Source organism: Lycium barbarum, chromosome 8 (genome assembly GCF_019175385.1).
Source record: "Lycium barbarum isolate Lr01 chromosome 8, ASM1917538v2, whole genome shotgun sequence".
Taxonomy (NCBI): Eukaryota; Viridiplantae; Streptophyta; class Magnoliopsida; order Solanales; family Solanaceae; genus Lycium; species Lycium barbarum.
In genome coordinates, this window is record NC_083344.1 from 4,259,808 (window position 1) to 4,331,896 (window position 72,089).

The following is a 72,089-nucleotide window of genomic DNA, read 5'->3' on the forward strand; positions in this document are numbered from 1 at the left end:
AAAATTTTAACGATAAATGAAGCTATCATTTTAAATGCGCGAAAATAAATGCGATGTGCATGCGGGAGTTGATAAAATGCCGAGAAATGCCAGTTTCAATAATACTAAATAGCCGTAGCGAATGACTAGCGGTAATAGTACTGCTAATAATGATAACAATAATGATAATGGTAATAATGATAATGGCGATAAAAATAATAATAGATATAATAATAATAGTAGATAACAAACATTGATAATTAAAATGATAATAATTAATAATAATAATAAAGATGATAATAATTAATAACAAGATAACAATAATAAATAACAATTATTGATAGTGACAAAACGTTAATAAATTAATAATAATAACAATAATAGTGGTAATAATAAGATAATAATGATAATAATAATAATAATGATGATGATAATAATAAATAAATAACAATTATTGATAAAACAATGACAATAATTAATAATAAAATAACGATGATAATGATGATTAATAATTGATAACAAAATAACGCTGATAATAGTGATTAGTAATTAACAATAATAATAATAATGACAATTAGTAATAATGATAATTTAAGAATAATAATAATAGTTATTAATATTAATAATAATGATAATAATAATAGTTGTAACAGAATAATAAAACGTCGTTATTGATAAGAGGCTAATAACTATAGTAAACATAATATATATTATTATTTATTTATTTATTTATTTATTATTTATTATTTATTATTATTATATTTTTTTTATTTGTTTATTTATTTATTTATTTTATTTATTTTTTAATATTAGAAGCGCAAATATGTATTTCGGAGGAGAGGCGGGACAAAATTGGGTGTCAACAGCAATACTGCTAAATAATAATGATAATGGTAATAATGATAATGTTGATGATAATGGTGATAAAAGATAATAATAGATATAATAATAATGGTAAATAACAAACATTGATAATAAATAATAATAATAATTAATAATAATAATAATAATAATAAAGATGATAGAAATTAATAAAAATAAAAATAATAACGATAAATAAGAATTATTGATAAAATAATAATAATAATTAATAATAAAATAACGATGATAATGATGACACATAATTGATAACAAAAAATAACGCTGATAATAATGATTAGTAATTAATAATAATAATACTAATAATAATAAATAATAATGATAATGGAAAAAAATAATAATAATAATGATAATAATAAACTGCAGAAGAATAAATAAAACGTGGGTGTTAATAAAAGACTAATAATTATAGCAAAAACTTAAAATGCATATTTTTTAATTTCTCGAAATACCAGAAGTATAAATAGGTATTTCGGAGGAGATGCGGGACAAAATTAGGTGTCAACAGCATATAGAAAGTAAGGATTTATAAAGTGTTGTCTTGTAATTAATTTAACGATTCTAAACCCGAAAGTGAAATGACGATGAACATTTAAAATTTGTGATAAATTAATATTTGTAATGTTAAAAATAAAAGTAGTGAATATAAATAGCAGTGAAAATAAATTATCTAGCTCGTTAATAAATTTAGACGTCTGAATGAATAGAATTAAATAAAGGAGGGACAAAATTGGGTGTCAACACACGCTATAACAACATTGAGCCAATCTTCAAATTTTATGTGGAAGACTATTTGCAAAGGAGATGGCGCCACTCTTCAAATTTTACTGGAGCATCATTTCTCGGCATTGTAAAAGGTCACAATATGACCACCTCACAAGCTCGCAAAATGTATGTAAAATTTGATAAAGAACAATACTAATCAATTGTATTTTATTGTGCTAACTGTGGCTAAAAATTTTAATATATATGTGAGTGAGAGAGAGAGAGGGAGAGGGAGGGAGCAAATAGGTTGGGGATTATACAACGAAATATTTTTCAATGCAGTGAAAGGGATCAGGAGAAATGGAATCATTTTTTTGCGCGGATTGCCCTTCTTTTGGGGTGGTCTTTAACTCTTGTCCCTCATATTTGTGGTCTTTAAATTTTGTCCTTCGCTTGGAAAGGTGGGCCAATACTTGAGGTTCTGGGTTCGAATTCCCGCTCAGACATAAAATAAAAAAATAATTTCGCAAGGGAGGGCTGGGGGGCGTGTATGCCGAATCTGGCATACACGCCTTAAGGAAAAACTAAAGTTATGCCGGATCCGGCATGACTAAAAGTCTGCCCCATAAGATAGAACTTTTCCTTAAGGCATAGTTTAGTTATGCCTTATGAGGCAGACTTTTAGTTAAGGCATAATAAAAAGTATGCCCCATAAGGCAGAACTTTTCCTTAAGGCATAGACTTTGCCTTATAAGGCAAACTTTTAGTTATGCCTTAAGCAAAAGTTCCGCCTTATGGGGCATACCTTTAGTTATGTCTTATGGGGCACACTTTTAGTTAAGGCATAACTAAAAGTATGTCCTATAAGGCGGAACTTTTCCTTAAGGCATAACTAAAAGTTTGCCTTGAAAGGTAAAAAAAATTAAATATATGCCTCAAGGCAAAGTCTGCATCCTCTGGCAGACTTTTAGTTAAGCATAACTAAAAGTTTGCCGGAGGGGGCAGAGCGAAATTCAAACTCTGTCTTGTGATTTTTTTTATTTTTTTTTTGACTGAGCGGGAATTCGAACCCGAAATCCATGAGTTTTAGGCGAAGGGAAAAAAAAATTAAAGACCACCAATTTGAGGGGCACAAGTTAAAGACCACCCCAAAAAAAAGGGCAATTCGCAAATGGAATTGGGTTTGGTTTCTATGTTTAAGTTGAAAAATGAAGAGCGTGACTGATTGAGATACTTTTTATCTTTATATCTTCTTCTTGATACAATTAAGACAATGAGCTTCCATATGAACCAAAATAATGAACATCCTCCACATAAATTGAGTGGATCTTTGTGGCAGCAAATAATTTTTTGGCACTAAAATATGGAGTTTCTATGAAGACTATTGTAACATCTAAAAGAAAAAGAGTGATCAACTCGATTCCACCTTCTACAAGTATTCTAACCTATTATATTTTTGTATTGTTTTATCCTATACTATCATAGAAAATCATGTTGATCAATTTCATGAAGTGCACTTTTAGTTATTATGTGATAATTGTCTTTTGAGTTATTAAAAAAAAAATGAAAGTTAAAGTCCATTTTATATTTTCAGTGGCCTAAAACAGTTTCACTCTAAACCTTTTTGAATTTTTATTTGCATGATCTTCTCTTTTTCTTAATTAATATCTTTTAAAATTTTGTTTGTATATGAAAATAAGAGTTTTTGAAGTTTAGATATTACTATTATATATAAGAGAGAACAAAAAGACTTTTGTAGTCCTCACAAAATTTTCCCAAAAAATATTAAACTTTTCAATTAATTACTTTTAGGTCCTAACCTTATTTTTTAAAGTCAAATTTATTTTTTGTTCTTATGGTCTACCTATTGGAGCTCGCCTAATCCAGATTCGTGTAGAATAGGGCCCAATCGAGATAGCGCTCCTTACCAAGAATTTTTTCATACCCAGGCTCGACCCCGAAACCTCTGGTTAAGAGAGGAACAACCCCATCCGCTGCACTTTATTTTCCCTGTTACTTTCTTCTATTGATCTTATCTATTAACCTAAAAAATAGTTATTTCTTCGCTAGATATTTTTGCTTCTTGTTGCTCTTTATTTTCTTCGTTTTCATTTGTTGCTTATTATAGATTTTTACATGTAAGCATTTCTTTGACTTAATATTTATACTTTAATGAGCTCATATGTGTTTACCCAGATTAGTAAAAAAATGATTTTCAGATAGTATTAAAAATTATCAAATGATGCCATATAATGTTAAAATAAAGACAATATTATCAGTTAAGATCGGGTTATCTTTAAAGTCTCTTGTTTGGTTAACTAAAATTAATATTTTAAACACAAAATGAGTTTGAAGTAGGGCGGAATTAGAGTGTCAACTACCAATTTAATCGGATTCGGCATCACTTTGGTCCAAATTTTGTATTTGTCTTAAAAGTTCATTAAGTATGTACAAATTAATAATTTAGAACTAAATAACTTAAAAAATTAGCATTCAAAACTCATATATTTCAAATTATGACTTCGCATTAATTTGAAGTAAATAATTGCATCAAAATGAAAGTTCAGATATTAAAAGAGTGAAATGAAAGTTTTGCTATTATATATTGAAAATATACTTATTTGAAGTTTAATCATTACCAATATAAATTCTATTTCCTTAATTAAAATATTATTTTTTATATCTGAAGTTGGTCCCGGACTTAGCACGGGCCTGGTGAAACTAGTTTTACTATTTTTAATATTTCAATTGTAAGGAAGTTGTACTTTTACAATGAATCTTTAAAAATACAATCTAAGTAAATTTTTCACACCGTGGGATTATACTAGGTATGTTATTGTTGTTGTACAATATAAATAAATTTGTGCATAGCCATTATCAAGTACAGTAGATCACACATGGATTCGAAATATATATATATATATATATATATATATATATATATATATATATATATATATATATATATATATATATATATAGATTAGCAATTTTTTTTGTATGTGCTATTTCGGGATCATGAGTTTATAAATTGTATTTTTCTCAGTTAGACTACTTAATTGATTGTTAATCAATTTATATCGTCAAGAGAATAAGGTAAGTGTTACTCACCAACTTTTTGTAAAAGAAACTCTTATAGAAAGTAAGGCTAAAAAGGGATTACTCCATTAGATAAATTATATAACAATATTTAATTTTTCTTCGCGCGGACATATTTACTAGTGAGAAGATATATATAAGGCAAAAATTTGAGTAAAAGAGGCAAAGGTATAAATTGTCAACATAATTATCCACAATTAATCGTAATGAATATTATAAATATTCTACTACGAGGGTGTTTGGATTGACGTTTTTAAAGTAACTTATATGCTAAAAGTCATAAGTTGGGAATACTTAACTTTTAAATTTGACTTATTTTTATACTTTTCTTGCCTAAAAGTAAGTGCTTTTAAGCACTTTTAATATATGTCAAACGCTACAAAAACTATAAAAGAACTTAAAAGTCAATAAACACTTAAAATAAAGCAATTCAAACACAGTCGCTATGTGGGTATATATGGCTTGTCCAAACGGCTCCTAAATTGACAAGTTTACCTTTTATTTTCTTTTTCTCCTATTTTTTACTCCATTGACAGCCATGTCCTTCGAAAATAGGGATAATTGGGTGACTTGTTTTCCCCCAACAATTTGTGAACATCAAATGAAGATACTATCTGGGAAAAGAAAAACACTGTAAATTTGATGACTTTGATAAATTAACTTCCATTTTTTTTTTTTGGTTGTGAAAACTACTTATTCTAAACTGATAAGCGTACCTTTTATTTTCTTTTTCTCCTACTTTTTACTCCATTGACAGCCCTAAACTTTGAAAAATAGGGATAATTGTGTCACTTGGTTTCCCCTAGTAATTTGTGAATGATTAACTTCAAATTAAGATACAATACTATTTTCTTACACTATCTGTGAATTACTCACTCTGCTCAATATTACTTCTCGCTATATTGGTGGTATTATACTGCTCAACTCAAGTATATATTTTCCCCGCTAAAAGTACTTGGTGCCTTGCTACTATCTTGTTACTTTTATTTGTAGTGGATATTGTTCCTCTGGCTTATTATTTTCCAACAATAATCACCATTTGTGATCTAATTTTACAGAAGATTACCACTTGTATTTGCCACTATACAGAGCTTCACTTAGTGGGAATTGGAAGGAAGCAGAACCGTTCTTTAGAGAGAATAATGGGAATAAAGCAAGCAGAGCTGCGCTCAACTCTGAATTACAGACAGCACTCCATATCGCGGTTGGCGCAAAGAATGATAACGCCAAGCATTTCATCGGGCAGTTGGTGGACTCGATACCCCCCCCCCCCCCCCCCCCCCCGTTGGACATGAAAGACATTTATGGGTTTACTCCTCTTCACTGTGCTGCTATATTTGGCAACTTAGACGCAGCTAAAATCCTTGTTGCCCGAGATAAGGATTCGCATAATATTGTTGACAATTATGGGTGGATTCCTCTCTACCATGCAGCTAGGAATGCCTACAAGTCTCCGGATGTGTATAATTATCTCTTGGGTGTCACCACGGTCCGTGATGCTTTTATTGAAGGCTACATTGGCATCAGTCTATTAATCCTGTCCGATAAGTATGGTAAGTACGAGCATATTATCTCTTACGTATATCTCTAATTATTGCAGTTATCCTTCTACGTTTTACGATAATTTATAGTGGCCACCAGGGAGGCTCAATAATATTTGTGGCATAAAGTCAAGCTTTAATTTAAACTTTACTGTCACTCTACATAACCGTACATGAGATTTTCACCTTATACTGCTTCTCGTTCAATTCTTTCAAATTCATTGGATCCTTTTCTGAGTTCAAGAATCCCCCCTTCTTCCACTACGCCCCGAAGAGTAACTAGGACCAATTTAGTCACGTTTTCATGTTCCAATTAAACACTGTCCATTTTTTATTATTCTCAGAGGATAAGATTATTCTCTTTACCAAACATATGCGAATCCAATCACGATCTTATATTCAACTAATATAACAAAATTCATATATACACTTGGAAGTTATTCTTCTAGCTAGCCTTTCAAATACTAAGTTATTGCTAGTAGTTACTTCCCGGTCAATTTCTTCTCGATCGATGAAATATTCAATCCATTTAATATCTCATTGTTGAAACATTATTGATACTAGGTAAGATTTTATTAGTTGTAATATTAAAAATTGTTTCTACTGAGTAAACAATATCTATTGTGAACATTATTTTGTAAGAAATGTAATTCAGTTTTGAAATTGTGTAGTTCGGTATATGCCAAAATAAAAAAGCATTGAACTCGAGTTGTTGGCTTGATTAGCACTTTGTTATGTTGTGCTGCTGACACATTAGTGACTTTACCATCTAGCCCGCCCTGGTGGCCACTAATCATGTGTAGCTAAGTTGTATACATCATCATTGATTCACGTAAAGATTATTACTCCCTCCGTCTTATAATAAATGTCACTTTAATAAAAAATACGCATATTAAGAAACCAATAATGCAATGTGAAGTTTACCAAATTATTCCTATATAATAAAAATAAATTACTTTTACCTTTTGACATTGAGAATCCAACAATACGAAGTTACTATGTGGCTTTTCCAATCATCATTTAGATTTTACTTTATTGTCTAAGGGTAGAATTGAAACAAAACTAGCCAATGTATGTCTTGATTCCTAAGATGACACTTATTATGGGATAAAAAAAAATTGACTAATGTGACATTTGTTATGAGACGGAGGGAGTACTTATGTAATGTGGCCATATTTTTGGGTTAATTAAAAATGTATGCGTTGGACCTTTGTAATTGGCACATGCCTAATACAAATCTCTTGACAGAGAAATTTCCTTGGAGCCAAAGTTTGGCTCATGTGGAGGAGATTATTTTGGTCATATCTCTTTTCTTTTTTACCTAACTTGGAGGCCAAGTTTTTCCCTTATATAAGGAGGGCACTTCTCCTCATTTGGAACACATCAATTTGAGAAGAACTTAGTTGAGTTTGTGTGTTTTTATAGAGAGTATTTTGTAAGAGAGTTGTGTTGGGAAACACTTGTGTGAACCCTTCTTTGGAGTGATCTTGTTATTCTCTTTTGTTGTTTTGTACTCTCTTTTGTATCGGTTGGTGCTAGTAAATTTGCTTCTCTTTTGGTTGTGGATATAGATCAAGTTGACCGAACCACGTTAACTCTTTGTCTTCTGTTATCTTTGTTATTGTCTTTAATTAGCTACTTTGTCTAATTCCGCACTATCCTGGACTCCGGATCCTAATAACTTACTAATTACTCCATCAATTTTATCTCATTTCAGTTTATTAATATTAGCAAGTTTAATTGGCAGATTTAGCTATAGAGTTGACAGAACGTTATCGTGATACGGCCAAAGCTGACCTAGGGCAAACTGCTTTGATGGTACTTGCTGCGAAGGAATTTGCACTCCTTCGTGGTGATGGTTTAAACAGTTGGCAACGATTACTCTTCCGTTGTGAGTTTAACCTCCTCCTTTTTTGAAAGATTACTAGTGTATCCATTCTATATCCTGTGACGCGAGTTGAATGTCTGAATAGTCACTCAACTTTGTTATCTTTAAAAAATCATTCAACTTTACCTGATTAACTTTCATAATCATTTTAGCCGGAAATACAATTTCTGATACCTATTCAATGACATGACAACTATAAACTTTTAGAAAAAAATATTTTAAAAATTTAAATCAATATTTAGATATATTTAGGATACAATCCATCCTAAACCCGACCCAATTCTTAATCCAACCCCGTTTAAATGGGTGACTCTCTCTCTCTTTCTCTCTCTCTCAATGACATGACAACTATAAACTTTTAGGAAAAAATATTTTAAAAATTTAAATCAATATTTAGATTTATTTAGAATACAATCCACCCTAAACCCGACCGAATTCTTAATCCGACCCCGCTCTCTCTCTCTCTGTGTTTATATATATATATATATATATCATTTTAACTAAAAGAATACGATGGTTCTTCAATTCTAACATTTTAAATATTAGAGATGTCATTAATAACATTTAACCATCGTATTCTTTTAGTTAAATGTTATTAGGGGCATCTCTTATATAGTCAATCCATTTTGGGTGGGGGTGTTATTAAGAATTGGATTGGATTTAAGATGAATTTGGTCCTAAATAAATCTAAATACTGATGATTTTAATTTTTAATTTTTTTTTATAAATTTATAGTTGTCACGTCATTGAATAGGTATCAAAAAATGTATTTCCCGTTAAAATACCATAAAGATAACTAGGTAAAACTGGTTGACCATGAAAAATAACTGAGTAAAGTTGGATGACCACGAAAATTAGTTAGGCAAAATAAACTTTGACAAACAAAACAAAGTTGACTCTAATGGCCGGTTAGTATAAGCTGAGTGATCATTCAAACACTCAACTCTTCGTGTGGCCCTCCTTCTTTTTACATTTATTCCAAAAAAAAAAGTGGTACTGCTACATTGTTCGAACTTTTAACTCTGAACTTCTTATTTTATGTTCAATTGCGTGCTTTTGTAGCCACATAAATGTCACGGTATATTTAAGACTATGCAGTAGGTCTAAACAATAACTAAATACCGTTAATGTATAAAAATGAAATGGATGTAATATAATTGTAAATTGTGTTTAATTAGTCACTTTAATTTCTTTTCTCTTCAGATGTTCCTACTTCCGAGGGTCAAAAAAGAATACCGACTGACATCAAAAACATAAGCAATGAACCACAAATGTTTAATGCAAAAAACTGCTGGCTTTCACCAATTTGGGAACGGATTTACTTCGGTGCTTGTGAGTTGTCTTATCATCTTTCCTTTTTCCTTCAATTTTCAAGGGAGACAATTTTCCTTCTCAAGAGGTTTGGGCACAAGAAGTTTTGAAGTTTTACATTCTCATCAAAACGAGAAAAATGATATAGCATGCATTTCCATACACACAATGTCTAACTAATAACTTAATTGGTTTATTCGCATCACAGTGATCACGAAGTTGGGTGGCCTTCTATTTGATGTTCTTGAAAGATTAGGTTAGTTCTCTCCTACTATCTTGGTTTCACTATTCAGCTTTTAAATTCACTGTTCCCCTATTTCATACTACCTCCATATGCGGTAACTTCTGAATTTCGAGAGTCAAACAAAATTTTCTTTAGTCGCATTTTTTTGATATGTTTTATAAATATTTTGAATTCTCAATTATTGTGACTTATAGTAATTTTTACAGAGTTTCCAAATATGTAAGTTTCATTTAAAAAAATTTAAAGATTCCATATCCGAATTGATGATCAAAATTGAAAAATTTAACTCTAAAAAATCCGAACTGTGACACATAAATTGAAACAGACGGAGTAACATGATGAAACGCTAGATAAGGATGAAACCCACTAGAATAGACTAGGCAGAAATTGGATGAAATCCTAGTTAAGATTTGTTATTTCAACCCCTAGATTAATTTCCTTCCACATTGGGTCCTTCAAAGCTGTTTTGCTCATCATCGTCTGGCCCCATATTTGCATGCAGTGCCTCCTTTGAAACTCATCCGAGACAAAAAGTCAAAATATTACAATGCACTTAAGCTTGTCGAATGCTTGTGCAAGAAAATTGAAAGTTTGAGTTTCGTTGAAGTTCGTAGAATTGTTGGTGCTCCTCTCCTTGCAGCTGCAAAAAATGACAACTATGAGCTTGTTGAAGCTGTCGTGAGAAAATTTCCTTCACTGATTTACGTAAGTGATGTCGAAACTGGAAAGAGGATATTTGACTTTGCGGTAGAGCATCGTTGTGAAAATGTGTTTAACTTGGTCCATCGGATGAGTCAGCATAGAGCCTTGTTTATGGATTCATTAGACTTGTCTGGCAATACTGTGCTGCATTTGGCTGCAAAACTGGCGCCAAAAAATAAATTAAACCTTGTTCCTGGCGCGGCTCTTCAAATGCAACGAGAATTACAGTGGTTTAAGGTAATTATTTACTCATTTCGTCTCAAATTCTTTGTTGTGTTTTCTTTTACACACCTCTTAGGAAAATATTAATTAGGAGGAATTTTTGATTATTTTAATTTTATTTATGTCTTAAGATATAATTTTTTTTATTTTTTTTAATTTAAAGTCACCTTCAGGGTGGGGGTTAGGCCAGACCCCTACCTTGTACATTAACAACCAAAAGGAGAATACAAGCGCTCGAGGTATGAAGTGCCTAACCTCATATACAGTTTGTAAAGTAAAGAAGATGCCCTTTGCTTCAATCCTTGCTAACCAAGGCCTAGACTTAAAAGGTTCACAAAATTAGGACCAAAGGTCACTATACAGAGGATGAGAATATGACTCTCTTGATCGTAGTTAAGCTTCCAAAAGTATAAGATTAGACTATACATGAACCACATCAGAGTATTTGATGTTCTTGATCTTTTTGCTCCTAATCCTAAAATTAGGAAGTCTCTATTTAATCATATTGACAAGCCCTTTCACTTGTCTTGGAAGTTCTTCAAAGTTGGCTTAGACTCTGTTACCTTTCATCGAGCACTCGTCAACGGTAACACACTCAAGTCGTATAGCACCTTAATCTACAACGAACGATAGTAGGACTATCGTTAACTAAAGGGAAAACTAGAATACGGTACATCGAACGACAAGCTCATCTTATAACAATAGCCAACACTTCTCTAAACTTTCGTTTCTTTATAATACATATATCACAACAACAACAACGTATCCAAGATTCTTTCATGATTTTCCAGCCAAATAGTCACATACAATGATCTCACAACAGTCCGACATACAACAACACTTCAACTATGATTTCCAATCTTTATCTCACCAATTCTTAATCAAACAAGTTGGCTAGGACTTATACAAGCTTAAATATATGTAGAAGGGACATAATCTTACTTCAACGTAGAACAGCCTCAAAACTGAGCTTACTTCACTTTGAAGAATTTCCCAATTCAAACACAACAAGAAGAAGAACAATCTAACAAGCACCACAAGATTCCCGATGTTTGATTCACGTTGTTTCTCTTTGATTCTACTCTAGGATGATATGAGAACCTTTTGAGAGTATACTCTAGGATGATATGAGAACCTTTGGAGAGTATTTTAGGATGTATATAATATGTAGATGATGAAAAATGAGGTCTCAAATGGTTGTATATAATCTGTAGATGATGAAAAATGAGGTCTCAAATGGTTGTCAACGAATGAAATGAAACTTCCACCGCCACTGATATATGGTGGAATATACGGACAGTAAAAATGATGTAACGATCTGTAAAATCCATCCTATTTCTACCAAATTCTGAGCCAACTCTCTGAATCTATTTACGGTCTCTCAGACAAATCATACGGTCCGTAAAACATAAATACAGACCGTACTTCCCCCCGTAAAATGAGTAACTTGCCAAATTCTGATGAAACGTATTCTCTTCGATTCGTTAACCTCTAAACCTTCTATACTTACTAAACATGATAATAAACCCTTGTAACCTTAAGGGTTAACATGGATGACCACTTATAACCTCAAAGATAATCTCACTCCCCGAGCTTACGTTGATTGATTTACAAAGAAACTTATCGTACGAGAATACGGGATGTAACAATGACTTGGTGAGCGAAACTACAAATGTGTTCCCATTTTTCTCCACATAGTACGTCAGAAATGACTCATGAACTTTACATCTAGGTCAGAAGTGATAGATTTAGGAATTCCATGAAGGCGCATGCTCTCTTTGAAATACAAATAAGAAATACGTGAAGCATCATTAGACTTGTGACATGGCACAAAAGAGCAATTTCGGAGAATTTATCACATTCCTTCGTAGAGTCTTTGACAATCCTAAGACAAAACCCATGCTCACATCTTCTCAAGGAATAGGTAATGGATTCTACATACCCGTATTTTGATTGTTGGTGTTTACTAAGTGATAAATATGACACATTTGAATATATCGAATGACATCACGTTCCATGTTCAGCTAATAATTTTTTTTACAAGAGCTAAAGTCTTAGCTCCTCCAAAGTGTCCGGCAAATTCTCTATTATGAGCTTCCCAGATAATAGAGCCTCCCAGGCCCGTCTTGTATTTCATCAATCAAATGTCAATAATATCATGAAAGTATGAATGAATATGCGTTCACCATGTAAATGCATAATATCAAGTCAATATCAAGGATACATGTCCTTTTCATAGTTTAGACGAGATGTGGAGTGATGATTCAATCAATTGTGGGCATCAAATCCCAAATAAACAGGAATCATACCACCTAGTGGGTTTATCTACCATCTTCATGGCCCGAATCTCTATCACTTTACATATTTATTTCATGTTTTAGTTACCCATACAAATACACTGGTACCCGCACAAGTGCTCGCCACCTCGTGAGTACGCGACCCCCATTTCCCCATTACGCCCCTTATTTAGATAAATCAACACATAACACTACATAAAGGGTCTAGTACCTCTCAATGTGCTTGAATTCGAAGCCGAAGAGTCACTCCGCGGCTTTCCCGTTCCTCTGAGCTTCCAAACAAGCTTAATCTGTTCAAGTACGGTATTTACATAAGATCATGAATCTATCGATACCCACATTTCCATATAAAGAATTCGGGTCCAAAAAGTTAACCTACAACCCCGTCCTAAACTCCAAAGGTCAAAACGGTAATTTATTGTGAAATCAAGTTCAACACAGTCAAAATAGTACTCTACAAGATCACACGAATCCAAAAATACCCATATTGGTATGCTTTAGTTCGGAACCCAAAAATGAACCTGAAAAGGTAATCCCGAGCCCCTAAGAATCCTAATCAAGCCTTTAATTTCATAAATCTCATAAAAAACCCATTCCTATGGGAACCCTCATTTTACTACTTATTACTCATGAATAGAATCATTAATTAATGAAAGGAATCATCAATAATCACTTAGATTAAGGTTAGGAACTAACCCCAATGAAGAAACTTGCAAATAGCACTAGAAATCACCTTAATCCAAGCTCTATAACATCTAAAATAGGTTTAGGAAAGTGAAATACGAAATGGGAGTTATATTCTGTCCAGGCCTAATTTGCTCTTAGCAAACGCGGCCCAGCCACACGAATGCGACCCCGACCCAGCCCAACTCATCACGATCGCAACAGGGCCATCGCAAACTCGATGGGTCAGCCTAATCCAGCCCAAACCCCCCTTCCTTCTTTGCAAACGAGAGCCCAATCTTGCGATCGCGACCCTCTCGGTCCACCAAGCCTCGCTAACGCGAGCTTTCTACGCGAACGCATAGAAGGAAACCAGTAAAAGCTGAAACCAGAAAAATCTGGTTTTACCAAATTTCAATCTGATACCTGAAACTCATTCAAAACCCCTCGAATACAACCAAATATGCATTTTAATCATAAAGCACACTACGAACTCGCTTGCGCACTTGGAATTCTCCAAAGAGGTTACCTTGATTCGGTGTTGACCAAGGTCAACTCTAAAACATCAAAAACTCAACTTTCCAACCAATGACCCAAATCACACCCAAATGCCTCGGGACCCGAACCGAAGGCTCAACTTAGTCAAAAATCACATTTTGGACCTAATGTTGACTTTGGTCAAACATCTCCATTTCTTTCACTTAGAAAACTCAAATTTCACTATAACCAAACAAAAACCCACATGATTTCCTCGGGAACAGTGTCACTCATCCTCACTAGTCATAAATGCTTATATGAAGCTACAGAAAGGGTATGTGGAAAAAAATAAGACAAAATTCTCAAAATGACTAAGCGAGTCATTGCACCAAACCGATTGGTAACCTCTTCTTATTCTTCTTGTTTTTTGCGATGATCTTATAATTTAATGGTGTTAAGACAATCTTTACTCCACCTTTGTTGAAAGAATAAGTATTATTGTATCCATCAGAGAGAGCTCGACGATCAAATTGCCAAGGGCGGCCAATTAATACATGACAAGCATCCATTGGAACAACATCGCACCAAACTTTATCTCTATATTGTTTCCAATAGAGAATTGAACACAACAACATTTAGACACCTTAACTTTATTGCCTTTCTGAACCATTGAACTTGTATGGATGAGGATGTACCTTAGTTGAAATTTTTACTTTTCTACCATGTAATTTGCTACTACATTCTCACAACTTTCATCGTCTATAATGAAATTGCAAACTTTCCCTTTGGAGTTGCATCTTGTGTGAAAAATTATGACGATGCCAACTTTCATCTTCTGTCATTATAGCAGTGTTAAGGACTTGACACCACCATAATCAGTGACAACTTCTTCTATCTCATCTTCATTCAAGATTTCTAACTCTTCTCCATTCTCATTAATACCATCAATAACTTCTTCTTCTACCACAAGTGAGATAATTCATTGATTTGGACAATCAGAAGCAACATGTCCAAAACCTTGACACTTGAAGCATTTTGTCTTGGAAGCACGACCAGCACTAGGCTCCTTATTGGAAGACGTTTAAGGGGTTACCTTAGATGGTACTTGTGACGTTGAAATATGTTTTTCGCGTCCAGTAGTGACTTCCTTTTGCTTATAAGAACTTGATAAATTTCTCTGTGAATGTTGTTTCTCAACTTTAATAGCCAATTGAGTAATATCATTCAAGATCCAATACGGTTGTAATTGGACAACATCAGCAATATCAAGAATGATACCACCGAGAAAACAAACTATAGTTCCTTAGGCTCATGAAAATCACATTTCATTAGTAATAGTCCGAACTCCATGGTATATTCTTCAACCGACATGGTTCTTTGTCTCAAATTATGAAACATAATGAAAATATCTTTTTTATAATGATCAGGAAGAAACTTACGCTTGAGTTCCTGACGCATCTTATCCCATGTTTTCATCTTACTACGACCTTCTCTGTCTTCTTCGTTTTAGATTCTCCCACCAAATAGAAGTACTTTTTTCAGCTTTACTGTAACAAGCTTGACACACTTCTCATCAGGAATATCGTTAAGTTCAAAAACTCTTTCTACCATGTGCAACCAATCAACAAAATCATCAGGGTGGAGTTTTCCTTCAAAGTCAGGAATATCAATTTTGATTCCCATAACTCCCATATCTTGAGCTGGACCTCGTGAGCGATATCAAAGCAACCCTTCTTGAGATGAAGATTCATCTTCAGCGAAGGAATTGACATTATCTTCCTCACTTACAGAACTAGCATTATTGGCTTCTTCATTTGAAACCTGATTTTGAACAGTTTCTTGCCTTCCAAGCTATGCCTCTAATTTCTTATCTTGGATTCGTAATTCATCTAATTAAATATCACGAACATTTCTTTGATGATGAATTTGACGTCTTTGAGGCATGCTTGGGTCATACAAAGACAAAAAGTATGAATAATGCTCCAGGAAAATTTCCACAAAAGACTGGAGGGGTCACAAATGGTCCCAATTAAAATCCAGACTCCTTAAGCAATTATAGCCCTTTTGATGAAACTTTCCTTGACATACACTTAGTTCACACAACTATGTGACTCAATAGTGTGACACAGAAAGGACAAGGAGTAGTGTTTCAACTAAGAGGCACTTAAACGGTGAAAAAAATAATATGAAAAGTTAAAGCACCATGATGAAAATATGGAAAGATAAAAGGACACAAATGTAATTATGAAAAGAAAGAGAAAAAAAGTAATTATGACAACGAAACGGACAAAGATAGGAATACTACAAAACTAATGACTGATATGAAAATAAAAGGCAAAGCATAGAAGAATACTTGAGCAAGAGCTCTGATACCAAGTTGATGCCAGAACGTTGGGGGTGTGCCAATGTTGGCGAGGTTAAGAACCCCACTATGACACGATAGACGATAAAGAGGCCACCTTGGTTGGCTAATTCCAAAGATAACTCAATTACATCGTAAAAGGAAACACACTCTTGTTACGATCCGCTTTTACGCTCGCGCAAAAAAGGTTCTCATAATTTTAGCTCTTTATCGTGAACAAACAGAGTCGCCACTTAATTCATTGAATGAAAATTAAGAAACCTATATAAAGGTAATTTTTTGAAAGAAAAAAAAAACAAAACCTTTAAATAAAAATTCAGAGAAATAGGTAAGGGTTCTGGTGATCCCCGGGAGAGATGTTAGGCACCCCGGTATTAAGGATCCGCCCAATGCGGTTTACCTACGGATCTAATATTTTATGGCTAAAAATTGTATGACTTGTTTGTAAAAATGTGTTTAATAGTCATATGTATAAAGTAGGAAAAATATGCATATTAATGGCTAGTTAATTAAAAATGGAAGTGTATTTTAATTTTTAGGAAAATGAGCTTTAGTGGGGCGTTGTACTTTTAAAAATCATTTTAGTATTGAATTATGTCCTTAATCCAATTAATGAATTAATTCTATAATTGGGCTGATTATGAGGGAATTAATACCTTCAAATGTACACGGTTTTTTAAGACTTTGAATTATAAGTATAATCCAACTTCTTCATTCGTTAGAGAATTCACTTATTTATAACTCAAAAGATACGAGAGATCTTTAAGCTATTTCAACAAGTGTTTCAACTTTGAAAATCATTTTTAGCATTTCAACTATATCTTCAATTCAATTAATGAGTAAAGAGGAAAGAACTAGCAAATGAGGAAACATTGTAGAGCTTAGCACAGATCTGTTTGGTTTCGAAACCAATTTTAGGAAAAAGAAGCAGTTTAATATGGGAGCAAGTACATTTCATTTGCTATATGGTGTCAAAGAAAACACTACAGGACCATTTTGAAACCTTTTGAGAATCTGCCAACTTAAAATTCACCATCACAACATAAAGATGAGCCAAGCTGAACTAGTACTGAGTCGGATACTCAAGAAACAGGTAAGTAAAGACATGGGCTTGGTTATTTCTGAATTGGTGAATAGTTCAGGATAGGTACCAGATCAATTAGAAGTATGTCAAGCCAATTAATGGTTTGGAACTTAAATAGAAATACCCTCTTCCTCTGCTTCTAAACTATCCAAATAAGACCATCACTAAGCAAGTCAAGGAAGCATATTTGAACAAGATCTGAATAAACTTCAGAACATTACCTCGACTATTTAGTTTAAGACAAATGACTTTTCTTTTAAAGTTTTGAACAAGCTAAAACTTCAACCAATCATGTAAAATGCTAGTTCAACAGCCATATCAGAATGGGACAGAACTTTAAGATATCAAATATCAAAGATTTAGTTTTAAAGAAGAAATTAAGGCACTTCTGCTATGAACTAGGAAAGGAAAAACTTAACGTTACATGTCCAGTCCTCAAACAGAGATTCTAAACGAAAGCAAATGTTTAAAGGCTTATATTTTGAAGTCCTTAAATTATTCTTGAAAGATATTTAGCCAAACATGTATTTAAAAGTATGAAAAGATCATTTAAACTCAACATGCTCTCATTTAAGCTAAAGAACATGAGGACCAGTAACAATCCTCATTAAATTCCAAATAGAATGGGAAAAAACTTAATGTAGAGGACAATGCTCGGGTTAGTACTTATTTAGAGTTCACGAAAATTTATTGATTCATTCATGTTGAAGATGAGAAGGGCCATTTTTTAGCAGGAAATCAGTCCAAAAACCCCTTGGAAGAATACAGTAAAAGGGAAAGAACGATACAGAAATTAAGGTTGAGACTTCATTATGTAAAAAGGCAAGGCCGGCTTGGAAGTCTCACATGCTTCACACAACTTAGATTGGAAAAATAACATAAGCAAAGAATCACAAATATCGACAGATGCTTAACCCTCTTCATCCCGAACCGAAAACAACATTCATCTCTTCATTTAAACGAACAGACTAACATAACGGATATGTAATCGATAAAGCATAAACTGGATTGAAATCCTCTTACGCTTAAACAGCAACTAAGATATATTTAAATCATGCTTCCCTAAAATTAGTGCATCCTAACTAGTGAAATACATGACTGAACGATCATGAATAGATTAAACACACACGAAAAATGAGTGCAGAAATTAAATACCATAATTACATGCCAAAACTTAACAATACAAAAAATAAATAAAGGGGAAAGAATATTACCTGTTGGGAGCAGCGACTGAGGCTACGAGAGCGAAAATGCTTCCTTTCCCCAAAGATTTGAACCTCGAAAGAAGACGAGAGAAAATTTTAAGTGAAAATGAACTTAGGTTTCAGAACTTTAAATTCAGAAAGTTCTTTGTAAGAACACTTGTCTAGCCCTTCCAACCGTGGTCTGAGATGAAGGATATGGGGTTCTATTTATAGAACCCCAAAAGGCTACGGTTTGAATAAAATAACGGAATAGGGCCAAATATACCCCTGTTCTCTTATTTATGCCTTAGCTGCTCATTCTTCTATCTATCTAGCCTATTCCTGTCTTGAAATATCCGCAATATGTGGTAAGTTTTGTTGTCCTTTGTCAAATGTGATGCATACCTGAACAAACGAGTGAATTGGATGTCATACTCATTCACCGACATCTCTGCGGTTTGCCTGAATCCCTTAAATTGCATCGCAAAGCATCTGTTACACTCATGGAAATAATTGATCAATAAATTCATCACAAAACTCCTTCCACGTTAAGGGGCGTGAGCCAATTGGTCGTCTTGCTTTAAAAGATTTAAACCATTCTGTAGCTATATCTTGCAACCCATAGGCAATCAACTTAACCGATCTCATGCTGGAACATTCAAGTCCGTCCAATGCTCTCTGAATTCCATTCAAGAATATCTGGGGGGTTTCAATCTTATTAGCCGCTATAAACACAACAGGTTTCAACTCCAGAAACCCTCGAATCATTTATCGAGTGGCTCATCAGGTTGGTTACATCTGCTATTTCCTCTAGGCATCGTACCAACCCGATGTTGTGTTTGGATATTCTTTACGAAACTGTCCATCACCTGATGGAGCATCACAACTATCATGTCAGCAGTAGTACCACTCTGATTCAGTGATCGGGTTGATGGCCTACCTAGCCGGTACACCTCGACCTCTCCTTCAACCCAACATAAGTTTGGTCGAAGCATAACTCTACCTGTTATAGCAATTGGTGCCTCACGCCCATCAGTGGGTCCAATCCGTAGTTTACCGAGTGATTCCTTGCCATCTATAACCATATCAACGATGTTAGATTCTTACTTGGCTCTTGACCACTTATAACATTTTAATATTTAACAAAGAATGATAAAGGCAAGCCCTATCCAATTTCTGCAAAGTCTCGATCGTCCATATGGTGCACAACATATACACAATTAAGCCTCGGCTAAAGTGGGTGCTCCCAAATCATACCTTAAACCTGAGGCTCTCATACCAATTTTGCCACGACCACCTAGGCCATGACCGGCGCTTAGTAAGATTAAAAATTAGATAGAGTTTCCTCTGTACGAGGAGCAATTCATAAATCCAAACCTGTCAGCACTAAGTAAACAAGAACCCAACATACTACAATACAAAAATATTAAGTCTAAGAGAATATCAAATTCGAATGTCAGTGGCTTTCACAAAAACATTAGAAGTTCCATGTCATGTCTTCACTAACACAAGCCAAAACCAAATTTACAAGACGACTCAAGGAGCAAAATTCTAGCATTTAAACAAAATAATATGCTACAATAGTCTAAACAAAATGATGGCCATACGAAGCAAATGCAAGGCTTACTGGATCAGTTGTCAATTCAGTCTATCACCATCTAAGTCAAAGTGCATCCTCTACTAAATTATTTGTCAGGGGAAAAAGAAAGAAGGAGTGAGGTCAGTTGCATCGACGGAGTGAGTAATAACATCGACCACAACATTTCTTTGGAACAAGCATACATACAAAGTCATACAGTTTATGAAACCATCAACAATATCTTATTTTGAATCAATATAACAATTCATTTAAGAAAAATAGTGGTCAAGTAGGAAAAATAAAATATCTTAAATCCGTTTGTTATTTTTTAACTCATATCATTATATAGTGGGTGGTACCTAAGCCAGAGTTGATAACCTTCTGACAACATGGTTTTACCATAGCCGTCTGACTATTCTGTCAGTTAGGTTCCCTTCTAGAGGGTACTAGCGTGATAATCACAGAGAGCTAGTTCTTTTCTACTAGTGGAGGATGAAATCATACAAGGTGCACCATTTCAAAGATTCCGATGTTAAATAACGATGATCTGGCAAAGTGGATTCCTAAACATTTTTCTTTATAACTCATTATTTCTTATACTTCCTGAGAAGAATCAAATTCCAAAATACATGTAAGCTTGTAGATAGACCCAACTTCAGAACATATCGTTTTAAGCAACACCCACATATTGAATTACACCACTAATTCTATTGCTTGTCCACATGCCAATAATTAAACTTTTGTCAAACCTTTGTAATGCACAAAAATGAATTTTCACACATGCTACAGATGAAAACCAATTAGGGAAGAGGCATCAGTCAAGTATCTAAAGAAAATATAATACAATATGCACCTTTGGGTGTGGCTGAGTTGATTTGAGGGGAGGCTTCCTTAAGGGAGGTTGCGGGTTCGAACCCCTCCTAATGCCTTCTCAGTCGAGCCTGTCGCACAGGGCTTGCCTAGTGCGGTTTACATCTCCTGTGGGGTTTGCAGGCTATTCCACAGTGGGGGGTTTACCCAGTGCTCACCCAACGGGTAGCGGCTGCGGGTTTTCCTGAAGTTTCCAAAAAAAAAAATATTTGAGTATATCTTTTTCCTAAAACACATGAAATTAAATATACAACTTATATGTCTTGAACCCCTCGACTATTAATCATGTTGCCCGTCCTTTCCAGAGATTGGGTTCGTTTGAGACAATGGTGAGCTCATCATAAGCAATTTCCCCAATTAGCTCAGGTTCATCAAAATACTAACTCTTTTCTCTAGCTATTGCCATCCCTTGTTTTGACTAAGTACACCAAATATAAAAATTGTTCTCCTCTTTTTTTTTTCTTCCCATTGATGCTGAAATATTAGAAAACTTGTACTTCTAACCCACTGGGCCATCTGGCAGTTATACACATTACCAAAGAGTATATTCTGGACAGTAACTACTACTACTTCCTAAAGTCAAAACTGATTAATAAATAGATGAGTTATTTAACTCAGTTGAGAGCTTTTGCCGCTGGACAACTTTATGCTAACACCAGTACAACTGTTTTGTGCTATTCTTCACTGCCTCACATCTTTAATTTAAGACCACAAAATTTAAAAATCTCTCTTTATTTCTTACACTCTGTGCCCAATCAGACTAAGACACTTAAATTGAGACGGAGGGACTAGCGTAAAAGGATCAAGGACCATTTATTAGGTTATCAAATCTATCTGTTAGATTTCACGGGAGTTGTGGAAAAAATATTAGCGGGAACTCACATTTAGAAATATAATTTTTGTAGTTTTTGCCATTTTTAGAGTCGGGTTCAACTTCTTGAGGTGTATTTTCTGCTTTTTTAGTATCTTTTTGGTGTTTTAGTACAATTTTTGTGCTGTGTCTTTTAAGAAAGAATCTGATGGGCGCATTTTTAGTGTTTAAGGTTAAAGAACAATCATAATTTTCGTCATATCTAACGAACATAAATTGTTATTTTTTTACGAAACTTAAAAGATTGAAACTGCTCATGAGTTCATGCGTAAGGGATTACTTTTAACCTACCCCCAAACGTACGGGATTATTTTTGTCATTTTCTCACAGTAAGTATGATTCCTTTTGTCTTCGATCACTGACATTGAGTAACGATGTTGTACAGGAAGTAAACAAATTTGTACCACTTTTTGATCGGGAACACCGTAACGCAGAGAACAAAACGCCGAGTGTAGTATTTACTGAGGAACATGCCGAGTTGAAGATAAAAGGAGAGGAATGGATGAAAGGTACAGCAAATTCATGCACAATTGCGGCAGCACTCATTACTACCATTGCATTTGCAGCAGCAATTACAGTTCCAGGTGGCGACCATGGCGAAACTGGACTCCCCATTTTCGCCAAAAATGGTGCTTTCATCGTTTTTGCCATCTCGAATGCAGCGTCACTATTCACTTCTACCACCTCTCTGTTGGTGTTTTTGTCCATTTTGACTTCTCGTTATGCAGAAGAAGATTTCTTATATGCTTTGCCTAGAAGCCTGATCCTGGGTCTGCTCACTCTATTTCTCTCCATAACACTCATGACAGTTAGCTTCAGTGCCGCAGTGTATATTGTGCTCGGGCAGAAGAAAGCATATGTGCTTATACCTGTAGCTGTAATGGCTTGTTTACCTATCATGTCCTTCGTGCTTTTGCAGTCTCCACTCATTGTTGCTTTGATTTCTTCAACTTGGCGTGGCATCTTTGGTAAGAAGAGTAACCGCCCATTTTATTGACGAAATTATTTAAAATTGTTGCGAAGTATTGTACTTTTATCTCAGTTGGAAGACTAAACTGCAAAAGTCCATGTTTGAGATTCTTAAGAATTAAATTCATATATCAAACATTTTATTTTATTGAATAGTGTTTTAAATAGCATTTTATGTGTGCACTGTGCGAGGAATAACAAAAGTGATGCACCAAGGTGTACTAGCATATGCAAGTATTGTGAGTTGTAAGTTCCATCGTTCTCTCACGTGTAAGACCCAACATTCTAGGAGTTCATTTGAGACGTAAGTCCCGAAAACTTTTTAAATTTAAGCCAAAATTGCGTAACAAATTCTTTTTAAAGAAGAAATTTATGACGAATTTGCGGCGAACATTTTTTGCTGCTAAAAAGTGTTGAAATAATTTACTATCAAGGAAATAATTTCTTTTGGTCTCTGGTTCATCTCTTCAATACTTCTTTATATGTGAATCTTCTTTCTCTAATCATAAAAACGAGAATTTACTGTATGGCATTTTCACAAACTTGACTACTTTCTTCTTCTCTTGATTTGCCTTTTTGAGAAGAAGTAGCTTTTGAAGTTTAGAATAGAAGAGACGGAGTAGATAGGGACTGCTATTTTTTCTTCTTCTAAAATTTATATAAGAAATAAATAAGTACAAGTGCTAAAGTCAAAAGTAAGTATGGCTATTAATAGTACTGCAATCTCTATATGACTTAAAGTTGTGGCTTTTATTTTATTCTAGCCATGTGTCAGATGGCAGATGGCTTACTTTGTAAAGGATATATATATATATTTACACTATATAGAAGCACGAGTGGGATATTTTTCTTCGTCCGTTTTCGTAATACAAAATTGAGGGCCCCAAAAAAAATTGTGGGCCCCATATATATTATTATTTTAAACAATAACTAATAATTAATAATTAAAAAAAAATTCCCATATATATTAAACAATAACTAATATTAAAAAAATAAAATTTGGGCCCATATTAAACACCAACCAGTAATTAAAAAAAAAAAGTGGATCCCATATTAACAAAAACAAGCAATATTAAAAAAAAAAGTGAATCCCATATTAAAAAAACAAACAATGTTAAAAAATTAAGTGCTTAGAAAATCAAACAATTAAATCAATAATGATGGATTTATTGCCACATGCGTATCAACCTATTAGTGGAATTATTATACAGCAACATACTTAAAATACTTATATAATTAAAATACGATAGAATTTAATTACTTTTTTATTTTTTCCTTACTCTAATAAATGTGAAAATAGATTAAAGTCATAAAAGAAAAAAAAATATTAAATGGAGATCAAATAATTAATAAGGTAAATTAGTGAAATTATAGTTCTAATTGACGTTTCCTTAAAATATTGTGTATCGTCCGTTTCAAAAATAAAAAATTGTGGGCCCCAAAAAAATTGTGGGCCCCATATATATTAAACAACAACTAATATTAAAAAAAATAAAATTGGGCCCCATATTAAACACCAACCAGTAATTAAAAAAAAAGTGGAATCCACCACATCCAAACTCACGAGAAAAAAAAAAGTGGATCTCATATTAACAAAATCAAGCAATATTAAAAAAAAAAAAATGAATCCCATATTAAAAAAACAAACAATGTTAAAAAGAAAAAAGTGCTTAGAAATCAAACAATTAAATGAATAATGATTGATTCATTGCTACATGCATATTAACCCATTAGAGGGAGCAAATGAAATTATTATACAGCAACATACTTAAAATACAAAAGTGCTTAGAAAATCAAACAATTAAATCAATAATGATGGTTTATTGCCACATGCGTATCAACCCATTAGTGGGAGCAAATGAAATTATTTTACAACAACATACTTAAAATACTTATATATTAAAATAAGATAGAATTTAATTACTTTTTTATTTTTTCCTTACTCTAATAAATATGAAAAGAGATTAATGTCATAAAAGAAAAAATAATATTAAATGGAGATCAAATAATTAATAAGGTAAATTAATAAAATTATAATTCTAATTGACGTTTCCTTAAAAAATCGCGTAAAAAATAACATGACAAGTAAAATGAGTTAAACAAAAAAGGCCACAAAAAAAAAAAGTGGACCCCATATTAACAAAATCAAGCAATATTAAAAAAAAAGTGAATCCCATATTAAAAAAAATAATGTTAAAAAAAAAGTGCTTAGAAAATCAAACAATTAAATCAATAATGATGGATTCATTGCCACATGCGTATCAACCCATTAGTGGGAGCAAATGAAATTATTGTACAGCAACATACTTAAAATACTTATATATTAAAATAATATAGATTTTAATTACTTTTTCATTTTTTCCTTACTCTAATAAATGTGAAAAGAGATTAATGTCATAAAAGAAAAAATAATACTAAATGGAGATCAAATAATTAATAAGGTAAATTAGTGAAATTCTAATTCTAATTGACGTTTCCTTAAAAAATCGTGTAAAAAACAACGTGACAAGTAAAATGAGTTAAACAAAAAATATTTAATAAAAATTAAAAAATAGAAGTTCTTCATGGCCCCATATTAAACACCAACCAGTATTTAAGAAAAAAAAACAAAGAGAAAAAAAAAATAGAACCCACCACATTCAAACTCACAGGAAAAGAAAAGTGGATCCCATACTAAAAAAATCAAGCAATATTAAAAAAAAAAGTGAAATCCATATTAAAAAAAACAAATAATGTTAAAAAAAAGTGCTTAGAAAATCAAACAATTAAATCAATAATGATGGATTTATTGACACATGCGTATCAACCCATTAGTGGGAGCAAATGAAATTATTGTACAACAACATATTTAAAATACTTATATATTAAAATATGATAGAATTTAATTATTTTTTCATTTTTTCCTTACTCTAATAAATGTGAAAAGAGATTAATGTCATAAAAGAAAAAATAATATTAAATGAAGATCAAATAATTAATAAGATAAATTAGTGAAATTATAATTCGAATTGACGTTTTCTTAAAAAACCGTGTGAAAAATAACATGACAAGTAAAATGAGTTAAACAAAAAATATTTACAATTTCTATTTTGTTTCATTTTAAACATGTAAAATTAATATAATAATTTGAATTAGAATTATCCAAATCAAAATTTGATAAAAAAAATTATATGTATTACTTTACTATTACTACTATATAGAAGAGTCGGTTTATAGAGGCAAGATCGTCGTCCGTATTCGGTCCTACTTTATTATTTAACGGCAAAAAAATCCTTTGTGGTCCCACCCACTTTTTTATTTAAGGACAAAAAAATAACTTTTTATACTTTATATTACCAACTCTTCTAAAAAGTAGATAGAAATATTTTATTATATTTCTATTTTTCTACTATATAGAAGCATCGATTTACCCATGCTTCGTCGTCAGTCACTCTTAAAAAAAAAGGGGAGGGTGGACCCCACCCTCTCCGAACTCATGAAAAAAAGTGGACCCCACCCTCTCCGAACTCATAAAAAAAAAGTGGACCCCATATTTTAAAAAAAAAGCCAACGTCAAAAAAAAAAAAAAAAAAAAAAGGAACGTGCACCCATATATTAAAAAATCAAATAATATTCATGTAATTCCCAAAGTATATATATTTAAAAAATAAAATATAATTTAATTACTTTTTAATTTTTATTCTTACTCTAATAAATAAATGTGAAAAGAGATTAATATCAAATGAATAATTCTAATTCACATTTCCTTAAAAAACCATGCAAAAGACAACATGACAAGTAAAATAAGCTAAACCGAGAATATTTACCAAAAATTAAAAAATTGCATTTCTTCGTTTAAATAGAAAATTAATTTCTACTTTGTTTCGTTTTAAACATGTAAATTAATTTAATAATTTGAATTAAAATTATCCAAATCAAAAGTTAATAAAAAACAATAAGTATTTTACATCTTTAAATTAATCGAATTAAAATTGAAAGTATCAACTGACGCTTAAATATTGCTATTATTTTATCTCAAAGAGAGGAAAATAGTTTTCTTTTAAACAAATCTTCTCTTTTAAAAAGTATTAATAAATTTTCGTAGCAAATACGAATATAATAAATTTCTAGATACGGAGCACAAACTACAGTGTTATACTAATCGTATTTGGAACATAGTGTGTGTGTATATATATATATATATATATATATATATATATATATATATATATATTATCACTATCTAAACACAACTACATATACATAGATACACTATAATCCGAAGTGTTGGGCCTGTGCGCAATTGATTCCTTTTCGTCGTCCGTTGTGGCATTTACGTAAATAAGTTCAAAAGTATGGGTAAGGTACTATTCCTTTTAAAAGTATGATCGCACTTGATTTTTCACTTCACACGCTTTGGTACTATTTCTTTTAAAAGTGTAGGTCCACTTGATTTCTTTACTACCATTTGACAAATGCTTTTTGGTCATGTGGGCTCCACTCTACTTTCAATTACAATTGATAATTTTAGCTATTTTCTAAAGCTGAGAACTCAAATATACGAATTAATTACAGTTCAAATAAATTACTATTTTATTTTGTTTTATATCATTGTAGTGCTTCCTCTTTTAACTGTTAATTTACTTTATGCAAGGTCTACACAATCTTCCTTTTTCATTTGACAAAATTTAGTGAGGTTCATATTAAATACCAATCAGTAATAAAAAAAAGAAAAAAAAAAGTGGAACTCACCACATTCAAACTCACGAAAAAAAAAAGTGAATCCCATATTAACAAAAATAAGAAATATTTAAAAAAAAATCGTAAATCCCATATTAAAAAAACAAACAATGTTAAAAAAAAAGTGCTTAGAAAATCAAACAATTAAATCAATAATGATGGATTCATTGCCACGTGCGTATCAACCCATTAGACGGAGCAAATGAAGTTATTGTACAACAACATACTTAAAATACAAAAGTGCTTAGAAAATCAAACAATTAAATCAATAATGATGGATTTATTGCCACATGCGTATCAACCCATTAGTGGAAGCAAATACAATTATTGTACAACAATATACTTAAAATACTTATATATTAAAATAAGATAAAATTTAATTACTTTTTCATTTTTCCCTTACTTTAATAAATGTGAAAAGAGATTAATGTCATAAAAGGAAAAATAATATTAAATGGAGATCAAATAATTAATAAGGTAAATTAGTGAAATTATAATTCTAATTGACAATTTTTTAAAAAATCGTGTAAAAAATAACATAACAAGTAAAATGTTTCCATGCTTCGTCGTCCGTTAAGCATTTAAAAAAATAAGTATGGTCCCCATATTAAATACCAACTAATATTATGGTCCCCATATTAAACACCAACTAATATTAAAAAATTCAAAAAAATACCAACCAATTAAGCATTTAAAAAAAAAAGTATGGTCCCCATATTAAACACCAACCAATATTAAAAAAAAAACACCAATCAATATTTAAAAAAAAAAAGAAATAAATAAAGTCGAACCCACCATCTCCAAACTCACTGGGAAAAAAAAAGGTGAATTTCGTATTAACAAAATCAAGCAATATAAAAATAAAAATAAAAAGATGAATCCCATATTAAAAAACAAATAATGTCAAAAAAAAAAGAGTGCAGACTTTCTATTCGTAGCAAACACTAATATGATAAAGTTTTAGATACGGAGCACAAACTACAATGTTATATGAAAAGTGTTTTGAACATAGTATCCCATATTGACAAAATCAAGCAATATAAAAAATAAAAAATAAAGTGAATCCCATAATAAAAAAACAAACAATGTCAAAAAAAAGTGCAAACTTTGTATTCATAGCAAACACTAATATAATAAAGTTTTAGATACGGAGCACAAATTATAATGTTATATTAATCGTGTTTTGAACATAGTATATATATATATATATATATATATGCATAAAAATAGTGCAAACTAATAATGTCCAAAAGGGTGGGCCCCATACTAAATAACACCAAGCAATATAAAAAAAAAACTATATAAAGCATGGGTTTAGACCCATGCTTCGTCGTCCGTTGTCACTTAAAAAAAACGAGGGTGGCCCCATACTAAATAACACCGAGCAATAAAAAAAAGGAAGAAAAAAATGAAACTCACCATCTCCAAACTTATGGGAAAAAAAAAGTGGACCCCATATAACAAAATCAAGCAATATAAAAAAAAAAGTGAACCCCATATTAAAAAAAATATAATGTTAAAAAACAAGTGCAAACTTTCTATTCGTAGCAAACACTAATATAATAAAGTTTAGATATGGAGTACAAACTACAATGTTATATTAATCGTGTTTTGAACATAGTATATGTATATATATATATGCATAAAAATAGTGCAAATTAATAATGTCAAAAAAAAGTGCACCCCATATTAAAAATATTAATATATACTTTATATATATTATCACTATTTAAAAATAACTACATACACATAAATGAATTATAATCTGAAATGTTTGGCCCGTGCGCATAAGCCGTTTAGTACAAATAAAACCAGCAGTACTTACAAACTTACGAATAGCTATGAAAGAGCTGGAGAGAGAAAATTACTCGAGGTAGAAGGCGATGCAATGAAATGCAAAAGATGTTAAGAGCGAGATAAAAACAACGCTGAAAAGTTCTCACTATTTAGAAGAGTGAGTTCAACTCACTTTTAGTCGTCCGTTTTCCATTTAATAATAATAACAAATTATGGACCCCACCCATATATATTAAAAACAACAATTAATATATAAAAAAAAAAAGTGGGCCCCATAATTCTATGGCATATATATATCCGTTCCAATTTATTTTTTAAAAGTTGTGGGCCCCATATATATTAAACAACAACTAATATTAAAAAATAGTGTAAATTAATAATGTAAAAAAAAAAAAGTACATTCCGTATTAAAAAATCAAACAATATTCATGTAATTTCCAAAGTATCTCATTAAGTCAATAATGATGGATTCATTGTCACGTGCGTATTCGTAGCAAACATTAATATAATAAAGTTTTAAATACGGAGCACAAACTACAATATTATATTAATCGTGTTTTGAACATAGTATCTCATATTGACAAAATCAAACAATATATATAAAAAAAAAGTGAATCCCATATTAAAAAAAAAAACAATGTCAAAAAATAAAAAGTGCACACTTTGTATTCGTAGCAAACACTAATATAATAAAGTTTTAGATACGGAGCATAAATTACAATGGTATATCAATTGTGTTTTGAACATAATATATATATATATATATATATATATATATATATATATATATATATATATTATATGCATAAAAATAGTGTAAACTAATAATGTCCAAAAGGGTGAGCCCCATACTAAACAACACCAAGCAATATAAAAAGTAAAAAAAAAAACTATATAAAGGATGGGTTTAGAGACCCATGCTTCGTCGTCAGTTGTCCCTTTAAAAAAAAAGGATGGGCCCATACTAAATAACACCGAGCAATAAAAAAAAGGAAGAAAAAAAGGTGGAACTCGCCATCTCCAAACTGATGGGAAAAAAAGTGGACCCTATATTATCAAAATTAAGTAATGTCAAAAAAAAAAAAGTGAACCCCATATTAAAAAAAATATAATGTTAAAAACAAAAAGTGCTGGCTTTGTATTCGTAGCGAACACTAATATAATAAAGTTTTAGATACAGAACACAAACTACAATGTTATATTAATCGTGTTTTGAACATAGTATATGTATATATATTATATGCATAAAAATAGTATAAACTAATAATGTCAAAAACAAAAGTGCACCCCATAAAGGGTGGACCTCATACTAAACAACATCAAGCAATATAAAAAAAAAAAAAAAAAAAAAAAATGGAACCCACCATCTCTAAACTCATTGTAAAAAAAAGTGAACCCCATACTAACAAAATCAAGCAATATCAAAAAAAAAAATTAAAAAAAAATGCAGACTTTGTATTCGTAGTAAACATTAATATACTAAAGTTTTAGATACGGAGTACAAACTATAATGTTATATTAATCGTGTTTTGAACATAGTGTGTGTGTGTGTGTATATATATATATATATATATATATATACTGCAAATTAATAATGTCCAAAAAAAAAGTGCACTCCATATCAAAAAATCAAACAATATTCATGTAATTTCCAAAGTATCTCATTAAGTCAATGATGATGGATTCATTGCCACGTGCGTATCAATCCATTAGTGGGAGCAAATCAAATTGCTTTTCTTCAAAAAGTTAAGTAGTCAAACCATACTGTTTTTTTTTATTTTTTATATTAGCCTGAGATCTAATCTAAATATTAAACTGTTGTATTTACTATTCCGCCATGTCATTTATTTGTTATGTTCACTAAAATAAATATACTTAAAATATTTATATTTTAAAATAAGATAGAATTTAATTACTTTTTTATTTTTATTCTTACTCTAATAAATGTGAAAAGAGATTAATGTTGTAAAAAAAAATATCAAATGGAGATCAAATAATGAATAAGGTGAATAAGTCAAATTATAATTCTAATCGACGTTTCCTTAAAAAGCCATGCAAATGACAACATGACAAGTAAAATGAGCCAAACCGAGAATATTTACCAAAATTAAAAAATAATATTTCTTCATTTAAATAGAAAATCAATTTCTACTTTGTTTCATTTTAAACATGTAAAATTAATTTAATCATTTGAATTATAATTATCCAAATCAAAATTTGATAAAAAAAAATAATAAGTATTTTACACCTTTAAATTAATCGAATTAAAATTGAAAGTATCAACTGATGCTTAAATATTGCTATTATTTTATCTCAAAGAGAGGAAAATAGTTTCCTTTTAAACAAATCTTCTCTTTTAAAAAATATTAATAAATTTGCCGATTTTGTATTCGTAGCAAACATTAATATAAATAAAATTTTAGATACGGAGCACAACTATAATATTATATTAATTGTGTTTTGAACATAATATATATATATATATATATATATATATATATATATATATATATATATAATATCACTATTAAAAAACAATTACATACACATAGATGCACTATAATCTAAAGTATTGGGCCCGTGCGCAGCACGGGCATAGGCCGTCTAGTATATATAAAAGAATTACTGATCCGGCTACTCTTCATTTTTTTAAAGTTCTACCCTAGATGTATGACACATGTCCCATTTTAATATCCATGGTGATGATTTAATTAGCTAAATCAAAGTACTTAACTACGGTTAGGAAAATATATCTTTACATATTTAAATCTAGAAAATCTTGCCTTCCTATAAATTAGCAGTAAATTGCCCATTAATGTTAATTATTTTTTCAGTCCAACCTCCAATACTTAGCCATGTTATTTAACTTTTTACTCTTTAATTATACGTATATGCATTTCACTGTCGCCAATTTTATATAAAGAAGATGTGATTATCTTAGTTTTCTAAATTGATAAGCAGGAATCTGTTCAATGACCGAAAAAATGGTAAAGCAAACTCTTCAAATTTGGAGGCTTAATTGTTGACGTATTGTAAATAATAAAAAAGTAGTTATTAATAATGTGAATTCGGCTTCCATAAAGGATTTCATGGGAGCAAATATATGGAAATATCATTATAATAACTATGGTTAAGATCCAATTTCAACTAATTAAATCTACACCATGAATATTAAAATGAGACATGTGTCATCCATCTAGGATAAAACTTGGAAAAAACAGAAAGAAGGGAAATGGAAAGAAGTCATATCCAAGAATTACATGTGTTGTATTCACTAGTCAAAAATACAATTGTGATTTGTGTTAGATGAATCATGTGAAGCCTGTAGATTGATATTATTTTTTAAATATTTTCTTTATACATGAGTCAAAAAGCAAGTATTATTTGCTACGACAAATTCTCAGAGAATACATTGAGAATATAAATAATTGCTTAATTTACTACTCTACCTTTAAGAGTTATGCCATGTTAAGCTTGTGTACAAATTTGTGACTTCAATTATTTGAGAAGTGAACAAATATTTCTCTTAAATTGATTTTGTGTATTGTTCCCTACGTGAATAGCCATGGTGCTGCATCATTAAGTAATTTTTTGTTTTTTGTTTAAATCCAAAACAAAATATGATGCAGTTACTTAAACAAATTAGAAAATGATCCTTAAACATAATTTGTCTTCTACGATTGATTTTGGCATATGTTGTCACATTAAATTATAACAACCATTTTGATTCCTTTTGTCACATTAATTGCAACAACCATTTTGATTCCTTATTCTCATTTCAGACATGGCTAGACAAGGACAAACTCGAATTACTCCAAACGGGAGTAGTGGTAAAGGTCGAGCAAAAAGACAACATAGAAGAATGCACCGTCAAAGGACTAAATTCAGTAATGATTCAGACTCTGAACCTAAAGTCATCAAGAATGTCTCAAGGACAATACAAAATATCTTTAGGGAGGATAGAGTTTTGCGTAAGGAAGGAGAAAAAAATATGAAGAGTTTCGAAAATTCAAAATAGACTCATTTGCGTCTATACCAAATCATCTTCGTCTTTTTGGGAAGAAACTGGCAAAATTAATGCTTGAACATTTTAAATCTGTTTTAAACTGGGATGACAACCAAATTGTATTTTAGAGCACCATAATTACTGGATTTTCAAAAGTATAAAGATGAGAAAAAGATATCTTTTAAAGCAAATTTTGTACTTAATGACTAAAAATGTGAAATGCTATACTATCTATATATTTATCATAAAAATGGGAGAATCAAAAGTAATAAAGTTGATAGATCAAAATGCTTGTACATATAAACTTGAACGACCCTACTTTTCAATCAAACACGCCTTCTATATACATTTATGTACAAAAATACCAATACATATTCTAATAAATGTACAACTAGGTATAAATTATCTCATTGCCACTATCATTAATCTCTTTAACTAAACATCATATCATTGAAATACCAACAGAAGGAGACTTAATAATTGTACATTAAGTTCAAACATCGTAATTTAGAGAAGATGAATAGATTAATCCCACGTGAAAGAAGACAACCGAATAACTTTAGTAATTGAAGCCACAGCCTGAAGTCACAATAAGGAACTTGAAGTATGTGAGGAAGGATTTATTCTTTTACTAAGCTCATTAAATCGAATCAACGTTCGGCATTTCAAGAGGAGAGATATTATCATCTTTCGTATTTATTCATGACTCAAATATATTATTTAACTAGTGAATTTGCCCGCGCCTCGCGCGATCGTTAAAGAAAATTATTATAACCAAATAATTATTGTTTAATATTTTTTATTTAATTAGTTTATCTTATTTTTTTAATATTTCTAAACAGTAACACTAACAATTCTTCCTTGAGATAATTGAATTCTCAAGATTAAACTTCACTTTTTTTATATTTTTAAAATATGGTGCCATATGATCAGGCCAATTTTTTCAAAATATATAACTACATGAAAATATAAAAACTAATAGCAACCTTATATAGAAAAGAATAATAAGAAAACAAGAAGTTGCGAAGCACAACAAAAATTTAATAAATTGTACATATACTCTCAGTTAGAATGCATCAAGATTTTAAAAAAATATATAATTATATTAAGATTAACAAAAATAGCACCAAGAGTAACTCAATGACATATACATCCTTCACTCAATTGTAAATCGGAAATTTAACTATGACTAGCATCTATATATCCAAATCGGAATTGTAATAAAAGGTAACGAGCGATGTAACAATACTTGAAAAAATCACTTGTGGAACATGACTATATCTTCAAAAATAAAATAATTGAAATTCAACAAATTCACGCACCGATCAACCTATAAAAAACAACAAATCTAAAGTCAAGAAATATGGAAAATTATAAACCAAAAAGGGAAGAAAGAGATACCAAAAATTAACACTCAAGCACTTTACTATTTCAGTTTTCAGTAATTCAATTAGGAAAACCCTCAAAGAAGGATCAACAACATAACATAGCCAACTAAAATTAATGAAATAGGGGGGAAAAACATAAAAGAATATTAACAATTGATATCGTACTTTTAAGCATTTCTAGTTGGAGAAGGTCTAAGATGCATATCTAAAACACAAAATTTACCTAAAATCAAGAAAGAAAGAGCAGACTAAGAAAGCTGGAATTTAGAAAAGAACGGAAGAAATAGAAGGAAAGATGGGGTTATTCATTAAAAAAATTAGATATTTGTGTTTACTCCAAGATGTGACTCTTCATTATCCTTTATTACAATTCTTTATTGCCCTCATAAACTTTTCAATTCATACTAATGCTGCTCATGAAATGACTCTTCATTATTTTATTTTAATTTAATTACTTCAATTATTTACTCCCTCCACATAAGCTTTTAAATATAATTAATAAAAAGAATGATGGAAAAAATTCCAAAAAAAAAGGAGAAAAAAGATAAATAGGAATGGAGGCCATAGAGAGATGTCACAACACTTTGTCTATGCCTAGCTTTATATTACATATAGATATAGATAATATTTTTGTAGCTTTCTGTTGACCGATAATTTGGATTCAACCATAGAAATTCCTTCGGGAATATTTTTGCGCCTCCTAGCAAAGAGAACTTCATATCTAAAGCTTAACTTCATGATTTGTGATTAAGGAAGATGAATCTTTGCCATCCTACCATATAAAAGTGACATTTTGTTGCATTATTATTGATGAAATTGAACTGTGGCGTGCACATGATCTTTTATAAGATAAATGAATAAATCACTGTAACGACATTATATTTAAGACGTATTAATAAATTTTTCTCAATGCTAGGGAACATGTCGGTGTGATTCAAGACTTACGTTTCTTTCATTGTGGTGGTGGTGCGAGGGAGGATATGTGAAAATGGATTTTTCAGACGTGGTGTATATATATGTGTGTGTATTACATGTATATCTATCGGATATTTATTTATAGCATTCCATGTATATTCATGTAACTCATGTCTCGGTGTATATCCATGAAAATACGTATGTGATATAGACGACATGCACACGTGATATACATTATCCTAGTGGCATTTTTCAGGTTGATTTCAACTCTGAATTTTGATACCAAAACAGTCAAATTCACCTTAAATCTTCCCTCAAATCTTGCATATAGCTTCGACCGTATGTTTGCAATGAATTGGAACCACACCCATGAGATTTTATGTGTAATATACAATAATATACACAACATACAGCACGTGCTATAAATTGTTGTAGTTACATTTTTAAACTATAGGGGAGAGTTTTATGGATTATGAGGGATTGTTGGAGAAGTCACCCGCAGTGGGTTGAGACTTGAGAGTAATATAAAGAAAAAGAGAGGACAGTACAGTTGGATCAACAAAAGAAGAAAATGAACCCTCGAAAGCACGGTCAAGAGCATAAATCATGGTGCGGTATCTTGAAGGCACCACTTCCACAAATATGAGACATTGATTTTTCTTTTTATATTGTAAACTAGCGAACCTGCAGCCGCAACTCCTTGAGTGCGCTCTGGGTAAACTCTGATCCTAGTGTAATAGCCCCCAAACCACACAGGAGATGTTTCGCAATTCCTTGAGTGCACTCTGGATAAACTCTGATCCTAGTGCAATAGCTCCCAAACCACACAGGAGATGTTTCGCAACTCCTTGAGTGCACTCTGGATAAACTCTGATCCTAGTGCAATAGCTCCCAAACCACACAGGAGATGTTTCGCAACTCCTTGAGTGCACTCTGGATAAACTCTGATCCTAGTGCAATAGCCCCCAAACCACACAGGAGATGTTTCTTACCACTATTGCACCAGCTAATCATATGTGTATATATAAAAGCAGGACATAGAACCGCTGACTTAGCACTCTTTTAGGCCACGATTCCTATTTATTTAATTTCCTAAATTTTTTCCATTAATTCTCTTAATTTTCACCTAATAAGTCTATTAGTATTGTTCTATTACCTCATTAATAGGTCCCATTTATAATTGAAATGCCTCCCTTCATCTCTGAAATGCTCCGGCCGTTTCCTTACCTTTTAAATTTCATTCCATTGCTCTTCTTCTCAGTTTTGTTTCATTCCAGACATATGCATTATCTAGAAACTGAAGCAGGCTTTCTTTCTTTCTTTCTTTCTTTTTAAAAGGTTGTTGGTTTGTTAAAAATGGAGAATAAGCAAAGCAAAGAGAGGACCGAGCACCCTTGAAAGAAAAATTCCATAATCTATCTACTGCCGTATTCTCGCCATTTCTGGGCTAACTAACAAAAGTGAAGATGCAAGACTTCAAGGGTCTTTTCGCAGAATTATTCCCTTGAGGCTCAGATCTTTGATACAATAAGGCAAAGGAGACGAGCAGCCGCCATGGCTATGGACACAGATTGGTCTTTTACGAGTCTCAAGATGAGTGATGTAATTAATATATAATCTGCTCTATTTGAACTTCACCCCATATTTTATCTTAAAATACCAACATGGGTTAGTTTGACACTATATGACGTTCGCGAGTCTCAAGTTGACAGACTGTATGCTTTCTTCTCATCGAATTATTGGGAATTTTCAAATTCTACTATACCTGCATATGCAGCATATCCGAAGCCAAAGTTGTGTACTAGAGATTGGCTTTGGAAACAAGAAAGTAAATCATTCTATGCATATTTGTAATGGGGTTCCAATAAAAAAATTACTACTCCCTCCATTTTATAATAAGTGACTTTTTAGGCTCATGCACACCCCTTAAGAAAGTGCTCACTCTTAGAAAATTTGTAGTATTTTTACTAACTTACCCCTAATTAAATGCCTAAAAAAGAAAAGCTTAACGATTCTTGATTATGTAAACAAGGGTCATTTTGGAAGAAGAAAATCAATTTCTTCTTAAAATCCTAAAGCACCACTTATTTTGAAACAAAATGAAAAGCCTAAAAAGTCACTTATTATGGAATGGAGGGAGTACATTTTTTGTTTGTTTTCGTAAGATTGCAGTGAATTAGAGTCCGATGACAATGAAATTGTGGTACATCTTCAGCCGTATCATCATAAACTTGGTTCATCTTGATCGCATTGATAGGTAAAGTTGTGAAGAAACAATTGTGACAAGCTTATCTAATGCGTTGGTGCACTCTGTCTATTTAAAATTGCAAGGGTATTTAGTAACTGAATTAGTTCTTGATTTTTTATTTACAGTGGTGAAAAAGATGTGTGGATATGGACATGTGTTGTTTTGGCTATAAGAATCGCTAAACATTTCAATGCATAAACAGAAGAGAGCCAAAAGTTGAAGTGTTTCAAGGTGCTGGAAATCAAGTTCCATGGCATAACCATTTTAGAGATATATATTTGCCAAATACAATATTTGGATTTGACAAAAGACTAATGATAATTGTGTTTCTGTTACACACCTAAGTGTGTACATTGTCTGTGAGTAGGCAATATTACAAGGTCTTGAAATACTTTGGGTATAAGAATTGTTATTTGTGGATTTACAAGCTTCTTTAACAACTAAAAAGAGGAAAGTGATATCTTTAGATGATGTTATACAATTATTTATGACTCCCATCTGCAATATTATTGGATAGTATGTTATCGAATCTCATTTTGCTTCAGTGATTATATGTACTCAGTGGATACATAATGCAAGTTGAAGTGTTAGTTTTTTGTTTTGCAACTAGGTTCCATTGTATGTTGCTATTGAAACTTTTGAAAAAAACTCCAAACAAAAGCCATAAGAGCTTTTTACCTTTAGCCGCTACAGTTAATACTTCATGTAACACATCGCGATTAATAGAGCTCCCACTCTTTTGGTCATATAAAATTGATAAAATGGGTCAAACACGTATTTTACCCAAACAAATCGTCCATTTATCACAGCTACTCACATGTAAAGGTTGATTAAAGTGAGTAAAATTTTCTTTTTGCTTTAGTAATGGAGAAGAAAAATGATAATTTGGTTGAACAAATTATTGATGATGCTACAATGAAGAAGTACAATAACACATGGTGGATATAGAAATTTATATGGTGATTTAGAGATTAATTAATTCACAGAAGGAAAAAAACTTCATATTTTTATGACTATAATCAACCAAAAAATTCTATCATATTACATATATGTTACTGTATGTCTTTATTAGTTTAATTAATATTTTCACTAAAAAAGTTGTGTAAACAAATGGTTGTTCACATAAAGTTTTATTTACATATTGTTATAGTCTTAATATCATTTTTTCCTTTCAAAATACTTTTGTGAAATTGGTTATAAGAAAAGTGTTGGAGCTAATCGAAAAAAAATATTAAAACGTATCATAATTTATTCAATTTATAGAGTTAAAATAAAGACCTTTTTAAAACTTTATTTATTTATTTTAGGTAAACTTACATAAATAACTACCTTATTATCCCTTCTTATCATTCGTAGCTACCTTTTCGAAATTACCATTTGTAGCTACCTATTGTGTATTCGCGTGTATTTAACAGTGTTTTCGTTGTATTTGACTGTACTTTTTTGTTGTATTTGACCGTATTTGAGATAGAAGAAGCTAGGAAAAATATGTAAGAAAAGTAATGTAGTTGACTGGGTTAGAACCTGGGCAGGCAGGGGCAGAGCCACACCCAATAACCACTCCAATAACGAAAAGTTGATGTATTTTGGTATAACTACGAATGATAATTTATAAAATCACTAGCTACTGAATATAAATAAACTAAAAAATAATTATTATCAATAATTACCTCTTAAAAATAAATATGTCAAGTAATTATTCCCTTATTTTATGACCGCGCGAAGCGCGGCAATTCCACTAGTCATGAATAAAGCCACGACAATGTGGATAGCTGCTTACAATTGTTGGCCAGATAACTGTCAATTGCTTTTTAGTACATTAGGGTCATTTTGAGTGAACTCCAATTGATGTTGGGCTTTTTCTCCGGCCCAACCCATTATAATGGTATTTTCTGATGTCCTATCATATTTATGATTGTCAGTCCAATTAATGGTGACTAGTTAGAAATAATCCTAGTAGTTATTACTCACGCCACAAATTTTACACCACTAACTAGAAAGATCAATACTAGGTATTCATTTGTAATCGTATCATAATCTCAAAGTTGGATAATCTAAAGTTCAATACTTTTAGCAAAAGGTCTCATAGGTTGTCCCTAACAAATTATTCCAGAATTTTTTTATCCATTATCTCTTTTGGAATAATTGTTTAGTAAATGATACAATGACTCTTTTTTTTTTTTTTTTTTGCAATTTATGGACCTTTTAGACTACTGTTTAAATATTTATTTTGAGCAAACTGAAAATCATATAAGAAACATTAGACCACAGTCCAAAATTTTGTAAGTTATTACAAACTTTAGACGACAGTTTAATGTTTTGTCTGTGAGGTTGATAATATATGAGCAAACATTAGACTTGAATCTAATTATATATGTAAGGATAATTTCTAAAAAATTATATTTGCACAACTTTTAAAATAGGAACAAAATCTAAATGGTAAAAAATGGGGACAACCTAATTATTCTCCATGTAAAAGCCAATATGGTGAGTGAGAAAAAAGAATAATAATAATAATAATAATATGATGTTACAATCAACTAAATTACATTGATTTTTAAAAAAAATATATATATATATTATCAATTCTTATAACTTGAACTCTTTTCTATAATATAAATATGCAAGCATTGCAAGGAATGGCATTTGCCAGTGCCTTTTGATATAATCAACTTCATTACTATAAGAAAATATATAAAGTACCCCTAAACTAGTACCTAAATTTAAAAAAGGCACTTAAACTATCTAGGGTTCTATCACCCTCTTGAACGATTCCGAACTTAAACTATCTAGGGTTCTATCACTCTCCTGAACAACTCTGAACTTAAACTCTTACCTCCCTTCTCAATCAATCCCAGTTTGAAAGAAAAAAAATAGATTTCACGCAGCAATTACTGAATGTCACTTGTCAAAGTGCCAAAAATTATAAAAGAAAAGAAGAAAATGACTATTTTTTATAAATTAAAAAGAAAAGATCCCCACCCCTTCTCCTCTTTTCCCCTAACTTTCTTCACCGAATAAGAAATTGTGGAACATAGAGTTAGAAATGGAAATTAATGACCATTTCCCTCTCCATCAGAAAAAAAAGTGGCTGACAGTTTGCTCCTCTTTCCCCATTTACTTTCTAAACAACCCAGAAATCAGAAAAAATAGATTTCTAACTCCAGTAAAGTTCACCCTTCATCAATACCCAGCAAAAACCTACAAATACAGAGTTTAAATCCATTTTCAAAATTAGCGGTCACCACTTTACCTAAAAGCTTCACAATCAAAATCATTGCTTTCTCCCATTTTAAACCGGTAAGAACTCCATCAGAGACCATCATATCCCTGCCGCTAATCCTCTTAGTTTTGAAAAGAAAAAAAAACAACATATACATATAGCATAAACTTATTGAAAATAAGAACAATTTGCAAAATCTAGTGAGAATAAAGAGGAGATTTCAGATATAGTGTCGATTCCATGTCCACACAAGAATTGTGAAATTGATCTCATAGTAGATTTATAGTGATTTTCAAATTGGCATTTTTTGTTTTCTTGTGATTAACTACTTTTTTTTTTTAAATCTTTTACACCAGAAAATCAAACATTGGTAGCCGTAAACTCACCACCAGCCAGTGATGAAGATGAAGGAGAAATAAAAGAGAAAAAGTAAACCAAAAGGAGAAAAAAATAGAATAATTCATTTAACTAACTTTCATCTTTTTTGTTCCTCACTCTCTTTAGGAGAATATATACACTCACCGTGACAGGTGGTTAAAAAGAGCATTTTAATATAAGTTCAGAGTTGTTCAGGGGGTAATATAACAAATTTTAAGTGTTTTTTTGAAATTTAGGTACTAGTTCGGGGGGTGGGTGGACTTTATGTATTTTATCATTACTATATTTAACATATAGTTCATAATTTGTTAGGCTACCTCCAAATGCTAGATTTTTTATCAGAATTATTTTTAGTTTGTGATCGGTTGATTTAGTTCTTAACGAAATTATCTTGTTATATAATCTTTTTTTTTTTTGATAACTAACCAATTGTATTAATCACCAAGTAAATGTTACAAAATTATAGCCCAGTTATTATCTCAGCCGGCTATTTTCTATGAAACTAACTCCTGCAATTACTGATCGGGATTTCTCAAAACAACAACTGGTTTAAAAAATGTCTAATTCTTACTGGTGCTCTAACATTACACATATAAGCCATCTCTTTTGCTATACTGCTTCATTATCGGTACGTCTTTTAATAGACCTGCTGATTTCTTTCAATCCACAATGTATAAAATAGTCTCAGCATAGACTAGTTTAAGAAGTTGTGCAGCTTGAAACTTCCCTTTATAACTTGCTATCGACCATTTCAGATGTTATTCCCAATCAATGTTCACAAACTTATTAATCTGCAGCCACTAGGTGATCTTGTGCCAGACTAACAGTGTGTAGTCACAATGTAAAAATAGATGATCTCAGACCTTATTGTGAGTATTGCAAAGGGCACACATTGGTTTCACTTGCATTCCCCACTTAGCTAATCTATCCATGGTCAGTACCCTGTTTTGAAGCTGCAACTGTCTTGCTGCATTTTGAAACACTACACCTTTCCATGAGACTCTGGGACTATTGCCAATCAATTGAAGGTAAATTTTCTTGATAATGCTCTGAGTTACTGCTCCATTGATATGGACTTGAGTTAAATTTACTCCGGCTTCTAATAACTGCCTGATAATCCATGAAGCTTGTTGAGGGAGGGATGCAATAAATAAATCATGCTGCTTGATGTAGAATGCATGAATCCATCGAATCCAGAGTTTATCTTGCTTATTTGCTATATCCCAGCAGGTCTTCACAGTTGCAACTTTGTTCCATAGCTGCATATTGATCAAATTTAGTCCACCTGCTCATACTGGTAAGCACAGTCTTCCCCATGTTACTAATTCCTTATTAATTATAGTATTTGGGCTAGACCAGATGTATGACCTACAGTTGCCTTCAATTGTCTTCAATACATTTACTGGAATGACAAATAACTAGGGCCAGTAGGCTTGCACACCAAAAATGACTGATTAGACTAGCTGTGCTTTTCCTGCATATGATAGTGTTTTTGTTGTCAATGAAGCAATTTTGGCTACAATCTTCTCAATCAGAGGGTTCCATTGGACAAAGGTAAGTTTCTTGGTTAATATGGGTATGCTTAAATATATGAAAGGGAGTTCCCCTATATTAAATGTTGTTTAATTCTATCCTGATCAACTAGCACAAACCCCAAAGTACATATTGTCATATTAGCTTGCAACCCAGACGCTGCAGACAAAGTCTGAAAATAGTGAAACAAAGCTTTTACATATGGGAGATCTCCTCTAGCAAAGAGGAAAAGATCATCTGCAAAGTACACTTGAGTGATTCCCAACTTTTTACATTTGGGGTGATGCTTATACTCCCTATTTCTTTTCAAATCATTAAGAAGCCTACATAAGAACTCTATTGCTATTGCAAACGGTTAAGGAGATATGGGGTATCTTTGCCTAAGGCTATTTCTTTGCATCAAAAGGAGTAGTAGGTTTTCCATTCACTAAGATAGAGTAATTAGTCTTAACACAACCCATCACCCAATGTGTAAACTAACTTGAAAAGCCCAAACACTCCATAACCTGTTCCAAAAATGGCCACTCCACTGAATCATAGGCCTTCTGCAGGTCAATATTAAGCATGCACCTTGGTGAAACCTGCTTTCTGGTATACCCTTTCACCAGTTCTTGAGCTAAGAAAATATTGTCACCTATCTTCTTACCTAGTATAAAACTAGCTTGGTCTTGACTAATGATATGAGTCATAACATTTTGCATCCCAGCAGTTATCACCTTATCTATCAGTTTATAAATCACAGTACAACAAGCAATTGGTCGATATTCTTTTACTGTTATTGGGCTCACTGTCTTATATAATCCTTTCAATAAAAGAAATGGTATGCGATCATTTTTTTCCTGCTTAATTCTTATTAAACACACAACTCTACTGTATTTAAGAGCTTTAAAAATTCTTTGAAGATCTTCAGAAAAGGGTAACTCTTTTTTCTTTACAGTAATAATTCAAATAAATGGTGTTTGAAAAAAAATCAAAAATTGAGTTTTTAGTTTCATTACGAATCAAAATGATAAAAGGATGAATGTGATTTTCCACATGCTGTGTCATTCGGGCCCGATTAATTCGAATTCACGCAGCGTGGCCGTTAAAGGAGGAGAGCTCCCTAACAAACTTTTTCCATATCCAGGGCTCTGTAACAGCCCAGCCCGCTAGTGCTATTGTCTGCTTTGGGCCTAGGCCCGTACGGCTTTAAAATGTGTCACTAGGTTGTAAGGCTAGCTTACTTATATACCCAATATCTCTCTTGTGTGTTGTCGATGTTGGACTTTCCTCCTAAGCTGGGGTGTCCATACACCCTCTCTTACGAACTCAGCGTTCTCGCTGAGGTTTGCCCCACCGTATGGGATTTGCGTAGACTCAGCATTGAGGTTTACCCCGCCTACCCGGGATTTGCCTAAACTCAGTTAAACTCTGACCCACCATCGACAAGGTTGACACAAGAGTGGCTCTGATACCATATGTAAAAGCTCAGTCCGCTAGTGATATCGTTCGCTTTGGGCCTAGACTCCCGCGGCTATAAAACTCATCACTAGGATGTAAGGCCGTCTTACTTATATAATCAACATCTCTTTTGTGTTTTGTCGATGTAGGATTTTCCACCTAAGTTGGGTATCACAGGCTCTAACTCGAAATCTCACATTAAGAGTGGAGAAATTATATTCATCCCACCACGAACACTTGTCGGTTAGGTCCGTTAGGATGAACGTCAAAACTCGTGACAACAAAAAAAAGTGAGAATAGACAATAGATTTTAAGGTTGGTCATTTGATAACTTTTAAAGCCATCTTACTGGCTGATATTTTGTATTTATGGGAATATTCCAATTTGGAACCCTAAATCAAGGCTACCTTTTGCCTTTTTGGGTGTGTTGAGGGTAAGGTTGGACCCGATTGCCTTGACCACCTTTATGTATAGGCCCCATTGTTGATTCAGAAAATCAAAGACTAAAAATATTAAAATAATTTTGCATATTGAAATCTTAAAACTATGTTTCCTACGGTGTCCATGGAAATAATGACTCGTAGTAGAAGGTCCATCCTTCTACTTATCCAACATCATTAATTTTGTTATAAACTGCTTGTACATATTGTCCGCTTTGGCGTACCTCACGGCTTTAAAACGCGTATACAAGTAAAGGCTTCAGGCCCAGCTTATAAGCACGCACACAATCCCGTGTGCGAGCGATGTGGGAACTTCAAGTTCACAACACACCCCCTCATCGCGAGCATCGTGCTGATAACGTGTTATAAACTGCTTGTACATATTGTCCGCTTTGGCGCACCTCACGGCTTTAAAACGCGTATACAAGTAAAGGCTTCAGGCCCAGCTTATAAGCACGCACACAATCCCGTGTGCGAGCGATGTGGGAACTTCAAGTTCACAACACACCCCCTCATCGCGAGCATCGTGCTGATAACGTGTTATAAACAGCTTGTACATATTGTCCGCTTTGGAGCCCCTCACAGATTTAAAACGCGTATACAAGTAAAGGCTTTAGGCCCAGCTTATAAGCGCACCTCACGGCTTTAAAACGCGTATACGAAGGAGGAGGGCCACCAGGCACCATAGCTCACTTGTATAAACTGTCCGCTTTGGGAACTTCTGGCCCCGCACGGTTTTCAAACGCGTATACAAGTAAAGGCTTCAGGCCCAGCTTATAAGCACGCACACAATCCAGTGTGCGAGTGATGTGGGAACTTCAAGTTCACAACACACCCCCTCATCGCGAGCATCGTGCTGATAACGTGTTATAAACAGCTTGTAGCTATTGTCCGCTTTGGAGCCCCTCAAGGATTTAAAACGCGTCTAGCAGGTAGGGACCAGCATGGGCCACCCATGGGAAGCCAACCTGTAGAGACTGTCCGCTTTGGAGACTTCAGGCTCCTCACGGTTTTATGCGCGTCTAGCAGGGAGGGGGACCTTTTGGGCCCTACTTGTAGACATTGTCCGCTTTGGAGCTTCAGGCTCCTCACGGTTTTAATCGCGTCTACAAGTAAAGGCTTCAGGCCCGTGAACTTGAAGTTCCCACATCGCTCGCACACGAGATTGTGTGCGTGCTTATAAGCTGGGCCTGAAGCCTTTACTTGTATACGCGTTTTAAAGTCGTGAGGTGCGCCAAAGCGGACAATATGTACAAGCAGTTTATAACACGTTATCAGCACGATGCTCGCGACGGGGTGTGTGTGTTGTGAACTTGAAGTTCCCACATCGCTCGCACACGAGATTGTGTGCGTGCTTATAAGCTGGGCCTGGAGCCTTTGCTTGTATACGCGTTTTAAAGTCGTGAGGTGCGCCAAAGCGGACAATATGTACAAGCAGTTTATAACAAATTTTCGTTAATTGAAGACTTGAAGTAGAATATTGCGCCTAATTCTACTCCATTATTATCAGTCCAACATTATTAAACCTTTTTAATTTAAATACTCGTACTTGAAAGTGACGACACCTTATACTCCTATATTAATTCTACATTATTACATTAATTTAATCGAAGCTTAATAAAAGCTTAGTGCAGATATGATAATTGTTATCCCCAAGAAATATCCCAGATAAGAATTTCATTTTCTTGGTTTTTTGTTTTCTTATGGAAGGACGAAATATCTTACGAATAAAATAACAAAGATAAGTGCAGGATTATTTAGAAGGCGCACAAAAAAGTTGGAACAAAATGTCACACTCATACTGGGGACAGCCCACCGTTTTTGTTGCTAAAAGTTTATCTGTACTTGATATTCACATTTATTTAATAAAATAATTATACGATACATATCTTCATTATCGTTGAATCATAATTAACAAATATACATTCTCGCCACAATTTATAACTTAATAGTAGTAAATTAGTTTAGGTTGATGTAAACATAGAATACAGCAAGTTTTTATCATTTTCTTGTTGGCAACAACTTATCCACATTCAAAATGTACACCTATACTAGTGTCATTTGGCCCGTGCTAAGCCTGAGCCCAAACCGACGTTAAAAATTCAATCTAAAGATAGTTTTTAAATTTTTCTGCTGTTGATTCTTTATTCTTGTAATATTTGACATTTTCAAAAGACTTTTAAAATATTAAAGCAAAAACCTATGTTAAAGGAAAACGCCTTAGTTTATATATTAGATATTTTTTTAAAAAAATTGCAAGCTCTTCTAATTTAATGAAATTTTTTGAGATTAAAGTCCCCGATAATCCAAATTGAGCTTTTCATATGTTAAATTATTTTCATTGGAATTCTTTGAATTGAACTCATATTGGCTAACTTATTTTTACCAAAATATATTTTGCAAAATACTAGATAATTAATATCTTATATAATTTAGGACAAAATAATAAAGCTCAACATGGAAAAAATTATTACTCCTAAATTATATAAAATATATCCGATTTTTTTACAAAATATTTTAATAGTAAAAAAATATATATACTTCTTACAATTGTCCGGTATCATTACTGTATCGAGATCAAATTGTAGTTGTTTAAATAGAATGGCTTTCAAACATTTATAGAATATATATATATATATATATATATATATAGCTCCTCTTTTGATATAGTAATTTATTAGATAATTATAGGTTAAAAGTGTGCGCACGTAAAATTTGATTAATTAACTAAAGTACTACGAAAATTCGTTTTTCGACTGAAACGGAAGGGCTATAATTTACATTTTTGATAAAATTTAAAAGTATTTAACAATGATATATTGAAACAAGTTTAATAATATTTCCACATAAAAGACTCAAATATGTATGAGTATGCTTTGTGGGGGCCACTATAACATTTTTCATGACATCATCATTTTTAGTGGCATAAAAAAAGCCCTAGAGTTTCTTAAAATTTACCAAAATGTGCGACAATTTATAAAGTCATAAAATTTTTAAATAGGGATAAAATAATTAATTAAAAAAATTATGTGAAGACTAAAAAAAATGGGATTCTCCCTTATATATATATATATATATATATATATATATATATATATATATATATATATATATATATATATATATATGTATGTATGTATGTATTATCACCTTTAATTATATTTTAATTATAGTAAACTAAAATAATTTTTAAATTTCACATTATTATATAAATTTAATTGAAGCTTTATAAAACTGTCAAGATATTTTTGAAGGTGCACCAGATGTCACTAGGGGACAAGTCCACCGTTTCCACTGATCTGCTTTTGCTATTTGCCTTTTCCCTGTTGCTATTAATTCTCTATATCTATTGGATAAATTGAAGGCCGTGCTCGCACGGGCCCAATACGACTGGTTAGAAATTTTATAGCAATTACATATAGAGCAAATTTAAAAATTTCTATTGGTATTTTTCCTATGTAATAAAAAGAGAAAATATAGATATAAATTTACAAATTTGTTAGATATTTTAACCAACACTTTGTTGGCCCTAGAAAAAACTTTAGGATAATTAAAGCAATAAAGTAACTTAATCCTACAATTTTGTTAAGAATTGTTAATATTACGGCTTAGTACATTGACATTTTTTCAAACTTGCCAAAAAAATTCATTTAGATACTCAAACCACTATATGTGCCAATTGAGCACCTGAATAAGTGATAAATTGTTCCAATTAGACAGTTCAAACTTAAATTTTGATAAACTTTCTGCACATATTCTTAAATGTTCATTAAATAAATAAATTAACCACTTAAAATATGTCACCTCATTTAAAATACATTACCCTCATCAACCTCAATTTGAACATGCTTGATGTATTAAGCCTACTATTAATTATAGTAACATTTTTTTTTTTTAATTATAAAGCACTATGAATCTAACATTCAAATTTCTTTTTATCACTGTATAACATAACAATATAAATTCATGAGGATGAGCCATTATTCATTATTGTCCTAAAGGTCATTCTTTCTAATTTCTTGCTCATAAGTTGAATTTATAATTTCATGAGGATGGGTTATTATACATTGTTATCTTGAATAGCTTGCTTTCCAACCTTTTGCTTAGTAGTTGAATTTATAATAAGGACCGTAACTCATTATTGAACAAAACTAAGTGTGTAATTTATCTTAACTGACAGTAGAAAAGAGTATCATTTATGTCACTATAATGTAAAATATTACATGAAATTTCAAATCATAAGCGTAATTTTAGATATCCTATCTAGATTTAATTTTAAGTTCTTTTACTAAAGTTTTCTTTGTTTACGAATTATAGTTATATATAGAATTAAATAAGACAAATAATTTCTTGGTCCAAATAGTAAAAGGAATATTATTTTGTTTGGCTATGAACATAAAGCATGTGAAAACACAAACTTGTCAATATAATACTACATGGAATTCATTAATATTTTAAAAGAAACAATTTGCATAAAAAGAGATTCGTTTTGAGACAAAACAATATTAGTATTAATAATTATGAACTTGTTTGAAAAATAATGCAAGCATATATAATAACATATTAAGTTTGATTTGATTAATTTTAAAATGTAAAAAGATTATATTGTTGGTGTTATAAATTGGACCCAAAACACACTTATTAGTTTTATCAAATTTTAATTTGGTAAGTTTGAAAAATAAATCAAACTTTTATTAGTTCATAATATATGAATTATTTAAATTTATAACTAATCCTTCCATTTCAATTCAAGCATCTAGTCTTTCTATTTAGTATGTTGATTGTTTTTATATATGATATCTTCTCAATTCAAATTCTACATTGCATGTTTAATACTATAAGGTTCAAAGAGTGTTTAGGTACATTACATAATTTTTAATTTAAAATCACAAGATTTTAAAAACTTTCTTCTTTTCTTATACTCCACACCTAATTAAATTAGAAAATTTAAATTGAAATGGAGAATACTAAATTTTATATTTTAGTAAGTACCATATTTGTTTACTTTAATTGAAAGTAGCAAAATTGAACAATTAATTAGATTGATGTTTCGTTAATTTTAGAAAGAAAGAAAGAAAAATTAAATGGTCATGGTTCTTGGATTCTATTAAATAGGGCCTATATTTAGCCCCCGTTTGCCCATAAGAATTATTCACTTTATTCCGGAAATTTTTTTCACTTTTTTCTGGAATCAGCGTTTGGCCATGAAAATTCCGAATACAACTTGAAGTTGTACTCCGGAATACCAAAAACTCAAAAAACTTGTTCTTCAAAAAAATTTCACTTTTTTACAACTACATTTGATCAAAAACTACAATTTTAAAAACTATGACCAAACACAATTCCAACTCTAAAATTCAAAAAAAAAAGTGATTTTTTTTTTGTATTTATGGACAAACGGGGCCTTAGAGCCCACATTTTCAGAAATACACAAACTGCATTGGCTCCAACGTGATGATACCCACTTGGAAATATGTAAATTTAATAGCCTGCACCTTGATGGAACACGTGGACTGAATAAAATTATTGAATTGCCCTTGGTCGTCTTCACTTCACATTTCAATAGAATAGAAAAATATCTATCTCTACATCATATCTTATATCTATCTCCCTCCAAACATTTGTCCAACAAAAACCTCAAATTCCTCCTAATAACAATAAGTTATACTCAATCCATTTCTATGTGAATCTATTTCCTTATTAGATCGTGCCAAAAAGAATGACTCATTTCTATAGTTAAAAACAATTTATATTTATGCAATGATTTTAGCCACACAAAATATATGTCGCTCATTAAACACTATAAGTGTCACGATCCAATTTAGCTAAGTCACACGGCACCTACCCTTCTCACCTCGGTAGACGAACCCTTATCCCAAAAATTGCCAAGTCATCAATTAACTATTAAACAAGCGGAAGAGATAAGAATCACGTAAGTCTGACGATAATCATATAGAAATGTGCAGAAATAAATAAATACATCCGATCCACCCAGAGTCTGATCTAACCATACAAGAGCCTCTAACTAGATACTGCAAGTCTGAAAGTAACAGCATACATCAAGTCTGAATGTGTCTCAGAAACATGAAATAAGACATCGATAAGGAAGAATCTCCAAGGCGGCGGACGTCCTCGTGCTCACCCTGTAAGACTCTCAGCAGGAATTCTCGCACCGCAATCAGCCACGAAAATTAGAGGTCGATCCAATCTAGAACTCTGCACTCATAAAAGAATGCAGCAAGTGCAGGTCAGTACAAACAACAAGTACTGGTAGGTATCATAGGCCGACCAAGACTAATTGACATGTATAAAGACAATAAGGTAAGAGCAAACAAGCAAAACATAGAGTACAAGTCATACTCCCAAGAAATTGACTCACATAATCAAGCCTTGATGTAAGAACTAGCCCCAAGTGAAACAAATATCCAAGTATACCGAAAACCAAGTCTTATCAAGTCAAATTAGCATGTAGCCCATATCAATACAGTCTAAAAATATGACCAACACAGTATCCAAATCATAAGCAACCACGAAGGATAATCAAGCAATGCAATATGAGATATGAATGTAATGCAATGCAATGCAATGCCTGTACTCTTGTACTCCGACAGCGGAATACCTCCATGCCTCAGCAGCACAACCCATGGGGGGCCTGCAAAGTCCAAGCACCGTCACTCTACACACAGCTCAGAGGACTCAATTATCAACCAGTGTCGCAATATCGATGTCCCATATCAGCCCCTCCGCACACAGCTCAGAGGTGACTTACCATGTTCCATATTCCTCAATGTCCCCTCTCATTTCCTTCCGTACCAGTCACACAGTATAATAAGATGATACGAAATGAATATGGAACGATGCAAGTACAAACAATGAAGAATATCAAACTCAAGTTGCGCCACACACAGCGCACCAATATCATCAACAAGTAATCCACAAAGTAGTCAGTGGGAAAATACGTCCCTGGTTTGTAACAACATGTTTTGATTAAGATCTGCCCTTGAGCTGAAGCATTCAACAGGGCCCTTGATTCATGGTTAAGACCTTCTACGAAATAGTTGCCAATGATCTCCTTTGGCTGCATGTGATGGGGGAAATCTCGCAGATAGCCCTTATACCTTTCCCAAGCGTGTGGTAGAGATTCAGAATCTCTCTGAGTGAAGTTAACAATTCTTTCTCACAGCTCCTTTGTTTTCTTAGGTGAGAAGAACCTGTCGATAAACTTATTTGATAATATCTCCCAAGAAGTGATAGAACCTGCAGGTAGATTCGTCAACCATTCTCTCGCTTCGCCAATCAGTGAGAACGAAAATAAGGACAGCTTCACGTAATCATCGGGAACATCTCTATATTGGAAATTCTCGCTCAACTCCACGAACTGCATTAAGTGCTTATGCGGGTCTTCACTAGACTTACCCATATACTGGCACGTATGTTGCACCAGCCGCACTGTTCCTTCTTTTAGCTCGAAATTTCCAGTAATGTCAGGCCTAACAATAGCCTTAGCAATAGTTGCCAGACTAGGCCTAGCATAACTGGATAAAAGAATCTGTTGTTCTCGTGCCCTCGCAGCTACTCTTTCACCCTGTTCATCACCGTTTCTGGCTCTATCCCTTTCTGCCTGTTCAAGAGCAAGTCTTGCTGCTTCGTTAGCCATTTTTCTCTGTCGGTGAAAAGTTCTTTCGATTTCGTGATCAAGATCAACTAACGGTTTTCCTGAACTTATAGTGCTTGGCATAAACCAGAGAAGCCTGAAGTGATACAAGTAGAACAACGAAAAAGTAAAGACTTGAATTAAAAAAAAACTCAAATTAGAAAAACCGTAAATTTTTCTAAGTCCCCGGCAGCGGCGCCAAAAACTTGTTGCTCCCAAACGCACACGCAAGTATACCTGGTCGTACAAGTAATATAGACTGTTAAGTCCAGATATCGATCCCACAGAGACTTAGATTCTACTGTTAAGCTAATTCAAATTCGAATGAAACTATTCAAGAAAGTGAAAATCAATATGTTTGTTGTACTAAACTAAAACTGAAAAGTAAACAATTTGTGATGGGTATTTTTGTGACTGGGACTATCTTGACAAAGACTGTAAGAATTATCAGATGAGAGAAAGATCTAGGGTCATGGCTTTCGACAATCCAGTTGATCTTCGGACAATTTCACCTATTTTATTTCCTGGGTTACTAGTTGACGGGTTAATTATACTTTATGATATTCTCTCGAACTACTCACAAGCCTGTAGATGTTACTATAACGCCTATATCTCTATGGTTATCAGAGGTAACAAGAACGCATTTATTTCTCCGTATTCAACTAAGTAGGGCTAAAGGGTATATCTCTATCCTCAGTAGCGAAACGATTAAATCAAACAAACTCTATTTATTCTTATTACGTACGTGAATTCCCTTTCTCAAGTCCAATTCACGCACCACAGATAGTGTCTAACTATTGGCCAGATAATCAAACAATTAAGATCAAGAATAAATAAGCAACCCAAAATATGGAAAATCAATAGATAATAATTGTCATCAAACCAACTTTCAAGTCTTTTGCCACAACCCTAGAATTAAGGAGTTTAGCTACTCATGATTCGATCATAGACAAAAGAACCCATGAATAATCTAGGGTTGAAAAAGATGAAAAATAAAATAAACCTAGAGAGAGAAAAAAGAACTGTGGCTTACAAGTCTTTGAATAATCCCAGCACACCATTCTCAACTAATAAAACGTCTATATATAGGCTAGGGTAAAAACAAAAAATAAGTAAACCAAATCCTAGTCGAACCGGGACAGCTTGCGCAGAACCCCGCTTTCCTTCCGCATCGCGGAAGGATCGCGCAAAGTACTAAGGCCTCTCCCTTTCCTTCCGCATTGCGGAAGGATCGCCTGATGGTATTGCCTGGCTGGCCTTGTCTGCTTTCTTCACGCGATGCGGAAGAAAAGCGGACCCTTCAGTCGAATTATTTTTCTTTTAGTTCGTCCTTTGTGGTCTCGTCACCTCGTCTACTCGTCATATGCTCCAAAATCAATCACTTTAAGCATAATTTTCCATCGTTTGTCATCATCGTACCTATACACATGAAATATAGCGACATAAGTTCAAATACGACGATTGCAATCATGAATTAAGCGATAAAAATCATAAGAGTAGGATGTAAAATGACACAAAACATGATATTTGTGCCAAATATCATAGTCATAATGAATTTCCAATTTTCATAACAATAAGAGCCAACTATCTCACGATGGCCATACCAATAACGAGGCATACACTAAGTACCAATATCAATATCAAGTAATTTCATAATTCGATTTACTCTCAAATCACAAACAATCCACTATTTTATACACAACGTGCCAAACAGGGTCCTATAGAGTCTATAGGCCACTAGCCCGATCAAACAAGTCACAAGCAATACAAAACCCTAAGGCAACATCCTACCCAACTTCATACCCGAAGGTTTACATGAAATCTTCGACAATATCATCTAATATACGCTTCTCTAGTCAAAGTCTTACCACAGGGGTAAACCGTAGCCTACCTAGCAGGCCGAGCAGCAATCTCAAGTCAAACTTGCGCCCTTCCTTTACGTTGAGCCTCAAGATAATCAAAGTCTACCATATTTGAATGCGGAATTAGAAACAAGAAGACGACATTTAATAAACTTAACTCTTATTAAATCCCCCAAATTCCAACCCATAAACTAGGGTTCATAAACTATTAAAGTAACAATAATAACCTAATGCTCTCACTACGGAATTAGTGTTCTAGATGTTCAATTCCCATAAATAATCAACTAATTTAGCTAACAATTAATCAAAATTCGGATAATATAGAAAACCCCCAAATTTAGGTATAAACCCTAGCCTTTAATTCACAAATTAAGCCTTAGAAATGGAAGATGCAAGTTACTATAGTCATTACCCATCAATTCCATGCTAACCCATGCTAAATTTATTAACAAAACAAGGTTTTATACTCACAAGTTCATTAGAGGAAGATAACCCAAAACTCACTTAGTTCTCATAACTTTAGGAAGATTCTAGCATGGATTAATGACAACTAGGTGATATAATGAATCAAGATTAGGTAGAGAAGATGGATGAGTTTACCTCTAAGAGTTTGCCCGAAGAAACCTCTAGAAAAGCTCATAAGATGATCCACTTTCAGAATAATAAATGAATGAAAAGACTTGGGGTTTTATATAATTAAATACCACAATCACTGCCCGTTGGCTGCTTTGGCAGCCACCCAACCGCTTTTGCGGTCCCCCGACTGCTTTAGAGGCTACCCGGCCGCTTTGGCGGCCATCAGACACCAGAATTTTTCTGGTGTCTTGCAAACTTGGAATCGACACTCGGAACCATCACGGAATCTCCCAGACACAAACCAAATATGTAGATATACATAAAAACGCACTAGAAATGCAGTCTTGGCCTTGGAATTCTCATCGGAAGTCTTGTTGACCAAGTCAACCCCCGATACCTCAAAACTAACTTTCCAACCCAAGTCCCAAAATGCACCTGAGTGCATTGGGAACCGAACCGAATATACACACAAGTTCTAAACGACTATCCGGCCCTCTCTAGAAATTGTCGGATATCGAAAAAAGGCCCGTTTATCCAAAAATCAACTATAAGTCAAACAGTTTTCACTTAAAAGCGAAATTTTCCAAAAGTCACATCAAAACTCACTTCAATGCCTAAGGAACCATGCCACCTGTCCCTGCGTCTCAAAATGGTACTAGTAAGGCTTGGGATGGGTTAATGGGGCAAAATGGTCAACACGTAATAACGACTAAATGGGTCGTTATAACAAGTTTAAAAGTCTTGTATTATTTGTTAAACTCCATGCCCAGTCAAATAGGTTCACATAAATTGAAACTGAAGGAGTGTATATTAATAGTATATTGTTTCATTTTATGTTAGTAAAATGTTATAACAGATCATTAATTTATCCATACTTGGTGTTGGATTTTTGGTACGAAAGGGAATTGGACTATGACCTTTGAGTTCAGTTGTGAATGAGAAAAGAAGGAATATTGTTTCACATTGGGGAAAAAAAGAAAAAAAATTGGGAATGTTGTTAGATAAAACACTTCTCGACAGGTCTAAAGCAAGACGTCTGACACATAAATATTGTGTAAACTAAAAATATGAATAAATTTGATTTTAATATCATAATAAAAGAATAAACGTAACCTTAGACCTAACTTATAGATATTAATAGTATAAAGATTTTGTACAATATCAATGTAGTCTTATTAAGCGATTGTAACAACTTACTATTAGGGTAGAATCGGTGTATCTCAAAGTTAAATCCCCTGTATAATGACATTTCTTTCCAAATAAATTGGCATATTCTTGAGAATAAAATCTCAATAATTCTCTCTCTATGTCTTCTTTTTCCCCCATGTATTACTCCCTCCGTCTCAGATTAGTTACATGCTTTTCACGAGTTAATTTGTCTAATTTTCGAATATAAATTAGATTAGATCAACTCAATATTTTATAATTAAAATTTAGCTATTCAAAAGTTGTATGAAAAGTAATATGAGGTGCAATTTTTTCCATACTAATTTAATGAAAAACTACATTTTAAAATGTTGGTCAAAATTCATATAATTTGACTCTCGAAAAATGAAACATGACAACTAATTTGGTACGAAAAGAGCATATTATTACTTACTAATATAGAAGCCACTAACTTGAGCAGCTTAAGGTCAACATGCCTGCTTAAGCTGCTTAAGTTACTGTTTTTTTTTTTTTTGGTCAAAACAGAAAATTTTCATTCAACCAAAATGCTTCAATCAGTACATGCTAGCTCAGTTGGACTATAGAGCTAGCTCTCAAGTAAATTAAAAACCTATCAGAGTATAGCACTAGGGAACCAGAAGAGTATACACATGCTTGCAGTGACTGGAGTCCAAACACTTCCTAGGAAAGGTATTAGCTTCCCGTCACTTCCTTTAGCAGCATTTCCTCTGGTTCCTAACATGGAAAACTATTGAGCCCCCCTCGGATGCTAGTCCATTTGCCGTCTTTTTGCCCCACAATATGCAGTTGCAAGACAATTTCCCTTACTATCTTCTGTGGTCTTCTTGTCAGCTGGTTAACCTCCTATTATTCCTCTCGATCCAGACATTATAAACAATAGCAGCGAATAGAAAACCCAACACGAAAGTTTTAACCTTTTTCTGTCTGATCATAGAAGATAGCCACCTTACTTCTTCAGTCCAGCTGCCAATATTTCTAGTATAACCCATCCATATCAAGAGTGTTCTCCATATGACTTTAGAATATGGGCAATTAAAGAAGAGATGTGATTGAGTTTCCTCCAGGCTAGATGAGCACATTACACAATCTGTTGAGACCTGGATACCCCATTTCGTCAATCTGTCCACCGTAGAGAGCTTGTTATGCAATGCCAGCCATAGGATGAATTGATGTCGCGGTATCAGCCCCTTTATCAGAATGAGCTTTCTCCAAGTCACCTTTGGGTATTGAGGCAAGAAGTGACCGTGCGTCTTTTTAATACTATACTTGCCATTTGTGACGAACTGGTTCATAGCTCCCCTCTAGTTCAGATTTGTGTCCCACCATTTCCTAGCATCAAAAACCCTTTTCACTACCAAACTTGCCTGCTTTGGGGAAGGCATTTGAGATAAATCTTTGCCTTTTATATAGAAAGCGTGCCCCCATTTCACCTATAGTTGTTGTTTTTCTTTTGCCACTGCCCAAAGTAGTTTACAAATGACAGCTCTATTCCATAAGGGGAAGTCGATAATGTTTAAGCCACCTGCTGATCTCGGATGACACATTGTGTCCCACGCTACAAGGGATTTCTTAGAGTACTCATTGGATCCTATCCATAAGAAATTCCGGCAAACACTGGTGATCAAGGAGAGTATCTTCTTTGGGAGTAAGAGTACATGGGCCCAGTATGTTTGCATTTCAAACAAAACACTTTTAATAAGCTGTAACCTGCCTCCATAAGATAGGAATTTGGATGTCCAGCATTTAACTCTACCAATGATTTTATCCACCAATGGTAGGCACTGGCTGATGTTGAGTTTCCTGGAGGATAGGGGCACACCCAGATATTTAAATGGTAGTTCCCCTAATTGGAATTGCATAGCTGTCAAAAGTTCAATTCTCAATTCATTAGACACCCCAACAACATATAGAGAGCTTTTATCAACATTTGCTTTGAGCCCCAAAATATCTGTGAAATGATTGAAGGCTGTCATCAGAAGCTGCAGAGAGGTGCTATCCGCTTTGCAACACGTAAATAAATCATCTACAAAGTAGATGTGTAATAACTTCAACTTAGCACACCTAGGGTGATATTTGAACTAGGCATCCTTATCTAGTTGCTTCAAAGACCTATTGAGGTATTCCATAGCTAAGACAAATAAGTAAGAAGACATGGGATTTCCTTGCCTTAAAGCCCCTCTTAGCTTGGAAACTAGGTGTCAAACCTCCATTAAGCAATAAAGAATATCTCACAGTAGTGACATAGGTCATGATCATTTGCACCAGTTTAGGAGGTAATCCAAATTCTAGCAGAATCATTTGTAGAAAACTCCACTCAACTGAATCGTAAGCTTTTCTGATGTCCACTTTTATAGTGTATCTAGGGGTTACATTCTTCTGAGAATAGCTTCTGAAGAGTTCATGACCAATAACAACATTGTCAAGAATATTCCTTCCTTCAATAAATGCAGACTGAGAGTGGCCCACTAGCATATCCACAACTGTTTTAAGCCTATTTGTTAGGACCTTTGCAATAGGTTTATATAGAGTTGTGCAACAGGCAATTAGCCGGAAGTCTTTTACATAGGTTGGATTTGGCACTTCTGGAACCAATGTAACAGTTGTGTGGTTGATCATTTTCAGTAGCTTACCAGTCTCAAAGAACTGAGTTGTAGCTGTGATAACATCTTCCCCAATTAGTGTCCAAAACTCTTTATAGAACTCAACAGGGTATCCATCAATGCCCAGGGCTTTATCATTTGGCATCTCTTTTATGGCTTGCATAATCTCAGTCCTATCTACAGGATGTATCAATTTTTATTGTTGGGCTAAATTTGGGCATGGACTATCCCTAGCAATTGTGACATCAATGCAAGGCAGTTCTGAACTTGATTCACCCAGTAGTTGCTTGAAAAAGTCCAGGAACTCTTGCTGTATTAGTGAGGGGTCCACCAGCTTTACACCCTGTGTATTGTAAATGCTCACCACCCTATTTATGGACTGCCTAGCCTTCAGATGGGCATGAAAATACTTTGAGTTTTGATCCCCTGCTGCTATCCATACTGCTCTAGAATTTTGTCTGAGCACCATTTCATGCACAGCTCCTCATTTCTTTATTTGGCTGATAGTTTCTCTTTCATGATCAATCAACTGAGTATTGAAAAAATCAGTGTTGAGGTTGTCCTGTATCCCATTCAAAGTGTCCATCAAATTATTTAACTTCAACTCAAGACTAGAGAATTTTTTGGTCATGGTTCTCATTTGCATCTGGATTGATAACGTCCAAATACACTCCTCAAAGAGAAAGTGTACACGGTCGTATGCAATATATTTACCCAACTATGAGTCGGGGTCGATCCCACAGGGAACAATGTGCTAGGCGATTAAGAAAGTAAGGAACTTTCACCAACTACGCTAAAGCCAAACGATAGATAATATTTTGGTTTTTGTTTGAGAAAATTATAACTAATGCGGAAATGTAAACTAACCTAGAAAGCGAGTAAAATGATCAATGGCCACAAGCATGGATAATAGGAGATTACACTCAAGTAACGATCCAACGTATTTTATGATTTTACAACTAAGAGCGGGTTTGTGTCAATAGATAATGATATCTAAAATCTCATTGAAAGTCTTCCAACCAAATCAATGAATTTCACTCTAAGCTTTTCCAAGCCTTAAAGTGTGATATTAGGTACAATCAATTTAACCTCAAGTAACTATCCTCTTCCGAGCTCAAGTTATTAGATGAGTTTAATGACCCAAATTCTTGTTAATTAATCTTTCCCAACCTAGATTTCCTCTTCCAAGCTCAATCTAAGTAAATGGGTGAGTCCTAGGGTTAGCTACTCCCTTTGGAAACATTCAAGAATGAGATTAATTAAATCAACAAAGACCCACTTCAATAGCAATAAAAATCATTCAATACATAAGCAAAACAAGAGTTTCAATCCAAACTTTAATCAAGAATAGTTTCACAATCAAGATTCAAGTAATGGAATAAATACTACACACTTAGATATGCAATACAAAACAAGGAATTGAAGAAAGGATTAAGAAATATCTCATTGAAGTGCTTCCAATCTTCTCCTCCAATATTGTAGAAAAACCCTAGCCTCCAAAACTTGCAAAATGACCAAAGATAGATAATGTTTTGCCCTAGCCTCTCTTTTGTAGCTCCCCCCAATTTTTCCAAGTCCAAAAAATGTCAAAATCTGCCCCCATATTTCTGTTTTTGCAATTCTGCCCGTTTTTGCAAAACTGTCCACTTTTGACAGTTTTGCAAATCTGTCCCGTTTTTGCAAAACTGTCCAGTTTTGACAGTTTTGCAAAAATGTCCAGTTTGACCTCTTTTTGACTTTCTTTTCACTTGGTTTCTTCCGATCACTCATTTCAGCTACTTGGCTTGTTTTGCTCTATTTTGTTCCATTTTGGTCCATTTTGATCCATTTTGCTCTTTTATGCTCTCCGGGCATCTTTTCCTACAAAACAACATAAAAACACAAAAAGTAACAACAAAAGTGCTTAAGGAGTCACAAAAGCTTAAGGAATTAGCGTCGAATATCGCGTAATTTCACGACTGATCAACACCCCCAACTTAAAGTCTTTGCTTGTCCTCAAGCAAACTAAAACAAAAATCTCAATGAGGAACTACTTTAAGCACAAAAACATGACTTTGGTTGGTACCAACAATTAGACTACAAGCATGTGAAGCTTCAACCAAATAACTCCCTCATTTCAAAATACAATTTCAAGAATGCAATAAAGATATAAAACTATCAAGCAACAACACTCAAGTTTCAATAAGTGACTCAAAACTACTAGCTTACTAGATATGCTCAGTTGACTCAACTTTGGATTTTTCAACATCACCAATCTATCGTAATCCATATGCCCTCACAAGAAAGAAAGTCCCAAAATCACTGTATTCACAACAGCAACACAAGGGACAAATACACAAAGTCACTCACACTCACAAAGAAATTCTAGTGCTAACAAATATCACACCATAAGCTTGCCCTTATTTTCAATCATCACTAACTCAAGAACATTTAGTTGGAGATCACATAGGGACTTTTTAAGCTTGTAATGTAGGCTTAGGGAAGGGTAGGATAAGTATTTGGGATACAAGTGACTACGCCCTCCTTGAACACTACACATACTTTATGTCCACTTTCCTCTTCATTTCGAAATATCACTCCTTCCTTTGCATACCAGTTTCCCCAATTATTCACACTTCCTTTATAAAGTTTCAAAATATAATGTGCTAGCACATTCCACCCCCAACTATAAATATTGTAGTGTCCTCACTGCACATAATCAAAACAAAACAGAGAAAAAGAAAAAAATTTTTTTTTTTTTTTTTTTTTTACACACTGGCACGACCTGCGACCCCACATGCGAATCGCATGTCTGAAATGCGAGTCGCAGGTCATGCCACCTGCAATTTTTTTTTTTTTTTTTTTTTTTTTTTTTGAAGATACATTTTTTTGCACAAAAAGTTTGCAACCTTTTTGTATTTTCAAATTTTCTTCTTTTCTTTTGATTTTTTCACAACACCAACCTTCACCACTCTCAAGCAACACTAACACCCCCAACTTAGGCTTTTGGCCTCAAATTCACAATTTCATGTTCAAGGAGGGAAAGGTTCAAAAGAGAGACTTTTCATCGAACAGGGTAAAGGCTTGTAATGGAGCAATCAAAGAAAAGGTCATAAGCTCAAATGAGGTTACTAGTGATATTATTTATGCAATGGTAGGCTAGAAAGGCTAAAGAGGTTTTTTCACAAAGATAGCCCAAGGTCATCTCTCCAACCAACATAATCAAAATTAGCATTGAACGACTAACCGGGCAAGTTCTAGATGATAAAAGTAAACACAAGATTTATTCAACAAACACTCACACACATGGCATATGAACTAGTCAAGATGGATCAATTTCACTTCCCAAGCAAGAACAACTAGTTCAATATCTCATAATCCAAAGTCAATACACTAGTAGGTAGAGAGTCACAAAATGAGCCAAAAAGTTGTCACAAAGATCATTCTTTCCTATGCACCTTGCTTTTTAACTTTCACAACAATTTGGAGAGGTATTCACATTTCAATTTCACATGCAAGAGACTAACTCTATTAGTACCAAACAAGCCAAGAGTTTTCACATTTTTCCTCAAAGGAGAACCTACACCTAAACTTACAAGACTAATGAAAGAAGCTAAGAAAGAAAATAAAATAATAAGAGTGACTAATCCACAACATGCCAAAAGAACAAAATTTTTAGAAATTTTGAACAAATTTCAAAATATAATGCGCTACCACGTGCCACCCCCAACTATAAACATTGCAGTGTCCTCGCTGCACATAATCAAAACAAAACATAAAAATATTGGAAATTTTTTTTTTTTTTTTTTTTTTTTGCTTACTGTCACCACCTGCGACCCCACCTGCGAGTCGCAGGTGATGTCACCAAATTTTTTTTTTTTTTGTCTCTGTCACCATGTGCGACGTGACCTGCGACTCGCAGGTTAGACCTGCGATTCGCAGGTTGTGATAGCTGAAAAAAAAATTTAGCAGCTTTTACTGGTTTGGAGGCTGTCCGGAAATTCGATATGCTCAAAACAACTCCAAAAATTCTGAAACTTTGCGGATTAGTCAAAAACCATAAACTAAAACTATTCTCAAAAATAAAATTTCCAAAACGATTAAAAACTTTTAAAACGATGGGTTACCTCCCACCAAGCGCTTGATTTAACGTCGCGGCACGACGGTTACCTTTACCACTTTTCCTTCCATTTGGAAGATATGAATTTGCGCCCCAACTTTGAATCAAGGTTCCGATGATGCTCGTGAGGCGGTGGTAGGAAGTCAAAGAGGCCAACCCTCAGGTGTCGCATTTTGCACTTCTTGGCCCGTAAGTGAGGCATGCCATTTTGTCTTCTTGGCATAGCAAACTTCAATATGAAAACGCTTTCTTCTTCATCTCCAAAATTCTCCATTGGCTTGGTTAGTTCAACTTCCATATCATTGTTACACCCCATTTTTAACCCGGGAGTTGAAGCGGAGTACAACATATTGGAGACTCCTAAATTGCTTGTTTAAAGAGTCGCCACCTAATTGATTTTTATACGGCGAATTAGGACACCTAATTATTAACTAAGGTAAAGTTAAAACTAAACCTCTGTTAATGGTCTGTTTAACCAGTGTGATTCTAGGTAAGGGTTCTATATCATCCTAAAGGGAAGGGGTTAGGCATCCTTTAGAATCCGTTAAACACGGTTATCCGGCCAAACTTAGGTTAATTAATCAATATTGGATATAGTATCAAATTTTAAGAGAAAATAGTTTATGCAGATAAGACTTGTAAAATATAGCAATTTACGCAAAAAAAAAGAGGATTTTAAATATCATTTTATAAAAAGAAAGACTTCAAGTAATAAGGTTGTCAAAATGGGACTAGTAATTCGCATAAGAGGGAATTTTAGAATGCTATTTGAAATAGAAGTTTATAAATGTTGCTAAGATTTAAAATAAAATACTAAATAAAACTTATGAAAAAATAAAGATAATAATTTGCATAAAAGGAGACTTCAAATGCCATAAAATTTATAAATATTATTAAGGTTGGAATATAGGAAAAAGTGCTGTTTAAAATGAAATTTGTAGAAAAATGTAATAATTTGCGTAAAAGAAACTGCAAATATCATACGAACAACAACAACAACAACAACAACCCAGTGAAATCCCACAACGTGGGGTCTGGGGAGGGTAGAGTGTACGCAGACCTTACTCCTACCAAGGTAGGATGGCTGTTTTCGAGAGACCCTCGACTCAATAAAAACATAAAAAGAGGTCAGATACGGCTAAGAGATTCAAAGCGATATGGAAATGAAGTAACGCAAGCGACACAGATAAGCAAATATCATACGAAAATAACTTATAAATGTCGCAAAGATTTTAATTAATGATACTAATAGAACTTGCATGAAATGTATAAGCAAAAAGAAAACGCGAGTTTGCGTAATGTTTTAACAAATATTTGAAACAAACTAAACGATGATGTATTGATTGACTTTCGCGTTTTGGAAGTTCAAAAATGTTCTTTAATTTCTATTTGCGTGTTAATGATGTTTCGAAATTCTCAAGATAATAATATGTGAATCCTTTAATTTAGAACACATATATGGCCATGTCATTTATTTTGCAAATTGATCATTTTAAATAAAAAGCGTGAAGAGAAGGAAATAGTTTGTGAAATTAATTGTTAGTTCTTTCCTAAGTTGACTACCCATAACTAAGACTAGTCCACTACTTCATCTAAAGTTCATCTAAATTAAGAAAATAACACACAAAAAAAGTTAGTCATACAATACAAATTAAATACACAAATATAAACAGATGAATATGTAATTTAAATGGGCTCGGCCCATTTTTTAGATAGCTGTTCGCTGTGTGGCTACTGCTGGGCTTCGGCCAAGCATATCCTTTTACGACTGGGCTGCTGTTAAATGGATCTGGCCCATTGCTGCGAACACTGTTCCTGTTATATGGGCCTTGACCCAGAATTCTTATTTTTTGCTGATTGGGAGCTGATTTGAGAAGACCGAGTTGGGCTTTTAGCCCAACAGAGAATGCAGGAGAAGAGCGAGTCCGAGGGACTCGCAAGCGATAACCATGCATAAAATAAAAGGAGAAGGATTAGTATACGATCAGCAAGATTAAACGTACAGAGATACAAAATTCAAAGCAACTCCACAAATTGTGTAAATGTTATATATATACCTAGGTATATTTGTGAAATGAAAGAAATTCATCTAAAATGACAACATTGTAAAGATGGAAGACATATCCCAAACCCAAGCATATCACAGCGATAAAAAAGAATGAAATATGCCCAGGCGAAGTACCATACGGTCAATCACAAACCCAATAAAATCAATTGAAACACGGATGCAAAGGAGAGCCCAATATGGCAAAATAAGGAGTTAATGCCCAAATCAAAAGATTTTACAATTTGAAATTCTGAATCCTTACGAGTGATATTCATGTCTATACTAAATATACCCGTTTTATATATGTAAGATGTACAAAAGATATAACGGGATCACAAGGGTACAACAATGAGCAATTTTGACAACGCCAAACTGACTGTGGATAGACAACAGTTCAGAATAAGGCTTCAAAGTCATTTGTAAAGAGTCCTATGGAAGCATAAACAAAACATCAAACTACCAGATCAGTATACAACAAATAAACCATTATAGCACTCTTTGATATTATTTTTAGTCACATTTAGTAAGACCTAATGACCTTAATCCTCACAAGATCAAAACAAAGTATCATGCGAGATCACATAATTTTCTAACTCATACAATGTCCTTGAATGCACAAGCGAATTTAAGTTCAACAAGAATGATCATATGGCATAAAACTTATTATTTCATCAGGCAAAGCAGATCAGGTGACCTTCCAGATTTAGCAGAATATGCGAGATTATATTGAAAACCGATTTTCTGGGATTTTCTGGTTATTTGAACTAATATTAACTAGATGGCAAGAGTTTCCTGCTCAGGAAAACGAGGCATACAGGGGGGGGGGGGGCATACAAAGTCTCAAGCACTTCAGATCAATTGATATATCTCGTGGTTTCAACAGGCAGTATTAAGCTTAGTAAAGATAGAGATCTTATCGATAATACCTCTTTTGGAAACAAACAGCACTCTGCCCAAAACATATCATTTAAAAGCTAGTCTAAATTGTTGGAAAGGATCCAAGATATATATATATATATATACTGTACACAGTCAGGTGGAAAGGGAAAGCAAACATTATGAAGCTTCAGGTACTGGATAGAGATAGGTTTGTACTGAACCAAAGATGTTCATTTCAACATACTATTAGCATTTTAATGAGTCTTAACATCTCTAATGAATTCACCAGAGTACTGTGTACATGCAAAATACTAAAAAAAACTTAAATCTAGAATACCCTTTAACTCATTAAGCATATTTTGTGATCTGCCAGGCCACACCAACTATGCTAATAATAAATCATTTATGGATACTTTGTGGATTAGACAGGAACATTAGGAGAAGCAAGTAGATAGCCCTCTCAAACTCATTAAATTGAGCTAAATATGATGTGAATTCAATAAGCATGGTTCAGGTCTGCACAAGCTTGAAAAAATACAAATGCAAATTACTGCCAGGGGCTTAACAGCAGTGGCATACAAACTGTACTCAAACATTCATGCCATTTAAGATCAGTAATTAGTTTAAAGGGGATGGGACTTGGAGATATGCTTTCAAGACCTAAGGGAAAAGAGGAAAGATGTGCAAATGGGCATACAAAATGAAGACTAAACTGCCATGACCAATACTAATGCATTACAGCCCACCACATATTTCAAATAAGTTCACCAGCACACTCTTGAAGGTTTAGGATCATATGCCTTCTAAACTTAAACATTTACTATAAACATAACATACTTAGGTACAATATACTTAAACTATTAATCAAAAACTGTGAACATTAAAGGGCAATGATAACCAGAAACTTCAACAGGGCAACAGATAAGGAGGAAGCAAGCAACTTGAAACAGATTCTGAAAGGGAGATTAATCAGCTCATCAGACTAGTTGACCATTTTAAAATACATACACTGAAGCCTGAAACAGGGGATTCACAACCATCCTTATTGATTTAAATCTTAGGGAAAACTTATGCTAAGTTAAACCAACAATTAGCTGAACTTATCCAGTAAACTACAGATTTAATGTTAAAACAAACATGGCTGAATGAGCCTGATCAGGTACAATTTTAAATAGAAATGATCATATAATATACAATTAACAATTTTGTCGACAAAGGACTTTAAACAGTATTTCAGGACTTAAATAAGGCATTGATGCAGGTTTGCAGACTGTGAAGCAACGCACCACACAAAATTTCAGTATATCAAACATATGGGTCACAAATGATCTTGAACTTAACAAGATGAAAACATATCTTTAGATATTGGAAATCAACTTTGTACATTAATCGAAGGAGATTATAAAGTCTGAAATTCCGATTACAACTTCCTATACCAACTTAAATCATCCAGATTGAAACTAAACAGTGTAAACGACCACAAATAAATCTTATTAGCTTAAACTTGAACTAATCATCATACATGAATATAATTAACAACCCAAACAGATTAACCTAGAAACGTGTGAACAGACTTATCTACTAACCAAACTAAGTTAGCTAAACTAATATATGGTAATCACAAAATGGCAAACTAAGACAACATAAAGCAAACAAGGAATGCAAACAAAATAAGGACTAGAGAAATACCTCTTTCGGGTGCAGCGAAGTGGGTATGGGGCCTTCGATACTCGCTCGAACACTTCAAATCTCCGAGTTTGCGTAGACTCGGATGCGAAAACAATAACAAGGCAAAAAATGCAAAAAAATAAAATGGCTCGACACTTTGAATATTAAGAAAACAGTGGGCTAATATTTTAGAGGGAAATAAAGGCGGTTGGCAAACTCAATATTTTCAGGGGATTTCCACCACCGGAAAATTCGTTATTTTCAGGGGATTTCGCCAATGGAAAAAACTTGTTCTTTTCAGGAAATTTCGGGGTTCAAGATCTGTATGCCTCTTTTGGGGGGCTTTCCAACCTGTTTTCAAACGATTCAACTCGCCCCTCTTTATAGGGTTTTGCTCTTTTTTTTTGTGTTGAAGAAAAAGGGAGGAGCGGGAGAGAGAGAAGAGCGGGGAACAGGGCTAAGTGGGGGACAGGGCATGGTGGGGGAAGCGGAGAAGAAGGAGGAAAAAGGGGAAGTGGGAGCGGCGGAGGAGAGGCGGGAAAGGAGGAGGCAGGGGAATTGAAGAGGAGAGGAAAGGAGGAAAACGGCGGGGGAACGACGAAATGAAGGGGAAACCCTAAAAAGGGTTTCCCTTATTTGGACGAAAAAATGGATCGGACCCGGTCCATTTGTGGACCGGGTCAAATTTTAGACTGGGTATTAAAAAGATGGACTAGTGAATTTAAACGTGGACTGGTCTAAAATTGAGATAAAAAATATGGTCTAGTCCAAAAAATATTAGGAGTTAATCGGACTTTGATTTGGGGTCCGGTAAGTCAAAATACGGACCGAGTGCAAGAAATAGTTTGGCTTCTAAATTTGCATAAGAGACACATTTTGATTGACGATGTACTAAGGGTGCCAGAATATCACCTAATACGGAAATATGTAATTATAAAAAAAATCCGGGTAAAAATTATATGATGTCGCAAATGACCGTGCTATAATATTTAATAACAAACGCTACCATTTAAATGTGCGAAATAAATGCGATGTGTGTGCGGAAGTTGGTAGAAACGTCGAGAAATGCAAGTTTCAATAATACTAAATAATAGTAGCAAATAAATAGCGGTAGTGATACTGCTAATAACAATGATAATGGTAAAAATGATAATGTTGATGATAATGGTGATAAAAAATAATAATAGATATAATAATAATAGTAAATAACAAATATTGATAATTAAAAATGATAATAATTAATAATAATAATAATAATAATAATAATAATAAAGATGATAATAATTAATAAAAATAATAATAATAAATAACACTATTGATAGTGACAAAATGTTAATAAATTAATAATAGTAACAATAATAGTGGTAATAATAATATAATAATGATAATAATAATAAGAAATAATAATGATGATAATAATAATAATAAATAACAATTATTGATAAAACAATGATAATAATTAATAATAAAATAACGATGAATGATGATTAATAATTGATAACAAAATAACACTGATAATAATGATTAGTAGTTAACAATAATAATAATAACAATAATAATGATAAAGGAAATAACAAGAAATAATAATTAATGACAAAAATAAAATGATAATTTAATAATAATAATAATAATAATAATAATAATAATAATAATAATAATAACGATAATAATAACAGCAGCGGAATAATAAAACGTGGGTGTTAATAAAAGACTAATAATTATAGTAAAATTTAGGCGCATGTTTTTTTTTTTAATTTCTCAAAATATCAGAAGTATAAATAGGTATTTCGGGGAGAGGCGGGACAAAATTGGGTGTCAACAACTTGTCCCTCTTTGCCTGGTAATGATGAAAGAATTTTCGGGCAAAGACGTTGACTTAGTAGCCTATTTTGTCCCGGCTAGAGGATTGTGGAGGACTAAGGGTGAAGAAAATTACGGCCGAACTCTGGTCTTTGAATCGCCTACATATCTCGGGTAGTACGAGAATCAAGCCGTGTGTAGTTCTGGGAAGACTACGACACCTATGACTGGCAACTCACGATTTGATGCGAATCTTCGCAAAAAATATTGTCCCAGTGTCGAATTATGATGACACTGGGTATCGTGATAGAACCCTGAAAATTGATTGTGCTGGAATGTGAACGGGAAATTCGAATTTGGAGCCGAGTGTCCGAGGTAGATCTTTGACCCTTGTCGAGAAGTCTTCTTGTCCTTCCCGACGTATTGCCCCAGTTCGCTGCCGAAGAAATAGGTCCACGTTGCGCTAAAGCTCCTGCGAAACTAAAACTAGATGAAAATAGTCAGTAAGAATAAATATTGAAATACAGCGACGCAGGTGCGGTGCAATGCGGCCGAGAGCATGTGCAGGGTACTAATAAATAATAACAAAACAAGGCATGTGCGGTGCAATGTCTTTATGCGGAAATTTAAAAGGGCGGTGCATGGCCCATGTGATATATGAAAGACGGTGCTCAGCCTTATGCAAAAATTTTAAGAGGGCGGTGCATGGCCCATGTAACATATGGAAGGCGGTGCTAAGGGCGGTGCGCAGCCCATGCAGAAATTTAAAAGGGCGGTGCATGGCCCATGTAATATACGAAAGGCGGTGCACAACCTTATGCAGAAATTTACAAAGGGCGGTGCATGGCCCATGTAATATATGAAAGCGATGCGAAGGGCGGTGCGCAGCCCATGCAGAAATTTAAAAGGGCGATGCATGGCCCATGTAATGTATGAAAGGTGGTGCTCAGCCTTATGCAGAAATTTACAAAGGGCGGTGCATGGCCCATGTAATAGATGAAAGCGATGCAAAGGGCGGTGCGCAGCCCATGCGGAAATTTAAAAGGGCGGTGCATGGCCCATGTAATGTATGAAAGGCGGTGCTCAGCCTTATGCAGAAATTTATAAAGGGCGGTGCATGACCCATGTAATATATGAAAGGCGGTGCATGGCCTTATGTAGAAATTTAAAAGGGCGGTGCATGGCCCAGGCAATATAAAAGCGATGCGAAGAGCGGTGCGCGGCTCATGCATCATATGAAAGGCGGTGCATGGCCTCATGCTGAAATTTAAAAGGGCGGTGCATGGCCCAGGCAATATAAAAGAGATGCGAAGAGCGGTGCGCGGCTCATGCATCATATGAAAGGCGGTGCATGGCCTTATGCTGAAATTTAAAAGGGCGGTGCATGGCCCAGGCAATACATGAGAGCGATGCGAAGGGCGGTGCGCAGCCCGTGCATCACATGAAAGGCGGTGCATGGCCTTATGCAGAAATTTAAAAGGGCGGTGCATGGCCCAGGCAATATATGAAAGCGATGCGAAGGGCGGTGCGCAGCCCATGCATCATATGAAAGGCGGTGCATGGCCTTATGCAGAAATTTAAAAGGGCGGTGCATGGCCCAGTAAATATATGAAAGCGATGCAAAGGGCGGCGCGCAGCCCATGCATCATATGAAAGGCGGTGCATGGCCTTATGCAGAAATTTAAAAGGGCGGTGCATGGCCCAAGCAATATATGAAAGCGATGCAAAGGGCGGTGCGCAGCCCATGAATCATATGAAAGGCGGTGCATGGCCTTATGCAGAAATTTAAAAGGGCGATGCATGGCCCAGGCAATATGAAAGCGATGCGAAGAGCGGTGCGCAGCTCATGATTTGATATGAAAGGCGGTGCATGGCCTTATGCAGAAATTTAAAAGGGCGGTGCATGGCCCAGTAAATATGAAAGCGATGCAAAGGGCGGTGCGCAGCCCATGCATCATATGAAAGGCGGTGCATGGCCTTATGCAGAAATTTAAAAGGGCGGTGCATGGCCCAGGCAATATGAAAGCGATGCGAAGAGCGGTGCGCAGCTCACGCATCATATGAAAGGCGGTGCATGGCCTTATGCAGAAATTTAAAAAGGGCGGTGCATGGCCCAGTAAATATAAAAGCGATGCGAAGAGCGGTGCGCAGCTCATGCATCATATGAAAGGCGGTGCATGGCCTTATGCAGAAATTTAAAAGGGCGGTGCATGGCCCAGGCAATATGAAAGCAATGCAAAGGGCGGTGCGCAGCCCATGCACCATACGAAAAACGGTGATTAATGTAGGTGCAGTGCAATGCGGCTGCAAGCACACGCAGTGGCAAAAAATAAAAGCAATGTATTCGAAGGCAATATAAAATATTTGTGCGTTGATATATATTTGAAGAAAATAATTTGCAAGATTAGCTTATTGTGATCGCCGAAAGTTATTTATATTTGAAGACATAATTGATAGAAGAATGCTCAAACCGTTTGACGCGCCATCATTTCAAGGTCGTGCCTATTTCGCTCCTGCAACTTGGCAACCTGCATCCAAAGAAAATTTTGTAAGTTTGGGGAGGGGGTTGATTCGCGTTGACTAGGGGATCTGGCTCTTGCGCTTCGTGCCTCCAGCTTCGTATGAACTTGTAACCTCCGCTCATTTTAAGTCTTGGCCGACTAGTAAACAGTCTGATTAGAATCACATTATTTCGAAAAAATA

At 33.6% G+C, this 72,089-nt stretch overlaps 1 protein-coding gene across 1 annotated transcript; it reads left to right on the plus strand.

Annotated features, from left to right (window-relative positions):
• The first annotated feature begins 7,606 nt into the window (after positions 1–7,606).
• LOC132605759 (ankyrin repeat-containing protein NPR4-like) lies at positions 7,607–23,090 on the plus strand. Its single transcript, XM_060318989.1, has 5 exons — positions 7,607–8,094; positions 9,295–9,423; positions 9,611–9,658; positions 10,149–10,585; positions 22,343–23,090. The coding sequence occupies exons 1-5, from the start codon at positions 8,019–8,021 to the stop codon at positions 22,952–22,954; spliced, it is 1,302 nt and encodes a 433-aa protein (XP_060174972.1). The 5' UTR covers positions 7,607–8,018; the 3' UTR covers positions 22,955–23,090.
• The last annotated feature ends 48,999 nt before the right edge of the window (positions 23,091–72,089 follow it).

Bases quoted from the DNA above. Each gene is read 5' to 3' on its own strand.
- LOC132605759 (XM_060318989.1), top strand. From the start codon at position 8,019: ATGGTACTTGCTGCGAAGGAATTTGCACTCCTTCGTGGTGATGGTTTA. The intron at 9,659-10,148 runs GTTAGTTCTCTC...ATTTGCATGCAG, and splicing joins TGATGTTCTTGAAAGATTAG to TGCCTCCTTTGAAACTCATC. The intron at 10,586-22,342 runs GTAATTATTTAC...GATGTTGTACAG, and splicing joins GAGAATTACAGTGGTTTAAG to GAAGTAAACAAATTTGTACC.